This window comes from Peromyscus californicus, unplaced genomic scaffold (genome assembly GCF_007827085.1).
Source record: "Peromyscus californicus insignis strain IS unplaced genomic scaffold, ASM782708v3 Scaffold_6__1_contigs__length_162567912, whole genome shotgun sequence".
NCBI classification, from domain to species: domain Eukaryota; kingdom Metazoa; phylum Chordata; class Mammalia; order Rodentia; family Cricetidae; genus Peromyscus; species Peromyscus californicus.
The window spans coordinates 60288685-60360589 of NW_026294584.1; the positions used below are offsets into that span (position 1 = coordinate 60288685).

A 71905-nucleotide genomic window follows, 5' to 3' on the forward strand; every position below is an offset into this window, starting at 1 on the left:
TTCACTCTCTAAACCTTTCCTTTCACCTGTCTGCATCACCTGAGGGCCTGTTACAGAGCCTGGAAGCTCTGGTTCCCAAGATGCTGCTGGAACAGAAGCTTCAAATTCACAACTGCTGTCCTGGGATGCTGCCCTCATGCAGACTACTGATCCTGGCTCACCATCATATCCAATAGAACAGGTCCTGGGCTAATATTTATAGTTATATAATTACAAGTGGAGAGTTTATTTCTAAGATATCTTAACTTTCTAGGTTTGCTGCTTACATGTGACATCTAGGCTGTGCTATAGAGTGGACAATGGTCTCCAAAGACCCCCATGGTGACTGCTTTATCTTCTGTCTAAGGCTTTAAAGGAGCTGATGGGACCATTAGGAGGTAAAGCCCAGTGAAGGAGTTGTCATTTGTGGTGCATTCCTGCTGAGCTCCTGGCCTGGTTTCAGGGAATAGCACCTAGCCATAATCCTTCCTTTGTTTAACCACACCTTTCCTTTCTCTTACCTTTTGTTTCTCTTATCCCCCTATGTGAATCTTGTCTGAGAGTCAAGGACCCCAGAGTCCCCCAAGGATCAAAGGCCTATGAAAAACTTGGTTCAGGAAACCTGGAAGACCTTGGTACCAGATACATCAAGTAATTTGCACTTGGCATTTGGTCTCTGGGAGCTCTTTTTAGGTTGTATTGAAGGTACAGAAATCAGCTGGCTAAACTATACTAGAGAGTAAATAAACATGCCCTAGGCGAAGGGAAAGTGCTTCAGTCCTTCAAGGCTGGAACCCCCTGCAGCTGCCAAAGGCTGAATACATTCTTAAGGTGCCTCTGAGTCCTATTTTTATGGAGCCGCATGTACCAACACACCCAGGTCATGATTCACAGCAACAGGCATTGGAGACATGTCTTTAAAGCGGCTGTTGGTGCCCTATGCCCTTCCTGTTTCTCCCTTTATTTTCTTGCTTCTACGAGATAAAGAGGTCTTCTTCATCACATGTTTCCACCAAAGTCTATGGTGGTGCAACAGGTCCAAAGTACCTGGGCCAAGCCAACACAGAGTATACCTCAGAGACTTACTCCATTGTGTGTTTATTTTTCTAGTTAGGCTTGGTGGTGCATGCCTGAAATCCCAGCACTTGGGAAGAGATAATAGGGTTGTGAGTTTGAGACCAGCCTAGTTAGTGTTGTGAGTTCCAGACTGAAACAAAACACAATTGATTGTCTTGGGTATTTTCTAAAGCACAAGAAGCTATCGGAAAATTGGAACCAGAAAGTGGGTCATTACTGTGATTATAACTGAGGTGGTGTGAAGCTGGATACTGGTGTGTGGGAGGAATTTGAAAATTTTGGAGAATCTGGTACCTAGAAATTATGGAAGCAGAGATTCATGAATAGTTCTGATGAGAGCTCAGAAACTTAATAGAATATTCCAGAATCTTAATAGAAATATGGACTATGAAGGTTATGTTCATGAGGTTTCAGATGTAAATAAGCTCTCTACTGGGAACTGGACTAGATGATGTCTTTATTATACCTTGGCAAAGAATCTGAATTCATTATGTCCCTGCCTTGAGACTTTGTGGCAGACCACATTTAAAGCTGATTAAAGTTCATCTGCTGGATGACATCTCCCGGTTGCACAGCATCTAGCCAGTGGCATGGACACTGTTGACCACCTTCAACTCAATTTGCTGTGAGAACCAAGAGCAAAGAGAACAGTGGAATTTCTGAAAAGCTGATTAAGCTGGAAAAGAAGCACATTTAAAGAAAGTCCTATCAAGAGGGCACAGGGAAAATTGCTAAAGAGACTACAGCCATGAAAAGAAACCAAGTGCTTCACACCAGGGGAATAGGAAAGGTCTTAGAGACATTTCAGAATGGGAAAGGCTCTGTAAGCTCGAAGTGATACCAGTTTTCCTTGGGGAGCCCATCAGCACTAGCCTTTCCGGGAAGCACCTCAGTATTGTTCCTGTCCTCAGAACCTGGAAGAGCAGAACCAATGACCTGGGACCAGGGGTGCAGCTGTGACCTGATGCCTCCTGCACTTTGTGCTCTTAGGCGAAGTGTTATTAAACCTCGGAGCCTAGCTTGCTGAAGGGAGGATTACAGTAGATGAAGTCAAGTCCCTTCCTCCTCCAACACCTAAAACTCTCAATTTCTAGACACACTCAAGCAAGCAAGACTCTCTCATCCATGACATGGCCCAGCTTGCTGGCCCATCAACACTGACCCAGTCTCCAGAGTACTAGTTGAACATGGTTCAAACTCTACAGTACTGCTTCTCAGGACTAGCAATCCCTCTTAGAGACCAGAGATACTGAGTAGGGAAGGTTCTGTGAGGCTTGGGTAAGGAGTCCTGTCAGAAAGCAGGAGTTTGAAACTTTGGCTGTCAAGGTTCCTCACAGCCTTGTTGCATTGGAGACACTGATGAGTAATTAAAACTGAGGTCAGCCCCCCTTCTTGGCACAAAATATTAAGATCTCAGGGGGCAGGTCCCACTGTGAGGCAAGTGACCATTTCTTCCCCCTGTCCCTCCAAGTCCCTCTCTTGCCTCATCATACACTGTACTATCTCCTTGCACAGCCTCTAGCTTCTACCTGGTCCCCACTATCATGAAGTAAGCCAAGTGTCTAGGGAGGGTGTGAACAGGAAGAAGGCAGAGGAGAATCAGTCATGTTCACCCCATGTCTGCACACGAGGTCAACACAGGACTCTACTTTCAATTCTCTCTGTCTTTTGTAACTTCCTGTCTTTCTTGATACATGTTGGCTCCACTCACAGAACATTGCTCCCACTTCATTATGCAGAATGTTGGTTTGTTCATGTCTCTACATGTCTCTGGGAGTCTGTGACCTCCGTTTCTCAGAAAGGTCTCAAATTATGAAAACAAGATGGTCTGCTGTCATTTTGACTGTGTGTGTAGCAATACCACACATGCTCTCCTCACCTGGGCTATTTCCTGTTTTTCCACCCCCACCTCTCTCAATATCAGCATGGTAACCCCACGGGGCAGAGTTAAGAATGGGGCTGACAGCTCTCCCCTTCTGTGGGATTCCTTAGACAGTCTGCCCATTCAAGCCTTGGGATGAGTCACGAGGGTAGACTGGACAGGTCCCATTGAGGTGTTTTAGTCTCTTTTACAGAGCCTCCTTCAGACACTTCAGGCTCTCCTGAGTACTGGACCAGAGTGACATAAGAGATGTTTCCTGTCAAACCCACAGAGTCTCACTCAGAACAGAGTAACTGGGGCATGTTTTTCCTCCCCAGGAGCCAACAGAACTCTATAGCTGTGGAATGTTCTTTCAGTCTTGCCCTGCAGTTGAGAAACTGGGTAGCATGGTTCTCAAAGTGTAAACCACTACCCCTCTTTTCTAGGTTTAGTGTATATTTTGAAGCCACAAAAACATTGAAAATGATTTTTTAAATTTTAAATGTCCATAACAAGTCATTGTATATACCAGCACACAGAAGCTGCATCAGCCCTGGAAACAGTGAGGAGGTGTGGGATGTGGGGACCAGTCTCTACTTACTGGGACTCAGTTTCACACGAAATGGAAACACAAGCAATTGTTAAAGTTCTAACATTTGGAACTGTGTTGCCTTGACCTGGGTGTTACATTTTATAGCTTTAGAGACACTTTTAATATAAGAGAATGTGGGGCTGGAGAGATGGTTCAGTGGTTCTGAGCACTTGTTGCTCTTCTAGAGGAACAAAGTTATGTTCCCAGCACCCATGTCAGGCAGCCCCACAACTGTCTGGAACTCCAGCTCCAGGGCATGCAAAGCCTCTGGCCTCTCACTCACCTTCACACAGCCACAAGCAGACACACACCTACATACAAACTTTCAAAAATAACAAAAACAAATTGTTAAAGATAAAAGACTCCAATTATTCTAAAATGAAACTTCTGCCTAGTATGGTGATTTATGCCTAAAATCCAAACACTCAGGAGGCTGGGGCAAGAAGGAGGATTACGTCTTTGCAGGCCAGCCTGGACAACTTAGTGAGACCCTGTACCCAAAACAAAACAAAACAAAACAAGAGCTAGGGATGTAGCTCTGTGATTATGCCAATGCCAGTGGTGCTGTAGGCCTAGGGTCCACCCCCACTACCACAATAGTAACCAGATCAATTGATGACAAGTGCCATGTAAGACCTCATTAGCAATGCAAATAAATCAAGTAAAGCATTCTGTAAGATCTATGTGTAATTGTGTGATACAAATGGAGAAGGCTGAAGGAGAGGTTTCTGAGGAAGGAGCATGTTCAGAGGCCTTGAGAAATGGTCAGGACCTCTCTGAGAGGTTCTTCCAGGCAAGCTTCTCTGTGAGCTCCGGTGTCTGGGGAGCCCATCTGTGCGTTTCATTAGGACAGTGGCTGACCCACTGAGAATGAAAAGAAATGGAGTCTATGGGAATTGGTTGGGCTTCCCAGGAGCCACAGGGTTGCTACAAATGTCAACACATGTGGAAAGGGCATGCAAGAGTTTATCCTCAGAACCTTAATTGACTTTACATATATTAGACATATAACATATTTGTGTAATACACACACGTACACACACAGACAGGTAGACAGGCAGACAGAGATTTTATTACCCTACTAAGGTGAAACTCACTCCTCCTAAGAAAATTGCTCATCACAGAGCAATTATTCTGAGAAACAGTGGTCTATTTGCTTAAAGAGTGTATAATTCACATTATTTACTTGATCATTTTTGTTTATAGTAATTTGGGCTCTCCTAACCACATGTTCATGGATAACTTCTGGAATCATGCTATACCTGCCCTGGTGATGGTTTCCCAGGCTCATGGACCATCAGGGAGACTCAGGAATTAGCTAGAAGAAGCCAGAGACCACAAAGACATCAGTCTTAGGGCAACAACTGATCCTTAGTTGGCATTTGGAATATCTTAATCTCATCAAATGTATAAAGAGAGCCAAGTTTAAGAGGAAAGGAAATGGGTGTCAGGTGAAGGGTTCAGAAATATCAAAATAAAAAAATTATAAGTTTAAGAGATGGAAACTGACAGTCATCAGCTCTAAAGGTTAACTGCTAATAGTGGCTCTCTGCTTTACGGGGAGCTCCTCTGTCTACAGCCAGGGGTTAACTTTTAACCCCCTTGCCCTTTATAGCCAACAACTGGCTGGACCAAAGTCAACTTTTTTTTTTTTTTTTTTTTTTTTTTTTGGTTTTTCGAGACAGGGTTTCTCTGTGTAGCTTTGCGCCTTTTCTGGAACTCACTTGGTAGCCCAGGCTGGCCTCAAACTCACAGAGATCCGCCTGGCTCTGCCTCCCGAGTGCTGGGATTAAAGGCGTGCGCCACCACCGCCCGGCCAAAGTCAACTTTTAATAGTTGATTTTATGTGACTCCTAGCATGCATCCCATGCCTGATACTATAAAAGGAGGCCAGTACCCACCTCCATTGCCACAACCTCAGAATTCCAACATTGGCTGTGGTCTCAGCTAGCTGATAAGCTTTTGTGCCCCCACAGTGTTTTATTTTTTATTTTTCTGGAATAAAGTTTGCTTCTGGTTTAATAGACTTTAGTGGTCTGTCCTCCATTATTGCAAGACCCTGGACCCAATATAGGCATGGGCTAGAAGGTCCCTCAGCTGGGTTGCAGGTATTCACAGCTGCATCATCCATCAGGTAGAGTTTGGGAGGAATTTGCTAGTCAGATTCTGAGCCACTCCTGCTGGCTGGGTGTTTGGGAGATGATTGTTTCTTTGGAAGGTGTGATTCTATTCTTTTTTCTGATCACCAGTTAAACATTACTGTAATTTGAGTTTTCCTGCCTGGCACACAGTCAGAACAAATCTCTCTCACCTGCCAGTCCCACAGCCACTCAGACCCAACCAAGTAAACACAGAGACTTATATTGTTTACAAACTGTATGGCCGTGGCAGGCTTCTTGCTAACTGTTCTTACAGCTTAAATTAATCCATTTCCATTAATCTATATTTTGCCACATGGCTCGTGACTTACCGGCATCTTCACATGCTGTTTCTCATCATGGCGACTGGCAGTGTCTCTCTCTTTCAAGCCTATGTATCTTTTACACACATTGTAAACTATTACATCTGAATCTGTCTTATTGTGAATCTATTTCTTTAAGCTGCAGCAGCTGTGGCTGCTGGCTCCGCCCACCTCAGCTTCCCAACATGGTGGTGGTTTACTGCCAGCTCTGGGAGCTATCGTGGGTCTATGCTTTTATCCAAGCAGCGTGTAGCCCAGAAACCTCTTTTTTTTGCTTTGTACTAGAAAAGGCTAAATCCACCATGCAGCTTAATGTGCCACTTGCAGAGGCCTCATTCCTGCCATTCTGCAGGTCGAGCGCACACGCTAGGAACCCACCAGTAGCTCCAACCGGCAGCTGCCGCTCATTTGAGAGAGACAATTAGGAAGCTGTTTTTAGCTCCGTTTTAGAATCTTTTCTCTCAGTTTTTAGGTGGAAACTCTTGCCACCACGTTGGACGCCATTTGTAACTAGAGTTTATATGTAATTATATGTAATTTTATGTAATTACATGTAATTATATGTAAATTTTACTTTGTTAAGGTTAAAACTTTCCTTTTTGAAAAAAAAAGAGGGAAGTGCTGTGGGATGTTCTGTATGGCAAATGTGTTGCTAATTAGTCAATAAATAAAACACTGATTGGCCATTGGCTAGGCAGGAAGTGTAGGCGGGACAAGGAGGAGAATAAAGCTGGGAAGTGGAAGGCTGAGTCAGAGAGACACTGCCAGCCACCACGATGACAAACAGCATGTGAAGATGCCGGTAAGCCACGAGCCACGTGGCAAGGTATAGATTTATAGAAATGGATTAATTTAAGCTGTAAGAACAGTCAGCAAGAAGCCTGCCACGGCTGTACAGTTTGTAAGCAATATAAGTCTCTGTGTTTACTTGGTTGGGTCTGAGTGGCTGTGGGACTGGTAGGTGAGAGAGATTTGTTCTGACTGTGGGCCAGGCAGGAAAACTCTAGCTACACATTACTGATGGCCATGTTTTCATATCCTAATCTGTCTTCACAAAGCACACAGAAACTGGGCAAATACTGAAAGAAAATTCAGGACAAAACTGAGCCACCCCATCTGGGAGACCAAAAACCTGAATTCACAACTGAGGACACCTAATGCATTATAGTCAAGTGGGATACGGTATTCATTCGAGCATCGACCCTCAGGCATGAGCTCTTGGGCAGGTCCTCACAGCAAGTGTGAGGAGATGCTTTCTCCTCTCTCCTTAGCCTTGTGTCCCAGCCCAAAGCTGTGCTCTGTGTGTCAATCACTTCCTGTGGGTGACAGAGGCTCTGTAGAGTTAGGATTAACCAACCCTGCGTGGGTGATTCCGAAGAGCTACAAAAGGAAGCATGGAGAGGATTCCTAGAGGAGACATTGGTGTGTGATGGTACTACTAGTTAAGAATGTGACTCTGAAATTCAGAAAAGAGGCTTCTGTAATGTTCTAACACTAAGATGATTGCTTGGTCAATAAAATCAGAATTACAAACTGATAAAGGGCTATATTTTGCGTTTCCTTCTAGTGTGACAAGCATCTCACAGAAGCAACTTAAGCGAGCAATGTTTATTTTGGCTCCTGGTTACAGAGACATTTCAGTCCATCAGAGTGGGCAAGGCAGGCAGGCTAGCAGAGGGAGCCGAGTGTGGAGTGTGCAACACTGAGTCTTGACGCTGAGTCAGCGAATTCCTGGTTCTGCTGTCTCTTAAGTTTGTTGGTGGCAGTAGGAAAGGGCCAGCAGGGAGAATGGTAGGGGATGAGATGGAGAGAGAAATGCTCAGAGTGAATGAAAAAAATATATAGACTACTTAAAAACCTGCCATATTTTCAAGAGAACTTTCTTAACTCCTTCAACAGTCTGGCTGAGTATGTTATTCTCTGCCTCATGTCTTATCTTCTTGTCATATTTTCCCTAATTATTTGTGTTATTTCCTCTTTTTTCTGAGCAGTATATTTCCCGAGAGAATACTCTTCCTCTACTATTCTAATTTCATTCTCTTTTTGAACAGTGTAAAGTTTCCTCAAGATCTCCACTTCTCTCTTCAGCCTTTGCTCTGCGTCCTTGTAGATGGCTTCTGAGAAGTAGACTCCGCCATTGCTCTGCACCATGGCCTCCACCAGCTGCACCAGCTCCTGCACCTGAGCTTCCCTCTCAGCCTCTTCTGCTTTGTTGTTGATGGCCAGGCAGCGGCCCTCACACTCCCTGATGATGCTTTTTAGGTTTGCATCTGAGTCTGCTATGAAGTCATTTAGGAGCTGGTCCTCCAGCTCATCTTTGCGGGTGAACAAGACAATCATGTACTTCATGGCTGCCTCCCCAAAATAGCCTTGATACTAATAATAGTTTCTTGCTCTTCCTCTGTGTGGCGGCCCAGCCGCAGTACCAGGATGATGGCGTGAGGCCCGGGGCAGGAGTACAGGACACAGCGGCTGATTTCAGTGCAGGTGGTTTCCAGTTTTACCTTGGTGTCAAAGAGCCCTGGGGTGTCAACAACCAGGAGGTCTCTCTCCTTCCACTTGGGGGATTCTTTCTGACAGGTCTCAGTGACAGCATGGGGTGCAATTCTAGAAGCAAATAGCTTTTGCCCCAGGATTGTGTTTGCTGTGGCACTTTTTCCACTTCCTGTTTTTCCTACCAGAACAATCCTCAGAGGGTTGTCCCTGGGCTCAGCCATGATCTCTTCAGGGAGCTCCGGACTCCAGGTGCCTTGAGTACAACGGGAAGAGAGCGGGTTAGATAAACTGGAAAGCACACTGGCCCTTCCAGTCTTTCTAGCTTTCCATTCTGCAAAGGTTCTCATACTCGGGGCAAGAGCAGACGCACTGCGGGGTCTAGCAACACAACGTGCTTGGAAGGCGACTGGCACAGAACTGTGGGTGATCATCCCCCTCCAAAGAGAAAACAGGAAAGCTAATGTCTGGATTTTAAATCACAAATGTAACTCCATAAATACCCCTTTTCAGTTTTGAACCAAGTGGATACAGGCAGTGAGACAGTCCAGGGAACCATGAGAGACACCACAAACTACTTCTTCAGTTCCTTATCAAAATGCACAGCTCCTCATAGCTTCTCGGAACAACTTTATTCCATTAAACCCTGGGTGACTGGAGAACTCCAGTGCTAGTCTACTCCCCAAACCCAGGGAAGGGAAGAGAGCTTTCATGTGCTTTCTGGAGGCAAATGAAATTCACAGGCCAAAGTTGACAATGATTGAAGAAATGCAAGTAAATCTCACATACAATTATCAATGCCAAATCCTAACAGAATATTAGCAAGATAGACTCCAGTGGAATTCATAAACATGGTACATTATGACAAAGTGGAGTTTCTGAAAAGTACCAGGGCTCAAGAAGAGAAAGTTATTATGGTAACCCACCAGTCAGGGTTCACATAAGAACTCTGCAGAACATGTGGACTGATGCAGGCTTCCCATATGCTTATCCTTCTGTCTTTGTCTCCCTCTTATTCTTTGAGGCCCCAAGCTAGCAAGTTATTAGTGGGGAAAATCTTTTCTACTAAAACCCAGAAGTTCCCACCTCACTTTCCCTAGGGACTTGAAGAATTAGCCAACTCAAATAGAGGGAACAAGAAATACAGAGACATTTTCACTATCTGTAGGAAAACTGCAGATAAAACATTCTATCCAGCAATCTGTTACTTGCAGGTATATGGATAAGCATATGAATAGTAGCACAGAATAAATGCCTAAATAATTTGCAAATATAATGACATCATAAAGAAAGTGCAAAGGTTTAGAGTCAATCCTGAGCACTGGAAATTATATAAACACAGTACTCAAATATGAAATTCTCAAAAATGGAACACACATACACATGCAAGAGTGTAGAGAGGTAAAGTGAGAGGGTGGTGAGATACCTAGGTATCTCTCCTGACTCTGCCTGCTAAGTGAGAGAAGTAAAAACAGGTTCATCAGGGGCTCTGATCTCGGCGCCTAAGTCCTACCACTCAGTGAAAGATCCCTTACAAGTGGTAAGTCCTGGATATTCTTATCCATATATTCATTTAGCAGAAGTCTGAACGTGTAGCAGCACATTCCATTAACACAGATGTGGGGAAAGCAGAAACTCCCAGACAGCAGATGGGAAAACTGAGCCACGCAGGTCTGTGAAAGGTCATCACTGCAGTATTTACCCTGGAAACCACAATATCGAATGTGAGCATGTACCCAAGGACACACTGAGAACAACATAAAGAGAAGTGTGCAGACCCTCACTCGTGTGAGTAATAGTTATAAAAGGCAAAGCAAAGGATGATCCTATTTGCCATGATTAGGAGACTAGTGGAGTAACTCATATGTACAGAGAGGATGTGCTGTATCTCATGGGATGTCACAGGAAGAATTTTCTCAGGACCAGGAGGTGGGGAAATGACCACCTCACCTCCTCTGTAAATGTGTAGTATTTTCTCTAGTAAAGAGTTAAGGTTTTTATATGCATTTTCTAAGTACAACTCTCTCTGGAGTGCTTCCACACATGCGCACATTTCATGGGAGTATTTTGTCCTCATAAAGGCTCAAGGATAGAGGATCAATTCCCTTCCTAATTTTATAGGTAAGGAAACTGTAGATCCAGCATAGCCAACACCTGCCCCAAGTCCCTATACTCACACTATCCAGTGCAGGGACTGAAGGCCAAGACCCTCTGACTCCACCAAACCCCCTCATAACCAGGCCCTGAGCAATCTCTTCCTGGCTCATCCTCAGGCCATGATTCTAAAGGCCAGTGGAGATCACATCAACGTGCCACCAGGAACAGGAAGGGAGAGAACAGTCCTCCCTCTAGGAAGTGGAGCTCTAGACAAGACTACCCTAGGGATGCCAGATGAGGACCACCCATCTCTTGGTGGTTTTGTTTTTTCTGTTTTTCATACTGACAAGCTAAGGTTGGGAGACAGAAACACTCATCTCAAAACTGTCTAAAGTGGTTCTAGGAAGACCCAGATAACCTGCAGCTAAGAAGTGAACAGAGAAAGTGTTTCAGAAAATTGCAGAGATAGGTCAGGACTAGTCCACTCTTGAGAATTCCTGAAGCCCCGTGAGATGCAGTTCCCTACACTGGGAAAAGGGACAATGCAACCAACCCATCAGGATGGTTCTGGGACCTCCCAGGGGCAAGTTCTGTAAAGGTCGCTTACAGTGCTGAGTGTGACCCTCACTCAAGACTAAGGCATTTGTAGTGCAAGGCCATTCGTACAAAGAAAATTGAGAAAGGGCAGAAGCCATTGCTCAGTAGCCCAGCATTGGCCCAGCGTGTGCATGGCCCTTTGTTAGACTTGCTAGCACCATGAAAGAAGACCCAGCCTGCAGACACAGCAGCTCACAGGCTCAGCCAGAATCACAGATACACTGGGCCTTCAGCACAGTGTGCCCTCTTCCTAGAGCTCACACCCTCCACTCCAGCCCCCACTCTTTTAGGGTCATGACCTCTTTCCTGAGAAGCACAAGGTGGGCCTCGACTTGGAGTCAGAAACAGGAGTCACTCTTGCCCACCTTGATGTCCCTCTGACAGTCATTGGTGCACTGAGACTTGACATGGGGAGTTGAAGGGAGTTAGGGCAAGTTTACAGCTGGTGACCTACCTCCTAGTTCTAAGATCTGCCTCAGGGACAGCAGTGACATTTTGTGGAAAAGCAGTGGGTTTCAGCACCTAATGCCACCCATCAAGCAAGTCTTTCTTGTTAGTCATGAGATGATGGACCTGATACTAAGCAATCTCAGTATCTTTTCAGGACCTCTCAACTTCATGCACTGAATACCTGGGGTGCACCATGTCCATCACCCCCAGCCCCAATCCCACATGCTCTGTGTCCTCCATCCCACCCAGCTCACCTTCTCCTGCAGGACCGAGGAGTCCTCACCTTGTCCTCAAGGAAGCTGGCTGCACCACCGCTCCTGCTGCAGCTCTGCAAACCCTGAGCAGAGAAACTAGAGGGGTGGAGTCAGCGCAAAGTTTTCAGTCTGAAGAGCATGGGAAACAGTCCCGCGTTGTGGCTTAGCCCTAGATGAATCTCTTCCTCTTGGGCCTCCTGTGATGTCGAGTCACAGGCAGTGCTTGTGTTCGATGGCGATGACTCTGAAGACCCCGTTCAGTGCTCCACATGCAGCGTAGGACACTCCATCATTGGCTGCAGGATTGCACGTTGCTCCTCTTTGCAGGAGTGTGGTCCTAATCTCCAAAATGAGAGGACTGCTAACAACTAACAGGACTCAGATGAGTGTGCACTAGCCTCAGCCACCCTGGAGGATCACCCTTAGCTGAACAGTAGCCTCCTGAAAGGTCATCCTCCATGTCCAGGCAGCTCCTAATCAATGACTGGTCGGCATGGAGACAAAAAGGCACACCCTTTAGCGCCAATTTGGGATATGGCCAGAGTTCCACCCAAGCTCCCATGATCCAACTGAACTGACTCTCTGGGTCTTCTTGGCACTCACCACAGTCCTGTGTCTTCTGTTTACTTGAGTGTCCTAGAAGCGTTGTGCCTAGAAGCCATCCTAAGTACATTTGCACCTACATATCTCAATGTAATGATCTGTTACCTGTGCACCCTCCTAGGAGCTCCTGAAAGTTCTACCTAACTATCTCATCTGTGTTGGTGGAAAGCTGAGGGCTCCATTTGGGGGAGGATCCAGCTTCGCTTTACTCAGTTTGTGGTACCTGAGGCAGCCTAGGGTGGCCCTAGTGACTATACCATGCAGTGTAATTATTTTAGTCTTTTGAAAAGCTGGTTCTATTTGTGGGTGATCTAAATTTCTACAAAACAGCTAACTTGTTGTCCTTGTTTATTTATGGTGGGTGTGTACCCAGTTGCAAGGCAGCCAGTAGACTATGTGCATAAGAGGATACTGTGTGTGACTGTTCCTGGAAAGATAGGAACAAAAGGTTTATTCATTCCAGAAAGAACACCAGTGAAAGGCCACAGAAAGAATCCCAACTCATTTAGCTCTTAGTGAACCAGTGAGTTTATTAGGGTCCCTTACAGGAGGATGGGCAACGAATTACGTACAGGAGTATGAATGACTCAAAGGCACTGAAAAGTCCATCCCAGCATGGAGTGGCTTTCATGATTCATGAAAGCTGCATTCTTGAGGCTCTCTGAAAAATCTGCCATCAACCCCACAGAAAAGTTTGCTCTCTCCAATGAGTACTGTGGCAAGCAGAACCTTGAATAGGACCTCTAGAAGTCTTTTAAGTTTCAGGATCTTCCTGTGCCTTGTAAGGTTTTTTGTTTGTTTGTTTTGTTTTTCACTTCCTAGGTCTTACGAGCTTCCCTCCTCCCTACCTATGGAATATTTCAATTCAGAGAAAATTGTTAGACCACAGAGGTAAAAACCTTTAAAGCAAGACCAGAAGCCAGGCTAAGGGAAAAGGAGAACTCACTGTGGTGCAGCAGCTCACGGTTGGAAGAACATTCTCAGGTTCCAGAACTACCTTAATACCTTCTGGGGACACACTCCCAATGACTTTAAATCTATGAGGGTCTACCTCCCCCACTTTTATTATCAGTTTGCATACACACACACACACACACACACACACACACACACACACACACACACCTTAATTGTTCTTACCCCTCCGTTACCCTCCCATCCTGCTCCCTCTCTCAATGAAACCCTTCTACTTCTCTCTTAGTCCCCTCCAGTTTCACATCTTCTGTTGTGTGTGATACAGAGTTTGATTAGAGTTGCTTACGTGAGTATGGCTTATTTCCTGGAGCTTTGGCAACTTAGCAGTGGTTATACCACTGAAGAAAATGGCACCTTCTTTTCTAGCAACCACTTACTGCCATTAGTTCTTCAGAGAGAGCTGGGGATCAAATGTTGGTGAGCCCAGCCTTGTTCAGGTTTTGTGCAGGAATACATAGATGCAGTGAATTCATGAGTTCAAAGGCCATATCATGCCCAAAAGACCTCTTTTTTTTTTTTTTTTTACCATCCTCTGGCTCTTATATTCTTTCTGCCTCATTCCATGAGCCTTGGAAGAGGTGATGTAGCTCTCCCATTTAAGGCCACGAATTCCATTGTTACTCATTAAGGAATCAATGAGTGGACTGTTGCCACTGACAATACAGACTTCTCTGACTGAGGCTGGGATAAACACTGATCTGTGGATATAAACATGAGTATTTAGAAGACAACTTGGCAACATGACCATTTAGGAAAACAATAGTAGAAAGCTCCCCTCTAAGGCCCATGGCCTTGTCTGCCACAGTTCTTGACCAGGTAAACAGTACCTGGCATGAGTCCCCAGGAGTGGGTCTCCAATCCAAGGAGAAAGTGTTTGGTTACCCTGACAACAGTTGTACCACTTCTGCATCAGAAGGCACACTTTGCCTGTCATGTCATTATTGAAGATTGCAGGATCCATCGTTATCTTTATCTCTTAAATGTACCACTCTCTATTAGCATCATCACACCAAGGACCAAACTTCCAACGAATAAACCTTTGGGAGACATTTAAACCATATCCAAGCCATAGAAGCATCTAAATAGGAGCTCAAATTGTATTTCTTTTTGGCTGAATAACCATCATGAAGTTTATTTGTAGATGTCCTAACATTTAACTACCTTAGCATTCTTGCCTAGCAATGAAAGGTTATTCAGTTAAAGAATTGTGCTGATATTGAGTTATCATCTGTGTGTGTTTGTGTGTGTGTTTGTTTGTGTGTGTGTGTGTGTGTGTGTGTGTGTGTGTCCATGAGTGAGCTTGCCATTGCTGACTCAGAGCACCTGGTGTATTTATTTCATTGTTTTAGTTTCTGCTGGCCTGCATAATGGGATCACAGCTTAATAGAAAATGATTATCAAGATCTTTTTATGAATAGATACTTTTCTTGATAAGTAATTTGATAGCAGTTTTTCCCATGGTTAGTGAAGAGAAGTCATGAAATGCTTAAGAAACTGAAATATCTCCAACAAGGACAAAAAACCAACATAGAGATCTCAGCCAGTCTTCTGTGTCGTAACAGCGAACATATAAGAAAGACGTTTGTTGTCGACAGTCCCATCTGCTTTGGCCAGAAAAACAAACAAACAAACAAACAAACAACTGGGATAACACAACCAAGTTAAACTGGATCCTTGATCAGAGAGGGTGATCTCTGGGTTCAAGGCCAAACTGGTCTACAGAGTGAATTCCAGGACAGCCAGTGCAACACAGAGAATCCCTGTCTTGAAAAACCAACCAACAACGAATTCTAATGGCATTTTTCACAGAACTAGAGAAAAAGGAAAAAAATCATATGGGAGCAGAAAAGATGAAGAAGCCTGAAGATCAAAGCTGGAGACACCACAATCCCTGACTTCAAACCACACTACAGAGCCATAGTAGTGAAAGCAGCACTGTGCCGTCCCCAAAGCAGACGCGTAGACTGACGAGTTCCAGTAGACGACCTAGAAATCAACCCCACGGCTATGGACACCTGCTATTCTGAAAAAGGTGTTGGAACATAATTAGCAGAAAACCACCTCAGCAAACAGTGATGGCAAGCTGCGTATCCACACACGCAGGAAGCCTTAACTCTCACCCCGTAAAAAATTACAGAACAGATCAAAGACAGTGAGAGAGCTGAGGCTTTGAAACTATAGAGAAAAGTTCAGGGGAAATGCTTCAAGATGCTGATAGGCAAGAGCGTTGTGAAAAGGACAAGACATAACCCCAGCGATTGACCAGTGGGGTTACACAAAATGTAGAGTCTCTGTAAGTGTGAGAAAAAACTGAAAGAGTTAAGAGGCGGCGAGCAGAATGGGAAATAAGGTTGAGCTACACATCAGATGGGGGTTAATATCTAGACTATATAGAGAACTGGGAAATCTGATTATCTTCTGATGCTGGGAGCGTTTGGCCAAGTCCACATGCTTGTGTAAAAACCACTGAAAATGGATTGATGGTGTTTGTTACTGTTTGCCACATAATAAAATGATTGCAAACTGTGGGGCTCAATCCTGAGTTTATTACACTGGTGTGTGGTTCTGTTGTGTTTTAGCAGAGAAATCTGGGCCCAGCTTGGCAGAACTAGGCTTCTGTAGTTCTGTGGAGTATAATAAGAAGTATCTTCATAATCTATATAATCAGTAGTATCTTATACCTGTATCTATAACTCTACATTCTGACTCTATGTTTTCTATGGATCTAGATCTATATCTGATCTGGACTGAATGTCCAGTGTGCCCATGGCTTCTGCATCTGTGGATTCAGTCAAATGCAGATAAAATGTGGTCAGGCCTACAAGGCTTGATCTGTACTGAGCATGTATGTATGGTCCCTGTTTCTTGTGGTTATTCTCTGGCCTGCACAGTGTGGCAACTATTTACATAGTCATTGTACTGCGTTACTACTGTGAGTGTTCTAGAGATGATCTGAAGTATAGGGAGGCTGTTTGCAGGTTATATGCAGATTCAGGGCCAGTTTGTGTAATGGACTTGAATATCCCCAGAAATCCCCCACAGGGACCAAAGGGCAACTGTATCTCTAGTTTATCTTTATCTGTATTGAGAGAGAGAAGGGGCTAGATAGATAGGTAGATAGATAGATAGATAGATAGATAGATAGATAGGTAGATGAAAGAGAGATATATAGATAGATAGATAGACAGACAGATAGATAATAGATGGATAGATAAATGACAGATGGATAGATAGATAGAGAGATAATAGATGATGATAGATATAGGTAGGTAGATAGATAGATATATGATAGATGGATAGATAGATAGATAGAGAAATAGATAGATGATAGTTGATGATGATATAGATAGAGAGATAGAGACAAAGATGATAGATGATGATGATAGATATAGATAGATAGATGATAGATATAGTTGGATAGATAGATAGATAGATAGATAGATAGATAGATAGACAGTTAGATAGATAGATGATTGATGGATAGATAAATGACAGATAGATGGATGATAGACAGAGAGACAGAAAGACAGACAGATAGATAGATAGATGTTTTAAGGAGCCATTTCACACAACTGTAAGAACTCAAAAGGCCAAAATGCAGAGGAAAGGCCAGCAGCCAGGGAGGGAAGGGTATTTCTGTCCATAGTCCAAAATCCACTGTCCAAGCCAGGCAGACTGGAAACAGAGGGGGTGTATTCTGTTTCCTCTTTCTCTTTGATAATTAATATTTTTAGTCAATGTACAGACAAATGGGTTTCATTATGACATTTTTGTGTCTATATTTGTACTTTTCTCATCTCATGCAGGTTTTCTGTATTAATCTTGAGGCCAGACTTCTTTTGGGGGAAATTTTGCTCTGCTCCATTAAGGCCTTCAACTGATTGGACAAGACCCACTCACGCCGTAGAGGGTATCTGACTTGTGTGAAATCTACTGACTTAAAATGTCAGTCAAACAGTTGGCAGCTTCTAGGGGAGGGACAGTCAATTTTCATGACCCCTGACAAGTCAACAATTCAGTAGAAGGCACACATTCAGGAATATGTGGGCAGCATAAATTGGATGTGATGAGTTTTGTTTTTTTGAAAAATAGGGTAAGACCTGAAATTGGGAAGGGGTAGAGGTTAGATCTGGGAGGAGTGGGGATAAGTATAATCAAAACACATTGTGTGCATGTATGAAATTCTCAAAAAAATAAAAATAATATGTTTTATTTTCTTTGAAAAAGAAAAACAACATCAGCCACAGCTAACTAACAAACTCCCGGCAATGCCAGTCCATTATTTGGATGAACACCTGCATTCTGTCACCTAGGCCCGGTGACATTTTTGTTAGCCTCTACATAACAGGTGGATTGGCAGGGCCAGCTCTGCTCCAGGTCAACTGTCCTCCATCTGAGACTTGCAGACTAGTCAGGACACATTTCCACATGAGTTATGAGTTTGTGAAAAGGAGATGGTCAACTTTCTGCGAAAAATGCTGACCCATGGGGCAGACAAGGCTTGAGGGGCAGGATCTTTATGGCAGCTCAAGAACAAAATGGTGTCTGTTTTGTTCTCCTGTTGGGTACAGAGAGCACATGGAGACATGTGGGCTCTCCATTAGCAGCATAAATGCTCTGGCCATGGGGATAAAATTGCTGGAAGGAGAATCTTTCTGGTTTTCCAGTCTACTTGGATCACATGGTACTTCAAGAGTGATCTCATGAAATTATATTTGATGCTTAATAATATGGATGCTAGGCATAAGGACTACACATTCAAGGCTAACCCAAGAATCTTAACGAAAGGCTATCTCAAAAAAGGGGTAGTGGGATAGGGGACATAAGTCAGTGATAGAGCACCCCAGTAGTATATGTGAAACCCTGTTTGGATTCAAGTATTGAAAAACTAATCATAAAATAAAAAGCATGGGTTCAGGAGATGGATTGACCATCCAAATCCCAGGGTGACCACACCATGATCTGTGCCTTAGCAAAAATACTTGTGATGAATCATCGGTTTGACTAAATTTAGAATCACATAAGCAATAAATAGGAAGGGATATTTCCAGGTGTATCAGTGGGAATGTTTCCAGGGAAGATAATCAACCCTGAATAAGAGTGGGCATCATTCCATGGTCTTGGAGGCCAGACACAAAATGGATTGCTTTTTTGCTGTGATGGACTGGACCTGTGGTAAGGGCTCTCTAGAGAAAAGAAAAGAAAGAAGGCAACATGCTTTAGTTAGCACTGTGCTTCATCTCATCTCTGCAGCCTGGGTGCTACAGTCTCACAGCAATGCCATGGCACCCATGCAGCCTTAGAGTCACAGACTTCCAACCATAAATGCCAATGAGAATGCATAGTCTATACAAGGGAACAGTGGGTTAAAATGTACACAAGGCAAAGCCTTGCACTCAGGGCTCAGCCTCCGGCCATGAATCTGATGGGCATGTGCCAGCCCAAATAAAATACCAGCAGAAAAGCCTCCCTTTCCTGTGTCACTGTCTGAGAATCCCATTCCAAGCCCTCTGAAGCCATGAGACAAACTTAAAAGGTCTTGGTTTCAGGTCCATTACGGATGGGGAGGTAGGTTGTTGGGTGCTAAAGAGTTTATTAGAAGAGTTGTTAACACACGGACACATAGACAGAGAGACAGCAGCATGGTTGCAGGGACTCTGAGGAGGAATCAGGGCCCTGAGGCAGAAGTGGGACTCTCTCACAGCTCTCTGAGTGAGGGGTAGTTTAACAGCAGAACCCTGTGGTCTGACTCTGATTCCCAACCAGGGAAGGGGGTGCTGGGCAGAAAGTGTGAGCATCAAAAGTCCCTTTGAGGTAAACTCACCTCCCTGGGTAAGAAATCTGAACAGTTGGAAGTCTGGTAACTGGGGGCTCCTGGACAACACCTCAGTGGTAAGCCAGGCTGCATCTGTGAGAGGGGGGCCTGCTGTGGTTACCTGCAGAACGGCAGTCTTGCCTGCATTCTAGCATTTCGTTCTGACAGAAATAACTAGTTCCTCCTTTAAGTTATTTTTGTCGGGAACCTAGTCATAGCAAGCCCGAGGTAGTTAATAGAAAGCTCAGCCTATGGTGCCTGTTTCTTCAGCTCCTAGACTGAGAACAGAACTTTCTTCTTCAACAGAGGACCAAGGGTGAAGTGAGTTAACCCAAATATAGTCCTTAAATACAGCAAATGCTACTTAAATGTTAGTGGTTGCATTTATGATCACCATTCTCCCAATAAACCACACACACTTTCTTAAGAGCCATTTATTTGTAACTGTGATTTTTTTTTCTCCAAAAACCCCAGAGTTATATGGAATTTCCAATACCATCACTGTTCACCGACAACTGTATACTTCTTTTGTCTTCTAGTTGTTAGTTAGGAAACAGGCATCTAGGCTCTAGAGCAGAGATGTGGTTCATAGACAAGACAATGAGAAAGACTGTGAGCCACCTTCTATGCAGACATCTAAGAGACTTGAACAAAGAAGTACTCGGTTTTCAGGAAGTGGAGGCTAACACACAGTAGTTAAACACACACAGAAAGACAAACAAATCCTGGGAATAGTGGTGCATATCTGCAGTCCCAGCACCCAAGAGGCGTTAGGGCAGGAAGACAGCAAGTTCAAGGCCAGCTTGAGCCATATGAAGAAACCCTGGCTCAGGAGAGAGGAGGGGAGGGAGAGAGAGAGTGAGAACAGAGGAGGGGGAGAGGGAGGGAGGGAGAGAGAGAGAGAATGACCTTAAGTTGAGATGGGAACTGTGAGCTAGTGAGCTTTACACTCAAAGGGGAAGGTTGATTTCCTGGGTGATGACTGAAGGTGTCAGCTGAACTCCCTGGGCCTACATCTTCACTTTGTTGTGAATGAGTCCAGAGCGTTAATAAGGAGACTAAAGTATTCCCTATTCAGTAGTACTAGTTCCTCGGTTCCTGGTAAAACACAAACTTTGGAATAAAAGCACCTGACTTCAGTCCCTGGAGTCTCCAAATGTCCATTCAAAACCCAAACCCAGGGAACTCTCTCCAGAAAAAATGAAACCATCAAAAGTGAGAGACTGGGGAGTGAAAGTTGGAAAGAGCTCAATATCAGAATATCACATTTATATCCTGCATCTGTCAGGTTGTGTCCAACTATGCTACAGAAACAAATACTGTGATATTCTAGCTAAATATCATACTGATCTCTGACCTGATCTGCCACAGATCTGAGCGACTCAAAGCAGTGTTGTGGAAAACAGTGACTATCAGAATTGAAAATAGTTGCCTTTCTTTAATTATGGGAAGAACAGCGATGTTTACATGATGAAGGAACCATAAAGAGCACCGTGTGAGTCCTAAGAACCGACCATGTTGAAGCACTTGCTGAATAAGTGAAACTACCATACTGGGATACCGACATAGGGGTATCTACCACATAGCCCGCAAGAGCTATAAATGTGGTCCAAGACAAAACTGGGAACTTACTTAAAGCATGAGCTTTAGTTACTTATTTATTGTGGATGAGTGTTTTCCTGCATGTGTGTATGTGTCCCACGTGCATGCCTGGTGCCTGCTGAGGTCAGAAGGGTGAGCAGATCCCTTGGAACTGGAGCTACAGATGGTTGGGAGCTGCCATGTGGGTGCTGGGAACTGAACCCAGGTCCTCCACAAGAGTAGCCAGTGATCTTACCCGATGATCATGACATCACCAAAGCATGACACTTGTGTGTGGAGGGGATTTTTTTGGTAAAGCCATAATGTGGTTTTGAAACATGAACTTTGTAGAGGACAACATTGTTTCACAGTGTCACCCAAAATAAATGCATCCATGCCCTCACCATCTACATGCATGTATGGCTTCGGATAAATGGTGTGCAATTTCCTAGCACAGAGGGTCAAATTGGCACCACCAGACATTACTTGTGCTCACGGGGACTTGACTCATGAGACATAGCAGTTAGCTATACTGTTGTGACCTTCCACTGCCAAGGACAGCTTTTGATGTCATGTGAAAGGTGGGCAAGTGTTCTTATTTCATATTTAAGGGTGCCTCCATACCTTGGCCATGCCTCTCTCACTACCCACAACACTTAACTATTGATTGTCCACTAAAGCATTAAGCTGAGATGTGCAAGGATCTAAATCTTGCTTTGTATTTTCCTGTCGATTCATTTTTATAGTAAAAGTATATAGTCTCTTCATTTATTACTTTTACATCTCAGCATGCCTTGATTCTTGACTTAAACATTCTTTTGTATGTACTTATTTATCTCATGTCTGAGGCAGAGAAAATGCATGCTTATGACACAGCACACATGTGGCAGTCAGGGATAATCTTTACGGAGTTAATTCTCTCCTTCCACCTTTATATGCAGCCCAAGGACGGAACTCGGGTCACGAGGACCCCGCAAGCGCCCTTTGAACCTTCTCATGCAGTTAAATGCTTTTGTGTTCTTTTCCTTTTTTCATGTTTATTTTTCCCTGTGTGTATGTATGTGGGTGTTCACATGTCATGGTGCCTGTGGAGATCTCAGAAGAAAACAAAGCCTCCCCCAGCCCCCCACATTTACAGATGAAGGAAGCTTGTCCAACGACAGATGAGCTGACAACTGGGTCTTTTGTAGAGGGCTATGGTAAGGCGGCCTGCTTATTTTGCAGGGGCTTTGCATGACTTGTTTGAAAAGGCATCCTATGCAGCACTGGGAATTGTGCTGGAACTATAAAATGGCGAAACTGAAAAGCAAATGCATTGTCTCCACCAGAAGGGTCTTAAAAGTCACAACTCAGAACCCACTGTAAAGCTCATTACGGGATGGCATCTTTAGTAGAAAATCAAAACTACTTATGATGAGTTTACTAAGCAATGCATGGAGACTGTGAAAGATACAGTGTGCCCTGAAAAGGCATTATTCTATATTATTTCTAAAATTAGTTAGTCTTATAGCCTAGCTGAGGAAACTGGAACATCTATGGGAAGGGTTGGAAGAGTGGAGGCACCAATGTTACATTTTATATTGTTTTTGCTGGATGACAGTGCTGATGCTAAAGGTACAGCGGAACATGCCGTTTTTATCAGTGGTGTTGATAGCAAGGATAACGTCCCTGAAGAAATGGCTTCTTCTTCTTCTTCTTCTTCTTCTTCTTCTTTTTTTTTTTTTTTTTGGTTTTTCAGGACAGGGTTTCTCTGTGTAGTTTTGGAGCCTGTCCTGGATCTCACTCTATAGACCAGGCTGGCCTCAAACTCACAGAGATCTGTAGATGTAACCAACCATCTTATTAAATAAGAAACACAGAACCAATGCAAAGAAGAAAGCAAGAGGTCAGAGCTAAGAGCTAAAACCTTACCCTTCCTCCTGCGGTGGTCCTACCTCTCCGAAAAAGAGCTACTTCCTGTGTTAAAGTCTTTATAAAGACTTTTGGTTCTGCCTTCTCATTGGTTGTTAACCCAACCACATGACCGCCTCATTACTGCCTGTCTGTACAGACCTCCAGGTCTTCTATGGTTGGTATTGAGATTAAAGGCGTGTGTCTCCAATGCTGGCTGTATCCCTGAACACACAGAGATCTACCTAGCTCTGCCTACCAAGTGCTGGGATTAAAGGCATGCGCCACCACCGCCCAGCTTTCCTATGGCTTGCTAAAAGCTCTGACCCCCGGGCAACTTTATTTATTAACATACAAATAACATTTTAGTACAAAATAAAATATCACCATAGATATGGCCTGCCTTTGCCTCCCGAGTGCTGGGATTAAAGGTGTGGGCCGCCATCGCCTGGCATGAAATGGCTTCTTTAGTGCCCTTAAAACACACAACTGGGGGCCAGCGAGGTGGCTCAGCAGGTGAAGGCTCTTGCTGCCAAGGCTGACATCGTGAGTTTGATCCCCAAATCCACATGGTAGAAGCAGAGAACCACTCTCTTTAGTTACCTTCTCACCCCGCACCTGTGCCAAGGCTTATGTCCACAGGAAAATAGACAAATTCAAAAGACAAAATACGTAACTGTATCCTCTGAGATGGCTCAGCAAGTAAAGGAGTTTACCACCAAGCCTGGAACCTCAGTTCTGTTCCCAAGTTGCAAAAAAAAAAAAAAAAAAAACCGTTCAACTGATTTTCTTTGTCCATTATTAATCTATCTCATACTACCCTAGTGATGATGAGTCATAGAGACTTATCAGATTCATAGAAGATGCATTTGCCACCAACCAAAAACTCATGTTTATAAAGTATCATTGCACAGCACATAAAAAAAAAACACTTTGTGCCTAAAAGCATTAAAATGGCTAACACCATTAGCTCAGGCTGAGGGAAAGGTCTTATGCACTGACACACTGACTGATAACAGATTTGGGGGAAATACCTTGGTCTATTTGCACCTCCATTTTCAGTTGATATAAATACGTCATCTGTCAGTTTTCAAATGGAATGCCAAGAGTTGCAATCTGAAACCAGCTAAAAGAAAGACCAACCTTGCCTTTCCTGGGCTTCCTCTTTCACCATCATGCCTTACTCATGCCATCCCTTTCCGGGCAGCACCTACGTTCGTGAGGACTGTCTTCAAGAAAGAAGTCTGTAGGAGTAAGATTAGGACCAGAACACCGACAAGCCCCAGAAAGCCCCCGAGGACTGCAGCTACTTGAGCTGAACCAGGTATTGATGCCTCAGTTCTCAAATACAAGGTCAAATGCCCACTGGTTTTATGTTGTTCTCTTTTCTTTTACTTTTATAATAAAAAGTATCCCCCCAAACTCAGTAAGGACTAGAGAGATTCAGCAGTTAAGAGTGTATACTGAGTTGGGCAGTGGTGGCACATGCCTTTTAATCTCGGAACTCGGGAGGCAGAGGTAGGTGGGTCTCTGAGTTTGTGGCCATCCTGGTCTACAGAGTGAGTTCCAGGAGGGCCAGGGCTGCACAGAGAAATCAAATCTCAAAAACAAAAACAAAATAAAACAAAAAGTGTATACTGCTTCAGAGGACAAAATTCAGTTACTAGCAACCAAATCTTACAGCTCACAACAGTTTGTAACTCGAGTTCCAGGAGATCCAACACCTCTAGCCTCCACAGGCACCTGTAGGCACGCGCAGACGCTCTCTCTCTCTCTCTCTCTCTCTCTCTCTCTCTCTCTCTCTCTCTCTCTCACACACACACACACACACACACACACACACATAACTGAAAAATAAAAACAAGCTTTTTTCTCTTAAATCTGTGAATTCTAGCACTTGGGAGACAGAGGCAGGCAGTTCTCCTTGAATTCTAGGCTACCTTGCTTCACATAGTGAGACCCTGACTCAACAAACAAACTAGTAAAAGTTGAATTAATTAATTATGTTCATTTTCTTTATTGGTGATCAAAAACTTGGGACCTGCCTGATAATTTTAAAAGATTCTTCAAACATGGAGAGTCTTAGAAAGAATTTTTAGAGTTTGTTGATGAATTTAAAAAAAGAAATAAAAAGGAAAGAAAGGACATGACTGCTCCTAGGTATGGTGGAGGAGAAAGTTTATTATAGATACGTGGGACAGCATAGTCAGAGGCAGGGATATCTGGAAGAGCCCAGAGTGGACAGGACCAGACTGAGCTGGTCCATGTGAAGAGTGGGGGTGGGGGAGCGGACAGATGCAGCAGCCCAGAGGCCAGAGGTACAAAAGGAGCAGGTAACCAAGATGTCTGGATTACATAGGAAAGATCCTCTGGGGCAAGGGCAGCCCAGTCCCTGGGCCTGAGAATTTAGGGTACAGGTGGGGTTTGCCAGCCTTACACTGTAACAGGGAGGGACTGAGGGAAGCTGGAAGAACCTGGAGGCCAGATCTGCTTTGATATGTTAAATAGGCTCCTCAGCCATTCCAGGCTTGAAACTTAACAGTTCCAAGAAAAGATATTTAAAAGATGGATCGAGGGAGAGAAGGGATGGTGGATGCTTGTCCAGTCCTAAACCTCTGGATCACTCTGGGACGTGAGCTCAGCTCCAAAAGATGGGATTGGGGTTCCTGTCCCTGAGACAAGCTTTCTGGAGATCTGCAGCTTCCTAATTCTCTAAGCCTTGTTTAAATAGTAAACATAACCACCACGCTGTATTCTTTTAAAGTTTTTTTCTAGGCTGTAAGCGGAAGTGTCTGGCGTGTTTCTGCTTACTTCCTGTTTCTCTTTTCACAGTGAGCGGCTCTTTGAAGAGTCATGTTTGAGCTCAGAACATATTGTGCTGATAAAACATGGGTTGGAATATGGATCGGCTGTACAGGCAGGCAGAGTCTGTTGGCTCATATACTATGGAAACTGTTTCCTGGTTTTTCTACTCCATCTATGAAAGATACGGCATCTTGGCCCCGCCAGGAAAGCCAGAAACTTCATGGAAGTGCAGTGTCACAGGGGACAGGAAAGGAAGCCACTCTTGCCTGTCAGCCAGCCCCATGGTAAGTCCCACTGTGTGTGTGTGTGTTTACATGTATGCGTGTGTGGTGTACGTCTTGTATGGATTTGTATATGTTTTACATGTGTGTATATGCTGTTTGTGTATATGTATGTTTCATATATGTGTGCGTTTATTTGTTTAAGGATATGTACTGTTTACGAACACTTGCATTTGTGTATATATGTGTTTACATGCCTGTGTGGTGCGTGTATACTGCTATAGTGTTTGTATTATAGATGTGCATGCAGCTGTGTATCTGTACATGTTGTATGTATATTTGTGTACTCACAGGCATGTATGAGTGACTATGTATGTACATTTCTGTTCATCTGTATACGTGTTTACATGTATGTGTATGAATGGGGTACACTGCATTTTTATGTATTATATGTGTCATGTATGTGTTTACATGTGTGTATGTTTGTGTATATGTATGAGTTGTTTATGTGTATAAATGGCATGTGTGCCATATGTATACATTTATGTTTGTGTGTGTTTACATGTATGCATGGTGAGTGATTGGTGGGTATTATGTTTATATTTTTATTTAAAGTTTTTTCATAGAATATATTTGATTATGTTTTCCCCTTTTTCCTACCTCCTTACCAGTCAAACTTCATGCTCTCTCTCTCTCTCTTAAAAAAATAAAATACAATTTTAAAAGCCTGAAAATCAAAAAACCAATAAGACGAAAAGAAAAAGTCAAAACAAAATGAAACAAATCATAAAGCCCAGAAGACTAACTTTTCACCTGTTAGCCCATGACCAGCAATAGATGATAGGAACCCAGAATGAGCTGTGAGCCCATGGCCGGCAATAGATGATAGGAACCCAGAATGAGCTGTGAGCCCATGGCCGGCAATAGATGATAGGAACCCAGAGTGAACTGTGAGCCCATGGCCGGCAATAGATGATAGGAACCCAGAATGAGCTGTGAGCCCATGGCCGGCAATAGATGATAGGAACCCAGAGTGACCTGTGAGCCCATGGCCGGCAATAGATTATAGGAACCCAGAGTGAACTGTGAGCCCATGGCCGGCAATAGATGATAGGAACCCAGAGTGAACTGTGAGCCCATGGCCGGCAATAGAGAGGAACCCAGAGTGAACTGTGAGCCCATGGCCGGCAATAGAGAGGAACCCAGAGTGAACTGTGAGCCCATGGCCGGCAATAGAGAGGAACCCAGAATGAACTGTGAGCCCATGGCCGGCAATAGAGAGGAACCCAGAGTGAACTGTGAGCCCATGGCCGGCAATAGAGAGGAACCCAGAGTGAACTGTGAGCCCATGGCCGGCAATAGAGAGGAACCCAGAATGAACTGTGAGCCCATGGCCGGCAATAGAGAGGAACCCAGAATGAACTGTGAGCCCATGGCCGGCAATAGAGAGGAACCCAGAATGAACTGGGTGATGTCCTTGGTTGGAGGTTCTTCGTCTCATGTTTGTAAGAGCGTGTATGGCTTCCGGTTTTGAGTTTCTGTGGGATTCCTGTGTGTGCGGACATGTGTGTCTCGACGTCTACGTGTGTTTCTCATGTTTTCTTTAGCTCTTTTTCATCTGTTTGTTTGTTTGCTGGCTTTGCCCCGTTCTCGTTTGTTTTTGTTTTCTCTCTTTTATTTTATTATTATTCTTTACATGTCTGCTTGCTTTCTAAGGAGAGACAGAAAGTGTGTGGAATTTGATGGGAGGAGAGGCAGGGAGGACCTTGGGGAGTTGGGGGAGGGGAACCATAATCAGAATATTTTGGATGAAAAAAATCTATTTTCAATAAAAGAAAAATAAGTGGGGGGGAAGCCCACAGAAAACCCTGGAGTTCGTTTTGTATTATGCATGTATTTCTATGTATGTTGAATGTGGTGTAAACATGTTTGTGTGTTTGTAAACCCGTGTGTGTGGCTGTGTATCCACATTCATATAAATACAAGTGGTGTGACAGAAAGAGCTGTAGCACAGAGCCAGGAGAACTTTGTGTTCTGTGATGACTTTTATGCTTAATGCTTGTTGTTTTCTCAGTGATGGGGACCTGCAGCCAGAGTCTGGCACACTCCCCACAAGCATTCTACCTCTGAGCCATGTCCACCACCCCCAACTGGCCAACGTTCCCCAGGGCACTTTTTTAAATGTCACATTCTTTCTGAGCAATGTAACCAGGGTGATAATGTCTCTCTCAACTGGACTGGAGATAAAAATTCGAAGTGTCCCGTGTGTGTGTGTGTGTGTGTGTGTGTGTGTGTGTGTGTGACTGTCTGAGGCGGGCCAGCAACGCTCAGAGGATGCTGCCTCCTTCCTCTGACAGTGCTGTGGGCATGGTGCTGGGTACCTAACTATTGCCTGGGTGATGCCTGGACTCTGCACGCTCCAGCTTCATCTGCTGGGAACGGTTTCTGTCAATCCACCTGTTCTCCAAAGAAGGAGCGAAGTCAGGGAAGACGCCCCAGAGACTGAGGGGTCTGGAGGCCTCCAGCTCACCAAGGCAATGGCAGCGCTGCTCAAGCCAGGATACCTGACCAGCTCTGAACTCGGCTATCGGCCTGGCCTGCTTCCCCACTCTTCTCGGGAACCACCAGACTTTCTTCAGCTCCATGCATCCACATGTTAGCCCATTAAGCCAGACACTGGCTGAACGTCATAACAGCACATCACAAAGCCATGTCTCCCGTGTTCCCACTGGCTTCTCCCTGGGATTCAGAGAAGATAAGGCAGTCTGCTGGCCGGGTAGCATAGAACATCTAACAGCGCTGTGACAAGTCCAGACTGCACTTGGGGGCCCCACCTCAGAGTCTTCGTCCGGATGTTTAGTCTGGCTGTGAGGGTCCTGAGAAAGTCACAGATCATCCAGTTTTCTTCCCAACCCTGCAGGGAACCTCACTCTAAGAGCAGCACTGCAGGCTCTGGAAGCAGAGGATGGTATTAGCCCAGGAAGCAGGCAGGCATCACTCATCAGAGCAGTCTTTGGGAATTCCTGGCTGGGATGCTGTGGCTCCACTTTGCAAAGAGAACTAGAAGTGGGCCTGTAGCTGTGGACATGCTGTGACATTGGAGGAGCAGGTCTTTTCAGATTTAGACCTCAAACTCCCCCTGAAATGACACTCAGGCCCGGGCAGTGTGAGCATCCTAGGCAGTAACTATGTCTCCATCGCACACCGAGGTGCCCAGTTCTCAGCAGGGTTCTGCCTTGCACTATGAAGATCATCATCCCCATGGCTGTCACCTTCCTTGCACCTGCTGAACACAGCCACTAGCTTTCAGTCATGCCAATTCTCGGTGCTAAAACCGTGATGGTTCTTTCTGAAGCCAAGACTGAAAGCTACACCCTCTGCATAACTTCCTGCCCTGCCTATATAGATCTCATATGGTCTGAGACACCAAATCAAGACCATGCTGTCGCGCTCTCTTCTTCTTGTTCGTCACCCCTCTCCTTCTCCTGACCCCATTCCCCGCCCCAGGCCCTCAACGCACAGCTCTGGACACGGTCTACCCAAACAAATTCAGTGGCTCCTTTCTTATGACAATCTCTTCAACTCATGGTGGAGAACCCAGTGCCTGGGGGTAGGGTTCCTGAAACCTCCAGAGAATGTCTCATACCCTTCTTCCCCACTCCTCATCAAGCACACACACACACACACACACACACACACACACACACACACACACACACACACACACGCGCGGAGTAACTTTCCCTGACAAGAAAGACAAGGCCCCTTAAAACGCAATCAGTACACATGTACAGGCCACAGAGACGGCTCAATGGATAAACGTGCTTGCTGTGAGAACCTAACCCCTGAGTTTGGTTCCCGGGACCCGCAGGGAAGGAGAGAACAGACTCTTGAAAGTTGTCGTCTGACCTCTCCATGTGTACCATGGCATAGACCCACCTGTGCATGCTCATGTTCCCAAGCTTGCTCACACACACACATAACAAAATGAAGTTACTTGCATGTATTTAAATGTATTATTGTTTTCTGCAGGTGGAAGAAGAATGTGGACACAGTCCCCAGAAGAATCCCACAAGGCAGTTGCCCCTGGACTGCGTACAAGGGCCGACAGAAGGTACACAGCTTTCCTAGAGAGATGAATCAGAGAGGTGTAGATGGGACCACTGGTGTGCAAATGACATGAGACCACACTCTGAGTGCTGGGAGGGGCAGGCAAAGGCCCTCATTACATAGATTTACCCACTGTAGCCAAAACAAAGCAATATGGCTCTTCTTTACACCAGGAAAAACTAAGGAAAGGGACCCCTGGCAGGTGGATGGCCATAGGAGGTGAGAAATGCCAGTTCCAAGGAAAAGAGTCTTCGCATTCAAGCTCCTCCCTGAGAAGGACAGGCTGGTCATGTGGACATGATACAAAGACTAGCGTTTTCTCACAGCTCTGAAGCCAGTAGTCCTTGTGAGGGTGATTAGCTGCATATGACGTGTCACATTGATTGACACTACCATGCAAGCAAGCCGAATGTCTCCAGTGGCCATTGGCAGGGACTGGGTTCAGTCTTCTTGGAGATTCGCCTTTGCCACCTAACCAAGGGAGATAAAATTTGGGGATGCTAGAAACCTACCCACCTTTTCTTTCTAGAAGAAATGATTTGTGACTCATTGTATTTTAACACAAATGACTTTTTTCTTTATGAATTTGAAAGGCCTGGACCATCAGAAGAAAGCCCACTTATTTTACCACGTGGGAAATTCACCAACACAGGCTAAGCCTTCTTCACTTCTTACGGGAAGCAAAGTTAGTCATTATTTGAAAAGTCCCCTCTCTGCATCTCATGATGCATTTGGCTTTTAAGTTTGAGCTCTGGCTGCTCAGAAATAGTTATTCTTTAGCCTTAACTGTGCCTTAACTAGGCAGGCAGGAATGGACATCCAACTATCCATGCCTAATTGAAACTTGCGTGAACCCACTCAAATTCTTTCCTATCCCCTTTGGAAAAGCTCAAGAGAGCCGAGATGATTGCAGGTCAGGCTAGGGTACAGGCGTGAGGACGCAAACCAGTGGGTGTTGAGAAGGTTTGAAGGCCGAGCCTAGCTGCCTTTGGCAGGATTCGTGCTCTGTGATCAGAGACCCAACAGTGTCTTCCACGGGGATCACACTTGAAAACTGTCATTTGGCGTTTCATGTGGTTTAGGTCTTAGCACCTGCAGGGCTGGCAGAAGGGCATTTCGTTCCAGTCCCCAGCCCCAGGCATATTTAAAAATCTTGGCATTGGAGTATCCAGTGTTTAGTTGACATGTGGGTCTCCCTTCTCAGCTGGTGGCTCTGATGTCCCTCTTCGTAGAAATGTTCACCTCTGCCTTCCAGGACACAGGCTGAGAATGTAAGCCCAGGGCAGACCTCAGGGACAGATGCTGGCTTTTGTCTCTGCCATCTCCTCATCCTGGGACTGTTTCTCAGATGCGCAGGGCCACGGCCTCTGATAAACAGGGAGGATAGACTCGCGTCCCATTTCCCTCAGATGTTCTGTTTTGTAAAATTCTTCTAGGTCTGAAGGAGAAAGAGCTCACCACGAAGAGATTGCAGCTCCTTCTGGTGGGGAAAACAGGAAGCGGGAAAAGTGCAACCGGAAATAGCATCCTTGGCAGGCAAGTATTTGAGTCCAAAATCAGCGCTACACCAGTAACCAGGATCTTCCAGAAAGGGAGCAGAGACTGGAATGGAAAGGTGTTTGAGGTGATCGACACCCCAGACATTTTGTCACATCAGCACCTGCCTGAGGTAGCAGCTGAGAAGATCTGTGGAGTCTTGGACTCTCCAGGGCCCCATGCAGTGCTCCTGGTGATACAGGTGGGCCAGTACACAGCAAAGGACCAGGAAGCTGCCAGGCGCCTCCAGGAGATCTTTGGAGAAGGGATCCTGGCTTACACCGTCCTGGTGTTCACTCGGGAGGAGGACCTAGACGGGGGATCCTTGGAAGAATATATCCAAAACAACAACAACAAGAGCCTGGATGATCTGGATGTCGCATGTGAGAGGCGACATTGCGGCTTCAACAATAGGGCCCAAGGGACTAAGCAGAAGGCCCAGCTGCAGGACCTCATGGAGAAAATCGAATTGATCCTGTGGGAGAACGAGGGCCGCTGTTACACCACAGAACTTCCAAATGTTCCCAGCAAAACAGTTTAGCTGCAGAGCAGGCTTCTGAGGAGGATCCCTCGAGGAGTCCTGGCTGGAAAGGCTGTCGCAGATCCAGATGGCCTCCGAGAAGACCTGTAGGTATCTGATAGGGAGGGCATCCATGTGGGCCGACCATAAGCAGGGGTATCTTAGTTAGTGTTCTATTGCTGTAAAGAGACACCATGACCATGGCAACTCCTATAAAAGGAAGCATTTAATTAGGACTTGCTTACAGTTTCAGAGGTTTAGTCCATTTTCATCATGGCAGGAAGCGTGGTATGCAGGCAGACATGGTGCTGGAGAATTAGCTGAGAGCTCTACATCCAGATCCTTAGGCAGCAGGAAGAGGGAGACTCTCTCCCATGCTCACTCCTTCGGGGCTGACTCACCCACACCTCAGCCAACAGGGTTGTCTCTATTGTGTTGCTCTGGCGAGATGCAGGGCCTGCCCTCCTGAGTATTATAGCTGGAGGGGCACAGAGGCAGCTCTCTCACTCTTGTTACCTCAGGGACAGCTCTCCCACCTGCCTTAGGTGCTGATGGGTGGAGGGGGGGAAGGGCATCTCTCCCCAGCCCATGCCACCATATGGCAGATGAAGGGTGGGGCCAGGTCTCTCACAGGTTCTCAGGGTTGGCTCATCTGTGCCCTTGTAACAGGATCAGCTCTGCTGTGCTGTCCAGATGACGTGCAGGGCTGGTAAGGGGGTCAGCTCCCTCACCAGCTGGAGGTAGGAGGGGGTAGGTGGAGGACGTCTTTCCCTCATCCCCACCACCTCACCACAGATGAAGGAGGCAGTACCAGCTATGTCCCTCTCACGCTCTCAGGGCTGCTGTTCCGTGCCGTCTACAGGGTCAGCTCTACTGTGCTGCCCAGGTGAGGTGCATGGCCTGTTCTCTTGAGTGCCAACTGGTGAGGAGTCCAGTCAGGTCCCTCACCTGCTGCAGGTGGTGAGGGGTGAAGGGAGGAGGGCATCTTTTCCTCACCCATACCACCACATGGGATGTGAGAAGGGCGTGACCTGCCCTCCCATTACCATGCCCTCAGGGCCATCTCACCCATGGCCCTGCACATGGGGTCAGCTTTATTGTGCTGACCAGGTGAGGTGTAGGACCCTCTCTCCTGAGTGCTTGAGCCGGAGAGTGGAAGGACCAGTTCTCCCTAGAGTTGTGCCCGTGGGGTCAGGGCCAACTCTGTACAGCCCTGTCCTCTCAGCTTTTGGTGGTATAAGGGGCCAGGGACATCAACAGAGACCACCGCTGTGTCAAGCCAGGAACCCAGATGTGGGTCTCAGCAGCAGCCCAGGCCCAGACATCACCTTGGCCATCAAGCCCCTCACCTCAGCCCACTCGCTTCCTCTCTCACCTCTTCAGACATGCCTCTGTCCACAGGACATGAACCATTCTCTCTCTCTCTCTCTCTCTCTCTCTCTCTCTCTCTCTCTCTCTCTCTCTCTCACCACACCATATCTCTGCTCACTCTAATAGTGCCCCTCTGGCTAGTGCTGCAAAGTGCTAGGTGTGCCTGTGTTTTCTCCTTGGAGACTGGGGTGGAGAGCACCAAGCCTGTACATGGGTCTCCTTTTCCTGCTCACTTAGCCATGATGCTGGGCTGGGCCATGCTTCCTCATCACAAAGAGATCCTAACATGCCCAGCCGCCCTGTGGGTGCAGAGGCTCTACTGAAGTCCTATGGCAGGTTGGGTCTAGAAGGTGCTTGGCTGAGTTCCACCTGCCCCGGCCACATACCGAGGGGTCGGAGGCATTGGGGGAGTCCCTCGGTGGGCCCTAAAATGAATATTTTTTAAAAAAGAAGATAAGGGCATTGTTTACTTTGTTGCTCTAATAAAATACAATGAGCAAAAGCTACTTGTGGAAGAGTTTATTTTGGTTTATGGTTCTAGATGGAATGTCCAAAATGGCAAGGGAAGCGTGGTAGGAGCTGACCAGAACAGGAGGCTGATGGATCAATCAAGTAAATGGTGGGTAAGGCTATAAACTCTCAAATGTAGTCAGATTTTTCCTGGGCCACCAGCTCACAAAAAGTGACACTGAAACTTACTATTAATTATGAAGGCTCAGCCTATACCTTAGGCTTGTTCTACTAGCTCTTATCATTTAAATTAACACATTTATATTAGTCTACTTTTTGCCTCATGGCTTTTTATCTCTCTTCCACCTTGCACCTCCTGTTTCCTCTCTGTGTCCTCTGGCATCTCTGCTGTGCCTAGATTCATCTCCCCTTCTTTTCTCTCTCCCGGAAGTCCCGCCTAGCCTCTTCCTGTCTAGCTATTGACCATTTAGCTCTCTATTAAACCAATCAGAAGACACCTTGACAAAGGCACATCTTCACAGTGTACAAAAAGATTACTCCACAACACTCCAATCCTGTCCCCAGTGAGGTCCATCTTTCAGTAAGGCTGCACCTCCCACAATCTCTCCAAACAGCGCCACCAACTGGGAGCCAAGTGCTCAAATACCTGAGCCTATGGGGGACACTTCTCACTCAAACCTCCACAGTATGCAGCAAACTAGACTTAACTGACTTATATAAAGGAAGAAGGAAATTGTGTCACTTGCAGAACCATGGATGGAATTGTAGGTCATCACATTAAGGGAAATAGAGCAGATTCAGAAAAGCAAATATTGCAAGTTTTCTCTCATATATTGAAGCTAAAATGTTTTAAGAGAAATGAAGCAGAAAGGGGTGTATTTGGGAAAAGGAAGGGGAGCAAAAGGTGGGCAAAGAAAAGAGAAGATAGTGTGGGGGTGTGAATATGATCAAAGTGTGTGTGTGTGTGTGTGTGTGTGTGTGTGTGTGTGTGTGTGTGTGTATGAAGATGTCATAAGAAAACTCAACAACCAATATATGGAAAAATAAATGTGTAGAGACAAATTCTGTAGCTTTGTACTATTTAGGTTAAAAGAAAATGAGCATTCTAAAGCTGAAGGTCTGCTCTGTGTTAATAGTGTAAATATCAGACTAGTTTGTATTACTACAGTCCAGACTCTTACTTACCTGGGAGCTCTGGAGGCATCCCCAAAGGAAGGAGATATGCCTTACATCACCACTAATATTCACCATCCAAGATGGTGCTAATGTTAACCAATGCATTCAGGCATGGTAAATAAATTAGGGAGTGTGCTGCTTCATTTTTTGCCAATTTAACACAGGCTGGAGTCATTTGGGAAGAGGGAACCTCAATTGGAGAAAAATTTCTCCATTAGACTGGCCTGTAGCTCAGTCTATAGGATATTTTCTTGATTAATGATGGATATAGGAGGGTCCAGCCCACTCACTGTGGGAGTTACCTCTGTTGTAGAATATTACTTTAACTATGTAAAGGTGTGTTACATTTGTTTATGATGTGGAATATTACTTTAACTAGACAAAAATGTGTTACATTTCTATGCTGCAGTTGTTTAACTATGTAAAGATGGATTGCTAGGCAGGCATTTGATTGGTCTAATAAAAAACTGAATAGCCAATAGCTAGGAAGTAGAGGGATAGGCGGGGCTGGTAGGCAGAGAGAATAAATAGGAGGAAGAATCTAGATTCGAGAAAGAAGAGAAGGAGAGAATGAGGGAGAAAGAGAGGGAGATGTCCAGGGCCAAGCAGCCAGGCAGCCACCAGCCATCCAGACACAGAGTAGGACATACAAAATAAAAGAAAGGTAGAAATTCCAGAGACAAAATGTAGATGAAGAGAAACAGGTTAGATTAAGTTATAAGAGTTAGTGGGACAAGCATAAGGTAAGACCGAGCATTCATAACTATTAATAAGTCTCCATGTCATGATTTGGGAGCTGGTTGGTGGCCCAAAAGAAAGACTGCTACAATCATTCTTAGTTAAGTGGTCCTGGGCTATATTTAAAAAGTTAAGCTAAGCAAGCCATGGACAGCGAGAAAGTAAGCAGCAATCCTCCATGGCCTCTGCATCAGTTCCTTTCTCCAGTTTTCAGGCCTGAGTTCCTGTCCTGGTCTCCCTTCGTGATGGATTGTAACTTTTGAGAGGAAATAAACCCTTTCCTCCTCAAGCAGCTTTCAGCTGTGGTGTTTATCACAGCAAACTGCCTCGGCCCCTACACCCTTTCCACCCCATCACATGAAGTCCCCTGAACCGAGGATGCAGGAGTTGTGTTGTGGGTGTATCAGGTAGGGCTGGGCACATCACGGTGAGTTGTTCTCTGCATCTTGACTAGTAACTCTCTGTAATGGTCACCTGCTGCTGGAAGAAGCTTAGAGAAGCCAATTTCAAGGTAGGAAAGAACCAATTGAGCTGTCACAGGTGACCACCGGGAAATATTGGGACGAAGCACTGGGGATTCCTAGACACTAATAAGTGAGGATAACTCTGAAGAAATGTAGAAAAATAAATAAGGAAATAATTCGTGATACCTCTATATTGAAGGAAACTTATGTACCAGGAAAAGCTCACAAGTCTCAAAAACTTAGGACACAATTTCTACAATAACATAATAAGGATCCAAATGGATTGTGGTGTTTGAACAGTGAAGAATTGAGAATGTGGCCTAAAGATTTCAGAGGAAAGAAGAGGATGAGCCTAGGGGAGTGACTCAGTCAGGACAGTACTTGTCTTGCAAGCTTGAGAACCCAAGTTTGACTCCCAGAATGTGTGTGAAAAGCTGCATGTGGTGTTATGCACTGGTACTCTTGGGGCTAGGGAAGTGGAGGTAACAGCATCCTCAGAGGGCATGGGCCAGTCAGTCCGGCCTAACTGGTCAGCTCCAGGCCAATGAGAAGCACTGTCTAGGGAAGGTGGATGGCAACCCTGAGGATGAGACCCGAGATCATCCTCTACCCCCCACATATGCACATGTACCTGCACACACACACACACACACACACACACACACACACACACACACACACACACACATATATGCACATGCACCCACATGCATAAGAAAACAAAACAGAAGATGAGGAGATACCCTGGCAATAAAGTAAATCTGGCTGAAAAAACACCTTAAACTTTTACCAATAAAACAAAATTCATCTCTGTGCTATAACAGCAGCGCCATCCTCCAAGACAAAACAGATTCCACTTCTGAACAAGTATGAAGCAGCTGAAAAGTTTATTGTCACAATAATAAGCAAATTAGCTGGGTGGGGCAGAAGAGGCACAAGCTAGATGTATTGGGGTACGGGGTGGGGTTGGAGCAGTCAGGTCATTTCCCAAGGAGAGAGCTGACTTCATCAAACTGGTCATAAGGTTGATGAGAGTTTCTAGAGGTACACTCGAACACAGCAAACACTGTAAATTGTCTGTGAAATTGCTAATTTGTGCTCATCCTGGACTACTTGAATTAGGAGATTTGCCTTGTCTTCAAAGGGCAGACAGGGAACAATTTGAGGCTCTTTACGAACATGTAATAAAACAAACTGACATTCACTGAGAACTATACAGCCATCTATTTCTGTCTGAAGATTACCTCATGCAAAGCACTGAACTTCCTAATAAAACATAGAAGACTCTTGTCCAGAAAGTGGGCAGCAACGTATAGAAGCTGCAGGTGAAGACTATTGTCAAGAATCCGGAGAAGGAAGAGTGGGTGCATCTCATAGTCATCTTCTAGGGACTCCTGGGTGGCTTTCTCTGAGGAAGAACACAGGGGTGGCAAGCATTCATACATTCTGCTTTGGAGTTTCACAGATTGAGGATTGGTCAGTTTTTGAATAAGTCAATTGAACATCTACCAACTGTCAAAGGCGACCTATAGTTCATTCCTTAGTCCTGGAAGATGGAAACCAAAGCATTTGGACATTGAGGAGTGAGTCTTGCAGGGCAGAGTTTTGGGGGCAGGGATGCAGAAAATAGGGATAAGGTATAGTCTTGTAGACTAGGTCTAGTCGTCTTGCATAAAATGATTGTAGACAAATTGAGCAATCTCCCATGCTTTCATGATTAATTCAAGTATCTTATTTTGGTGCTCAACTTCCTGCCTAGCATTTTGCTGCCTCTCTGCATAGTGGGCCTCTGCTCTGGCGAATTCCCTCTCCATTTGAGCCTTTCTCCTTTCCCTCTCCAGCTGATCTCTCAGATCTCTAATCTGTTCTTCATACTCATGTATTATCCTTTCTCGCTCTCTCTCGAACTCCTCTCTGTAACGTTCTTGCCTCTCCCGGGTTTGTTTCTGAATCTCTTCCTCAGCGCTTTTGTACATCTTGTTGGTAAAGCATCTTCCATCATTTTCCATCACCATGCGCTGGACCAAGGTCAACAGCTGTGTCCTCTGGTCCTTCTGTTCAGCTCCTGATGCTTTGTTGTTGAACAAACAGTAGCGATCCTCGAACTTATGGATCAGCTCTTTAACGAATTCAGGAGCCGTCTCTAAGTACTCCTGGATATCAGTGTCTTCCAAGTCATCCTTCCTGGTGAGCAAGAGAATCATGAATCTTCTAGCCTTCTTTCCAAACATGTTCAGAATCTTCTGTGTAGCCTTATGGTCTTCCACAGTGTAACGCCCCAATGGGACCACCAGGAGCAGAGCATGAGGCCCTGGGGAGGTCAGGGCAACACACCGAACTATCTCTTTTCTTGTGTCAACATCTGGTACCTCAGTGTCAAAAACACCAGGCGTATCCACGACAACGACCTCTCTCCCATCCCACGTGCTCACCCTTTTCTCACAGACCTTGGTAATGGATTTTGGACAAATGCCAGAATGAAACGCTTTCTCTCCGAGGATGCTATTCCCTGTTGCACTCTTTCCTGCTCCGGTTTTTCCCAGTAAGACAATTCTCAGTTGGGAATTTTCCTGGTCTTGGTTTGCAAACCCTAGAACATGAAAAAAACAAAATTAAGTGCAGACTCGGCCCCCAACAGTTAAGCACATAGAGTCCCACCTTCCAGTGCCTGCTCTCCTGCTGCTCCACTCACAGGGGCTCCCCCTTGCTGTCACCTCTGCCCCCCAGGGTCTGCAAACAGCCTCTGGGTCTAATGACCATCTGGAAGGACTGGACAACAAGGAGCTCCAGCAAGTGCCTCCCTTGGTCTCTCTTCTTCACTGCCTCTGGACAACATTCTTTTGAACTCCTCATTCTGACCCTTTGTGACTCCCAAGCCCCCAGAGGAAAAATAAGAGTTTCAGAAAAGAACTGTGAGCTGCTTCCAACAGCCGCCCCACTAATGGAATCCAGGGCGGCACACAAAGTATGGGTTTGGGCCATCTACAGGGCAGGATGTATTTTTTCTGATTTGTATTTAAAAATGACTTTTTTTTCTTCCAACTGAGAGCCAAGTAGGGGTGACATACAAGCTTTATGATAGTTCCCCATGCTGACCTAGGCCATCTGCATATATGTTACAGTTGTGTAGCTTGGTCTCTTCCCGGACTTCTTTAACAGTGGGAAGAAGGGCTGTCTCCAAATCTTTTACTGGCTTTTGGGACCCTCCTCCTCATACTGGGTCACCTTGCTCAGCCTGAGGAGCTGCTTAGTATTCCTGCTACTTGATATGCCATGTTTTGTTGATATTCAAGGGAGACCTGCCCTTTCTGGATGGAGATGGAAGAGGAGGAGATTTGGGGGTGGGAGCAGCATGGTGGAGAGGGGTTGACTGGGAGGGAGGATGGGGGAAGGCTGTGGTTGAGATGTAAAACAAATAGATGAATAAAAATAAAGACTCAGGAGAAAAAAAAGGACAGTTCCCCATGTTTGGAAACCAGAATCTCAGGATGAAAGAAAGAATATTACTAGAACACTGTCTGAGATGATCTAAGAAAAGATGTGAGGGTCATTCCCATCAGCATTTACTGAGTTGCACAATGTAGTACCACATCTGAAGGGTTCTTGTGAGCATTGATTTCTTGGCCATAGGAAGGAAGAATGGAAAAAGCACCAATCATAGCTCCTGTGCCACAATTAGCCAGTGTTGATACCATGTGATGATGATCCCTGGCTAGATTGCAACACATACCCCAATCCTTCCCATCCCTGAATCCCCTCCTCTTTGGGATGGAGATTTTCAGCTTTTCCCAGTAAAATGTAGCCGGTGGGTCTGGATCTGAGGACACTATGTCACTAGTGACACTATGACACACATAGTGGAGGACACTCTGCTCCCGAGGACCAGGAAGCAAAACTTCCAAGAGCCCTTAAGCAATGTGGCCTGTCTGCTCCTTTGGCTCCACTGTGGCTGCCAGGTGAAGACACCTGGACTAGCTTGTTGGACAGCAGCAGCCATGCGGTGACACATTGTGGACCCTAATAAAAGTGGCCTGAAGATCAGAGGACAGAACAAGCCATGGATTAAACATAGAAGCCAGGCAGTGGTGGCACACACCTTGAATCCTCAGGAGGCAGAGATCCATCTGGATCTCTGTGAGTTCAAAGCCACCCTGGATTGCATGAGATTGATTCAGTCTAGGAAGGAAACAGAGCCAGGCAGTGGTGGCACACACCTTTAATTCCAGCACTTGGGAATCACATGCCTTTAACCCCAGTACTAAGAGTAAACTAATATGGCTGGGCAGAGATATGTATATAAGGTGTGAAGGAACTCGAGCCTTTTGGCTTGGCCTTTCATGACAGAGCTTTTTGGCTTGGTTTTTCATGAGAGTCTTTGAGCTGGGGACCCAGAAGCAAACAGTCAGGCTCCCTTTTGGCTGGAGCTTTTTGGCTTAGGCTTTTGACTAAGTTCTTTCAGCTGAGGCTTTTGCTGCTGAAGACTCAGAAGCAAACAGTCAGAGGATTCGTGGAGTTGGTGAGGTAAGACATGGCTGTGCCTTGTTCCTTTGTCTCTCTGATGTTTCAACATTTACCCTAATATCTGGCTCAAAAGTTTTTTTTATTAATAAGACCTTTTAAAAATAGAGCAACACAGCCAGGCAAGATCCCCACCACCCTGGCCTGCCTAAGAGGTAGATGACTACACCCAAGCTTCTTAGACTGCAGGCTGTGACCCCCATGTGGGGCCACAAAGCTGGACATGTGGAGGAGGAGAAACAGTTAGCAACAGTGAGGGATTCTGAACCCACAACGACTAAAACTGATTTTGAAATCAAAGGTGTAATGAATCTGTAATGTCTCTGACAGCACTTCCCTGTGTTCTATGATGAAACAGCAACCTTGGTTTTGACCAAAACCCACCAATCCTTTGCCTTGCTCATATCATGCAACACCAATGAACACTGCCCAAACATGATGACTCAGATTGAGACTATTGCCACTTTCTAGTATGGACTTAGTGAATGCAGTTCTTACAATTGATTATTGTAAAATTAAAATATCAATTGACCCTGAAAAATGTCTGAGATGTTCTATCCTGCAGTATCAAATATTCAATCAAGACTTATGTATGCAAAACATAACCCAAGCATATCCACCTCACTAGTGTGCAAATATGCTTTTTTTGAAGTTGAAGAAAAACAATACATTCATTAACTTTAATTTTCTTATTTACTTTCTTTGTACATGCCATACACTTCTTCAGTGTTGTCAAGGACTAGTTGTTCAACACAACTTGTACATAGGAATAGTGTGCAATGCAGGTACTCACAACAGTTAACATCTCTATTGCTCACATAACTACGTTTTATGGTGAAAACACTTAAAATCTATGTTCTTATCAACTGTAAAATACAGTATTAAGTATGTTCACTATGTTATGTAACAGGGCTCCAGAATGTGTTCATCCTAGCTAAGTAAAACTCCTCACAATATGAACAGGGCAAATACACTTTAATCTTTCAGAAACGGTAAATTATATGTGTGTGTGTGTGTGTGTGTGTGTGTGTGTGTGTGTGTGTGTGTGTGTATACCAAAAATTTATTTCAAATTTCTTATGTTTGACTTGTAACCTGTTTTATATGCCTATGTACCTAAGGTCACATAAACATTTCTTGAGGAAAAAGCAGCAATGCGGAGAGGGGTGGAGTTTAATAAGCCCTGAAGTACACACATCTGCAAATCTATCAAGACCCTGTCAGGGAACCACTAGTTTGTCAGAGGTGCATGAGTGACATATCTGTGAGCCTATCAGGACTCTGACAGGGAACCAGTAGCTTGTCAGAGGTACATGAGTGACACATCTGTGAGCCTATTGGGATTCTGACAGGGAACCAGTAGCTTGCCACAAGCACATGAGTGAGTACCCAACTTATCAGATGTGGTTCAGACCCCAGGAATACATGATGGACTCACAGCATCTGGAGCCAAAGAAATGGGTGATATTTTATGCTACTGCATTGTAAGGTAGTTTGATAAACCAGCAGAATCTCAACTGGCATAGTGAACATGGTGGACAGAGGAACTGGAGTGCTCAGTGACACACTGATTCATTTGTTGGGGAGATGAGGACCCTGGGAGAAGGGACCCAGATGGGGGATCAATAACCCCACATTGTTCTCTCCTCCTTTAGCACAGGGAGACTTTCTGCTATGTTCACACTGTAGGAAGAAGGAAGTGAGACACTGTGCTTAAGTCAGGCATGGTGGTTCACTCATACCTGGCAGTGGGACTGGTGAGACAAGAGCAGGATGGCTGTCACAAACTGTTGTAGAACATTATTTTAACATATGTTACATTTGTTTATGCTATGGAACATTTGTTTAATGATGCAAAGATGTGTTGCATTCTTTTATGTTGTATTTGTTTAACTCTGTGAAGCTGTGTTACTTTGCCTGTCTAAAACACCTGATGGTCTAATAAAGTGCTGAACAGCCAATAGCAAGGCAGGAAAAAGGACAGGCAGGGCTGGGAGGCAGTGCGAATAAATACAAGGAGAAATCTGGAGGAAAAAAAAGGAAAAAGAACAAGAGAACAATGAGAGGGGGATGCTAGGGCCAGCCACCCAGCCACCCAGCCACCCAGGCAGCCATGGAGTAAAAGTGAAATTAAGATACACAGAAGGAAGAAAAGGAAAAAGCCCAGGGGCAAAATGGAGATGGGATAATTTAAAGTTAAGAAAAGCTAAGCTAAGCTAAGACCAGGCATGTATAAGCCAGAATAAGCCTCTGTGTGTGATTTATTTGGAAGCTGAGTAGCGGCCCCCAAAGAGTAAAGAACAAAAACAGCAGCAGGAGGCTGCAAGCTGGCCTAGGCCACAGTGTGAAAGCCTGTGTCAAAACAAACAAGGGGGGATAGAAAGAGGAAGGGAGGGAGGGCCCTGGTCTGGACCAGTGAGAGGCCATTAGGTTTCTCCTGCTTAGCCTGATGGACATGTCCTACGAAGAGAGCAGGAAGAATCAAGAGACCCCGCAGAGCCAAGAAATATGAGGACAGCAGCCGGAAATACTTTGCTCCTGCTATGTGGGGACTGATGGTCAAGACAGGAGGGATTCCACCCTCCCTGCGGCCTTCTCAGTTCTCCTGCAGCTCAGCCACCCACGCCTCCCCACACCCACACCTATCCCAGCCCTATCCCACCCTCCCAACCCCCGCACCCCAGCTCCTCTCACCATAGCTGGTCCTTGGCTTTCCTGGGACAGACCCCACACCATGGTACCGGGCTGTCATTGACTCCCTGCAGATAAAGAAACAGCATAGCATTTTAGAATCCTGCCTCCTGTAGCCAACACTAAAGTTTTGGTCATAAACTCCAGACTTTCATGTCTCCTGACATCACAAATCATGTCTTAAGTTCCTCATCAAAATGCACAGCTCCTCACAGCTTCTCAGAACAATTTTATTCCATTAAACCCTGGGCGACTGGAGAACTCCAGTGCTAGTCTATTCCCCAGAACCCAGCGAAGGAAAGAGGGCTTTCATGTGCTTTCTAGGAGGAAAATGAAATTCACAGGCCAAAGTTGACAGTGATTGAAGAAATGCAAGTAAATCTCACATACAACTATCAATGCCAAATCCTAACAAAATATTAGCAAGATAGACTCCAGTGGAATTCATAAACATGGTACATTATGACAAAGTGGAGTTTCTGAAAAGTGCCAGGGCTCAAGAAGAGAAAGTTATTATGGTAACACACCAGTCAGGGTTCACATAAGAACTCTGCAGAACATGTGGACTGATGCAAGCTTCCCATATGCTTATCCTTCTGTCTTTGTCTCCCTCTTATTCTTTGAGGCCCCAAGCTAGCAAGTTATTAGTGGGGAAAATCTTTTCTACTAAAACCCAGAAGTTCCCACCTCACTTTCCCTAGGGACTTGAAGAATTAGCCAACTCAAATAGAGGGAACAAGAAATACAGAGACATTTTCACTATCTGTAGGAAAACTGCAGATAAAACATTCTATCCAGCAATCTGTTACTTGTAGGTATATGGATCAGCATATGAAAAGTAGCGCTGAAAAAATGCCTAAATGATTTGCAAATATATTGACATCCTAAAGAAGGTGCAAAGGTTTAGAGTCAATCCTGAGCACAGTAAATTATACAAATACAGTACTCAAATATGAAATTCTCAAAAATGGAACACACATACACATGCAAGAGTGTAGAGAGGTAAAGTGAGAGGATGGTGAGATACCTAGGTATCTCTCCTGACTCTGCCTGCTAAGTGAGAGAAGTAAAAACAGGTTCATCAGGGGCTCTGATCTTGGTGCCTAAGTCCTACCACTCAGTGAAAGATCCCTTACAAGTGGTAAGTCCTGGATATTCTTATCCATATATTCATTTAGCAGAAGTCTGAACGTGTAGCAGCACATTCCATTAACACAGATGTGGGGAAAGCAGAAACTCTCAGACAGCAGATGGGAAAACTGAGCCACGCAGGTCTGTGAAAGGTCATCTCTGCAGTATTTACCCTGGAAACCACAGTATCGAATCTGAGCATGTACCCAAGGACACATTGAGAACAATATAAAGAGAAGTGTGCACACCCTCACTCGTGGGAGTAATAGTTATAAAAGGCAAAGCAAAGATGATCCCATTTGCCATGATTAGGAGACTAGTGGAGTAACTCATATGTTCACTGAGGATGTGCTGTATCCCATGGGATGTCACAGGAAGAATTTGTTCAGGACCAGGAGGTGGGGAAATGACCACCTCACCTCCTCTGTAACTGTGCAGTATTTTCTCTAGTAAAGAGTTATGGTTTGTATATGCATTTTCTAAGTACAACTCTCTGGAGTGCTTCCACACATGTGCACATTTCATGGGAGTATTTTGTCCTCATAAAGGCTCAAGGATAGAGGATCAATTCCCTTCCTAATTTTATAGATAAGGAAACTGTAGATCCAGCATAAACAAACATCTGCCCCAGGTCCCTATACTCACACTATCCAGTGCAGGGACTGAAGGCCAAGACCCTCTGACTCCACCAAACCCCCTCATAACCAGGCCCTGAGCAATCTCTTCCTGGCTCATCCTCAGGCCATAATTCTAAAGGCCAGTGGAGATCACATCAACGTGCCACCAGGAACAGGAAGGGAGAGAACAGCCCTCCCTCTAGGAAGTGGAGCTCTAGACAAGACAACCCTAGGGATGCCAGATGAGGACCACCCATCTCTCAGTGGTTTTGTTTTTTCTGTTTTTCATACTGACAAGCTAAGGTTGGGAGACAGAAACACTCATCTCAAAACTGTCTAAAGTGGTTCTAGGAAGACCCAGAGAACCTGCAGCTAAGAAGTGAACAGAGAAAGTGTTTCAGAAAATTGCAGAGATAGGTCAGGACTAGTCCACTTTTGGGAATTCCTGAAGCCCCGTGAGATGCAGTTCCCTCCACTGGGAAAAGGGACAATGCAACCAACCCATCAGGATGGTTCTGGGACCTCCCAGGGGCAAGTTCTGTAAAGGTCGCTTACAGTGCTGAGTGTGACCCTCACTCAAGACTAAGGCATTTGTTGTGCAATGCCATTCGTACGAAGAAAATTGAGAAAGGGCAGCAGCCCTTGCTCAGTGGCCCAACATTGGCCAGCGTGTGCATGACCCTTTGTTAGACTTGCTAGCACCATGAAAGAAGACCCAGACTGCAGACACAGCAGCTCACAGGCTCAGTCATAATCACAGATACCCTGGGCCTTCAAAATAGCGTGCCCTCTTCCTAGAGCTCACACCCTCCACTCCAGCCCCCACACTTTTATGGTCATGACCTCTTTCCTGAGAAGCACAAGGTGGGCCTCGACTTGGAGTCAGAAACAGGAGTCACTCTTGCCCACCTTGATGTCCCTCTGATAGTCATTGGTGCACTGAGATTTGATATGGGGAGTTGAAGGGAGTTAGGGCACGTTTACAACTGGTGACCTGCCTCCTAGTTCTAAGATCTGCCTCAGGGACAGCAGTGACATTTTAAGGAAAAGTAGTGGGTTTTCAGGCATCAGCATCTAATGCCACCCATCAAGCAAGTCTTTCTTGTTAGTCATGAGATGATGGACCTGATACTAAGCAATCTCAGTATCTTTTCAGGACCTCTCGACTTCATGCACTGAATACCTGGGGTGCACCATGTCCATTACCCCCAGCCCCAATCCCACATGCTCTGTGTCCTCCATCCCACCCAGCTCACCTTCTCCTGCAGGACCGAGGAATCCTCACCCTGTCCTCAAGGAAGCTGACTGCACCACTGCTCCTGCTGCAGCTCTGCAAACCCTGAGTGGAGAAACTAGAGGGGTGGAGCCAGTGCAAAGGTTTCAGTCTGAAGAGCACGGGAAACAGTCCCGCGTTGTGGCTGAAGCTTCACCTTAGCCCTAGATAAATCTCTTCCTCTTGGGCCTGCTGTGATGTAGAGTCACAGGCAGTGCTTGTGTTCAATGGCGATGGCTCTGAAGACCCCAATCAGTGCTCCACATGCAGCGTAGGATACAAAAGGGATAGTACAGATAATGATAAAATAAAAAGATAAATTATTAAATCTGTTTTTAAAAAACAACTTGTTTAAAATGTTTTACATTACTATAAATTTTAGTTTATTGATACAACTTTAAACTTAATTTTGTTACACTATATATATATATTTTTATACTCTGAGGTATTATGTTTATGTAACTTATTTAGATTATAATAGATAATTAAAAATACAGATTAATTAGTCTTCTATGATAGTCAAACCTGTAACATGTTAGTTAAGTTTTCTAGGTATACATAAATATGTTTCAGATAGATAGGTGATCTTCAAACACTTCAAAGCCCTACAAAATATGACATTTAAAATGTTTTAAAAATTTAAACTTTCTAGACAACGAGACATGTCTGCTCCTGACAACACTGATTTACTTCAAAAAAGAAGATGGACATCAAAGACACTTGGTATAGAGTTTATCTTCTTCTTGACAAAAATAGCCATTTGGGCAAGAAACTGTTCTTGCCTAGACTGCTTTAAATATATATAAACTAGATATACAAGATCCAAAGAAAGGTGACCACTAAACTTTACTGGACATAATGGTCCTTCAGGTTCCTACTTTACAAAAAACAAAAAACAAAAAACAAAAAAAACCCAAACTACCAAACATTCTACAAAACACAGAGAAAAGTAACTAAAATACTCTAGGCCTGTGGGCTAAAGATAGATGCCCCAACATTACAAAAAAATATTAGGTGACTGTCCAGGCTGCCAGCTGTCTCTGTCTACTCTCACAAGACTCCCAAAAATTACTTACATCCTTCTGCCATTTCTCAGGTAATATTTTATCCTCTGGGGCCTTTGATGTAATTAAAAACTAAATAGTTATAATTTCCTTAGTTATGATAAGAGATAAGTTAGATATAAAACATTAGACTCAGAAATATAGGAGAGATAGGATATCTTCTTCAATTTTGCCAAATACACACAAACTAAACATTACAAATAAACTAAATGTTGTAACTGTAATTCTTACTTGATAATTGTTTTGTTATCTGTAATTTTACTATGTAAAAGTTAAAACCTTCCTTTTTTAAAAAAAAAGGAAAAATGCTGTGGGATGTTCCGTAAGTTAAATGTGTTCCTCTGGTTGGTTAATAAATAAAACACTGATTGGCAAATAGACAGAAAGTATAGACAGGACAAGGAGAGAAGAGAATTCTGGAAAGTAAAAGACTGAGACAGAGAGACGCTGCCTGCCACCATCCTGACAAGTGAGATAAAAGGTACCAGTAAGCCACCGGCCATGTTTCCACTTATAGACTGATAAAAATGGGTTAATTTAAGATATAAAAACAGCTAACAAAAAGCCTGAGCCATTAGGCCAAACAGTGTAAATAATATAAATGTCTGTGTGTTTATTTTATAAGTAGGCTGTTGGACTGCCAGGGCTTGGTGGGACCTGGAGAGAAAACTCCAGCTACAGGACATTCCATCATCAGCTGCAGGATTGCACGTTACTCCTCTTTGCAGGAGTGTGGTCCTAATCTCCAAACTGAGAGGACGGCTAACAACTGACAGGACTCGGATGAGTGTGCACCAGCCCCAGCCACCCTGGGGGATCACCATTAGCTGAACAGTAGCCTCCTGAAAGGTCATCCTCCATGCACAGGCAGCTCCTCATCCATGACTGGTCGGCATGGAGACATAAAGGCACACCCTTCAGCGCCAATTTGGAATATGGCCAGAGTTCCACCCAAGCTCCCATACTCCAACCTAACTGACCCTCTGGGTCTTCTTGGCACTCACCACAGTCCTGTGTCTTCTGTTTACTTGAGTGTCTTAGAAGCATTGTGCCTAGAAGCCATCCTAAGTACATTTGCACCTACATATCTCAATGTAACGATCTGTGACCTGTGCACTCCTCCTAGGAGCTCCAGAAATTTCTACCTTACCATCTGAGGGCTTCATTTGGGGGAGGGTCCAGTTAGCTTTACTCAGTTTGTGGTACCTGAGGCAGCCTAGGGTGGCCCTAGTGACTATACCGTGCAGTGTAATTATTTTAGTCTTTTGAAAAGCTGGTTCTATTTGTGGGTGATCTAAATTTCTACAAAACAGCTAACTTGTTGTCCTTGTTTATTTATGGTGAGTGTATACCCAGAAGGAGAGCAGCCAGTAGGTTATGTGAATAAGAGGGTACTGTGTGTGACTGTTCCTGGAAAGATAGGAACAAAAGGTTTATTCATTCCAGAAAGAACACCAATGAAAAGCCACAGAAAGAATTCCAACTTATTTAGCTCTTAGTGAACCAGTGAGTTGATTAGGGTCCCTTATAGGAGGACGGGCAAGGGATTACTTACAGGAGTATGAATGACTCAAAGGCACTGAAAAGTCCATCCCAGCATGGAGTGGCTTTCATGATTCATGAAAGCTGCATTCTTGAGGCTCTCTGAAAAGTCTGCCATCAACCCCACAGAAAAGTTTGATCTCTCCAGTGAGTACTGTGGCAAGCAGAACCTTGAGTAGGACCTCTGGAAGTCTTTTAAGTTTCAGAACCTTCCTGTGTCTTGTAATTTTTTTTTTTGTTTGTTTTGTTTTTCACTTCCTAGGTCTTACGAGCTTCCCTCCTCCCTACCTATGGAATATTTCAATTCAGAGAAAATTGTTAGACCACAGAGGTAAAAACCTCTGAAGCAAGACCAGAAGCCAGGCTAAGGGAAAAGGAGAACTCACTGTGGTGCAGCAACTCACTGTTGGGAGAACATTCTCAGGTACCAGAACTACATTAATACCTTCTTGGGACACACTCCCAATGACTTTAAAACCATGAGGGTCTACCTCCCCCACTTTTATTATTAGTTTGCATACACACACACACACACACACACACACACACACACACACACAAACCCCTTAGTTGTTCTTACCCCTCCATTACCCTCCCATCGTGCTCTGTCTCTCAACGAAACCCTTCTACTTCTCTCTTAGTCCCCTCTAGTTTCACATCTTCTGTTATGTGTGATACAGAGTTTGAGTAGAGTTGCTTATGTGAGTATGGCTTATTTCCTGGAGCTTTGGCAACTTAACAGTGGTTATACCACTGAAGAAAATGACACCCTCTTCTCCAGCAACCACTGACTGCCATTAGTTCTTCAGAGAGAGCTGTGGATCAAATGTTGGTGAGCCCAGCCTTGTCAGGTTTTGTGCAGGAATACATAGACACAGTGAATTCATGAGTTCAAAGGCCATATCATGCCCCAAAGACTTTTTTTTTAACCATCCTCTGGCTTTTCTATTCTTTCTGCCTCATTCCATTAGCCTTGGAAGAGGTGATGTAGCTCTCCCATTTAAGGACATTAATTCCATTATTACTCATTAAGGAATCAATGAGTGGACTGTTGCCACTGACAATACAGACTTCTCTGATTGAGGCTGGGATAAACACTGATCTGTGGATATAAACATGAGTATTTAGAAGACAACTTGTCAGCATGATCATTTAGGAAAACAATAGTAGAAAGCTCCCCTCTAAGGCCCATGGCCTTGTCTGCCACAGTTCTTGACCAGGTAAACAGTACCTGGCATGAGTCCCCAGGAGTGGGTCTCCACTCCAAGGAGAAAGTGTTTGGTTACCCTGACAACAGTTGTACCACTTCTGCATCAGAAGGCACACTTGGCCTGCCAGGTCATTATTGAAGATTGCAGGATCCATATTTATCTTTATCTCTTAAATGTACCACTCTGTATTAGCATCATCACACCAAGGACCAAACTTTCAACGAATAAACCTTTGGGAGACATTTAAACCATATCCAAACCACAGAAGCATCTAAATAGGTGCCCAAATTGTATTTCTTTTTGGCTGAATAACCATCATGAACTTTATTTGTAGATGTCCTAACATTTAACTACCTTAGCATTCTTACCTAGCAATGAAAGGTTATTCAGTTAAAGAGTTGGACTGATATTGAGTTATCATCTGTGTGTGTTTGTGTGTGTGTGTGTGTGTGTGTGTGTGTGTGTGTGTGTTTGTGTCTGTCCATGAGTGAGCTTGCCATTGCTGACTCAGAGCACCTGGTGTATTTATTTCATTGTTTTAGTTTCTGCTGGCCTGCATAATGGGATCTCAGCTCAATAGAAAATGATTATCAAGATCTTTTTATGAATAGATACTTTTCTTGATAAGTAATTTGACAGCAGTTTTTCCCATGGTTTGTGAAGAGAAGTCATGAAATGCTTAAGAAACTGAAATAACTCCAACAAAGACACGAAACCAACATAGAGATCTCAGTCAGTATTCTGTGTCGTAACAGCAAACATATAGGAAAGACATTTGTCGACAGTCCATTCTGCTTCAGCCAGAAAAACAAACAAACAAACAACTGGAATAAACACAACCAAGTTCAACTTAATCCTTGAAGAGAGGTGAAAGACCTTGCCAAAATACCCTTTAAGGCAGTGAAGATATTGAAGGAGATCCCCCCCACGCCCGTCACTGCCCATGAGCACACACAGAGGGGGTTTCTTCTTGGACCCCGGATGAGGCACAAACCACAACCAAACACCTATTTAAACAGAGAGATCCTTTACTAAACAGAAAGAAAAGTTAAAGTGGCTGCTTTTCGACTCAGGCAGAAAAACATCAACAAATGACTGTGCAGGTATGGTTTTAAGAGGAAGAAGTGGGGAGGTCTGTGTTAGAATGAGCTAGGACCTGGTGATCAAGGAGATGGAGGACAAGGGAGAGGGGACAGGGATATTTGCTCTGGAGGGGCAAAGGACTGCCTCTGCAGAGAGGGGAGACTGATGAGGCACATAGGAAAGTGGGGGTTTATAAAGGTAAAGGTGTTTAATTTTAATTGGGCATGTTAATTGGGTGAGCCAAAAGGGGCTTTTAATGGATGGACTTTAATACTCTGATAGCTGGACCTTGGTCGTCAGGCTCAGGGGAAGGAAGTGGCCAAATAAGGGAGTAGACCTTGGTGGCTCGCTTTAGGAACGTGATCTAACAGTTTTTAGCAAGGCAGAGGGAATGAAGGAGGAGGGCAAGGCCTGCCAGAGCCACATGCTCGAGTGGGCCGGTGTCCCTTCAGATATTAAAGAAATTACTAAAGATGGAAAGTACCATGCTCATAGGTTGGCAAAATTAATACTGTAAAAACTGCAACATTATTGAAAGGAATCTACAAAAACACAATCCCCATGAAAATTCTAATGACGCCAGGTGGAGGTGACCCACGCCTTTAATCTTTAATCTTGGGAGGCAGAGGCAGGTAGATCTCTGGGTTCAAGGCCAGACTGGTCTACAGAGTGAATTCCAGGACAGCCAGGGCTACACAGAGAAACCCTGTCTTGAAAAACCAACCAACAAAAAATTCTAATGGCATTCTTCACAGAACTAGAGAAAAAGGGAAAAAATCATATGGGAGCAGAAAAGATGATGAAGCCCGAAGATCAAAGCTGGAGACACCACAATCCCTGACTTCAAACCACACTACAGAGCCATAGTAGTGAAAGCAGCACTGTGCCGTCCCCAAAGCAGACGCGTAGACTGACGAGTTCTAGTAGACAACCTAGAAATCAACCCCACGGCTATGGACACCTGCTATTCTGAAAAAGGTGTTGGAACATAATTAGCAGAAAACCACCTCAGCAAACAGTGATGACAAACTGCGTATCCACACACGCAGGGAGCCTTAACTCTCATCCCGTAAAAAATTACAGAACAGATCAAAGACAGTGAGAGAGCTGAGGCTTTGAAACTATAGAGAAAAGTTCAGGGGAAATGCTTCAAGATGCTGATAGGCAAGAGCGTTGTGAAAAGGACAAGACATAACCCCAGGGATTGACCAGTGGGGTTACACAAAATGTAGAGTCTCTGTAAGTGTGAGAAAAAACTGAAAGAGTTAAGAGGCGGCGAGCAGAATGGGAAATAAGGTTGAGCTACACATCAGATGGGGTTAATATCTAGACTATATAGAGAACTGGAAAATTTGATTATCTTCTAATGCTGAGAGCATTTGGCCAAGTCCACACACTTGTGTAAAAAACATTGAAAATGGATTGATGGTGTTTGCTATTGTTTGCCACATAATAAAATGCTTCAGAACTGTGGGGCTCAATCCTGAGTTTATTACACTGGTGTGTGGTTCTCTTGGGTTTTAGCAGAGAAATCTGGGCCCAGCTTGGCAGAACTAGGTTTCTGTAGTTCTGTGGAGTATAATAAGAAGTATCTTTATAATCGATATAATCAGTAGTGTCTTATGCCTGTATCTATAACTCTACATTCTGACTCTATGTTTTCTATGGATCTAGATCTGTATCTGATCTGGATTGAATGTCCAGTGTGCCCATGGCTTCTGCATCCGTGGATTCAGTCAAATGCAGATAAAATGTGGTCAGGCCTACAAGGCTTGATCTGTACTGAGCATGTATGTATGTTCCCTGTCTCTTGTGGTTATTCTCTGGCCTGCACAGTGTGGCAACTATTTACATAGTCATTGCACTGCGTTACTACTGTGAGTGTTCTAGAGATGATCTGAAGTATAGGGAGGCTGTTTGCAGGTTATATGCAGATTCAGGGCCAGTTTGTGTAATGGACTTGAATATCCCCAGAAATCCCCCACAGGGACCAAAGGGCAACTGTATCTGTAGTTTATCTTTATCTTTATTGAGAGAGAGAAGGGGATATATAGATAGATAGAGAGGTTTTAGGTAGATAGTTAGATAGATGATAGATGGATAGATAAATGACAGATAGATGGATAGATAGATAGATAGAGAGATGATAGATGATGTTAGATATAGATAGGTAGATAGATGGATAGATGATAGAGAGATAGAGAAATAGAGAGATGATAGATGATGATAGATATTGATAGATGATAGAGCGATAGAGAGATAGATGATAGATGATGATGATGATAGATATAGATAGATAGATAGATAGATAGATAGATAGATAGATGATAGAAAGATAGAGAGATAGATGATAGATGATGAGATAGATAGATAGATAGATAGATAGATAGATAGATAGATAGAAAGATAGGGAGATAGATAGGGAGATAGATGGATAGGTGTTATATAGACAGATAGGTGAAAGATGGATAGATAAATGACAGATAGATGGATAGATAGACAGACAGACAGACAGACAGATAGATAAATAGATATTTTAAGGAGCCATTTCACACAACTGTAAGAACTCAAAAGGCCAAAATGCAGAGGACAGGCCAGCAGCCAGGGAAGGAAGTGTATTTCTGTCCATAGTCCAAAATCCACTGTCCAAGCCAGGCAGACTGGAATCAGAGGGGGTGTATTCTGTTTCCTCTTTCTCTTTGTTAATTAATATTTTTAGTCAGTGTACAGACAAATGGGTTTCATTATGACATTTTCGTGTCTATCATTGTAATTTTCTCATCTCACGCAGCTTTGCTGTTTTAATCTTGAGGCCAAACTTCTCTTGGGGGAAATTTTGCTCTGCTCCATTAAGGCCTTCAACTGATTGGACAAGACCCACTCACCCCGTAGAGGGTATCTGACTTGTGTGAAATCTACTGACTTAAAATATCAGTCACACAGTTGGCAGCTTCTAGGGGAGGGACAGTCAATTTTCGTGGCCCCTGATAAGTCAACCATTCAGTAGAAGGCCACACATTCAGGAATATGTGGACAGCATAAATTGGATGTGATAAGTTTTGTTTTTTAAAAAATAGGGTAAGACCTGAAATTGGGACGGGGTAGAGGTTTGATCTGGGAGGAGTGGGGGATAAGTATAATCAAAACACATTGTGTGCATGTATGAAATTCTCAAAAAAATAAAAATACTATATTTTATTTTCTTTGAAAAAGAAAAACAACATCAGCCACAGCTAACTAACATACTCCCGGCAATGCCAGTCCATTATTTGGATGAACACCTGCATTCTGTCACCTAGGCCAGGTGACATTTTTGTTAGCCTCTACATAACAGGTGGATTGGCAGGGCCAGCTCTGCTCCAGGTCAACTGTCATCCATCTGAGACTTGCAGACTAGTCAGGACACATTTGCACGTAAGTTGTGAGTTTGTGAAAAGGAGATGGTCAACTTTCTACGAAAAATGCTGACCAATGGGGCAGACAAGGCTTGAAGGGCAGGATCTTTATGGCAGCTCAAGAACAAAATGGTGTCTGTTTTGTTCTCCTGTTGGGTACAGAGAGCACATGGAGACACATGGGCTCTCTGTTAGCAGCACAAATGCTCTGGCCATGGGGATAAAATTGCTGGAAGGAGAATCTTTCTGGTTTTCCAGTCTACTTGGATCACATGGTACTTCAAGAGTGATCTCATGAAATTATATTTGATGCTTAATAATATGGGATGCTAGGCATAAGGACTACAAATTCAAGTCTAACCCAAGAATCTTAATGAAAGGCTGTCTCAAAAAAAGGGGTAATGGGATAGGGGACATAAGTCAGGGATAGAGCACCCCAGTAGTATATGTGAAACCCTGTTTGGATTCAAGTATTTAAAAACTAATCATAAAATAAAAAGCATGGGTTCAGGAGATGGATTGACCATCCAAATCCCAGGGTGACCACTCCATGATCTGTGCCTTAGCAAAAATACTTGTGATGAATCATCAGTTTGACTAAATTTAGAATCACGTAAGCAATAAATAGGAAGGGATACTTCCAGGTGTATCTGTGGGGATGTTTCCAGGGAAGATAATCAACCCTGAATAAGAGTGGCATCATCCCATGGTCTGGGAGGCCAGACACAAAATGGATTGCTTTTTTGCTGTGATGGACTGGACCTGTGGTAAGGGCTCTCTAGAGAAAAGAAAAGAAAGATGGCAACAAGCTTTATTCAGCACTGTGCTTCATCTCATCTCTGCAGCCTGGGTGCTACAGTCTCACAGCAATGCCAAGGCACCCATGCAGCCTTAGAGTCACAGACTTCCCACCGTAAGTGCCAGTGAGAATGCATATTCTATACAAGGGGCAGAGAAAGGAGATGCAGAAGACATTTAGCCTCCTCTCTTCCGAAGTCCCGTGGGCAGTGTTGGGGAGGACCTGTAGCAGAGCCACGGAGGAAAAGGAGAACTTGGCAGGCATTGCCCCCTCTGACTTCAGATGGGAGGATCGCCAGCCCCCTGCAAGCCACCCCGTACAGGGCCCGCTTCTCTCACCCCAGAGTTGCCTGCAGTGGCCTTCTGCAGCCCATTCTGGGCTCTTGAACTTTCTGGATCTCGTCCCATGTGTCTTCCTGTCCCCTGTCTCTCACACTGCACCTTGTCACCTTGCTTGTGCCCCTTTCCTGCCGACCTCTTTGATGTCCCATTGGAACCCACCTGTATGCTCAGCTCCATTGCTCCCCAGCTCCCAGACTTTATTCCTGGCCCCTGACCCCAGAAGCCTTCCTGAAGCTATTGGACCCCGCCCCACAGGGAGGGACGGGGTGAGGTATAGGTCAACCTAGCTGGGGACCTGTAGCCCATGGGATTTCTTCCTGGAAGGGTGCTGGAGTGATGCTGGCTGCAGCACCAGTGTCCTTGGGCTGGCCTGGTGATTTCCTCTTTCACAGTACCACCTTTGGCAAGAATCGTCCTTAGCTTTCCCTGTTACAAGCTGTCTTAATTTGTTAACACAGTGTCATGTTATTAGAGTAAAAGCTACAGGGAAATTTGCTAGCCAGTTCTTTCTTTCAGCTTCGTTATTTCTTTATTTATGGAGATATATATATATATATATATATATATATATATATAATATTTAATGTCTATCCAAAAATTTTGAATACTTTTTAAATTAAAATAGTTACATCACTTTGACCCTTCTCTTTTCTCCTTCCAAGTACCTTCCAGGTATCCTCCCTCCACCCCCTCTCATTCCCCTCAACTCTCAAATTCATAGTCTCTTCTTCTTTGATTATTATTGTTGCGTACATGCATATATGTGCATATTTATGTATGGTGTTTATGCACAAATAAATAATCACAACCTGCTGAGTCCACCTTCATTGTTTATGTGTGTATGGTTTCAGGGCTGACCATTTTTTTACTGTACCAATACTGGGGGGCTCACCCCTGGGAGAGGCTAGTTTTCCCTCTCCAAGCAATTATTAGTTAATATAGTTCTTTGTCTGGGAGAGAAGCTTCTAAGCAGCTCTTAGCAGGAAGCAGTCCCTGACAAAGCAGGGCTGAGGAAGACAGTTGACTATAGCACAAAACAAAACACAAGACCAAAAGGAGCAGTGGATGCAGATGTAGAACGTGGAATCAGAGAGGAAGCCATCTGAAAGAGAGAGGAGCTGCCTAGCTGAGGCCACAGAGGGATATTTTCAGCACACTGGGATCCTGGCAGTACTCAGAAAGGACAGAGGGTGTGGCTCTGGGGCGGCTGTGTTTGGGTAGGTGATGTGGGCCTTGTCGCTCTCCATCTCCTGCTTGCCTTGCAAGTCATTCCAGGATCTATTGGCAGCTAGATAAAGAAAGGAGAAAACACACAGCTCAATATTCTGGGACTTTGAGGGGGAATAGCTTTAGCTATCACAGTGATGATGGACAGTGAAATGAAAGTTTCTGTCTTTAGAGTTGGGAATTCTCCTTTGTGGGCTCAACAATTCCAAAGAGAGTTAAGGGGGTTGGACCAGAAGACAGTCCCAGGAACAACCTGACAGTGGAAAGCCTAACCCGTTTACTTCTACAGAGGAAAGCAATTAGTAGCACGAGAAGATCCTTGCTCAGGTTAAAAGTGAAGGGAGGAGTCACATACAGAAGGGCGGGGTTGGACCCCTACGTCACACGTCACACCTCACACCTATGTGAACTTGAAATGGGTCAAAACCCTACATAGAAAGTTAGAAGCATAGAGCTCTTAGAGGAAAATAGAGAGTAAATCTTCTACCTTTTGGTTTGATATGGGAGTCTTAGCAATGACTCCCAAAAGCACACACACAAAAAAGCCTAACAAAATACAACAGATGAGTAGGGCAGTAGCAACATTTACACTTAGGCTCTTCAAAGGTCCCAAGGGAGTGATGGAGAAAATGTTCATCAATCCTAAGAGGATGCTATCTGCAGAGGACTTGGGCTCAATAAAAGAAGGACAAACAATTCAATTTGAAATTGGCAAATGGGGCTGGAGAGATGGCTTGGTGGTTAAGAGCGAGTGCTGCTTTGCAGAGGGCCTGAGTTTGACTCCCAGCTTCTATGTTCCTGTAATTCCAGCTCCAAGTGTCAGAAGCCTCTGGCTTCCTCAGGCATCTGGACTCATGAGCATTGACCCTCCAAAACACACACACACACACACACACACACACACACACACACACACACACATCCCACACACAATTAAAAACAAAAGTGAATTACTATTTAAATAGGGACAAGTATTTGAGCAGACTGATCTGAAGAAAATTCCTTATCAAATTCAGTCACCAGAGATGCACACATCAATGTCAGGACAATTTCAAACCCCTCTTTGCTGCTTGGAAATAGTTCATTGCTGTCAACTACTACTGTCTTCTCACTGTGCTATAGAACATTGAAGGCTATTCCATTTATCCAACTGCAACTTTAAACTGGTCCTTCCCTCTTTACATCCCACCTCTTTCTAGGCTCTATTGACCATTATTCTATTCTCTAATGTTGTAAAGACAGGATCTCTCTCACTATGTAGTCCTGGCTGGCCTGAAGCTTGCTATATAGACCAGGCTGGCCTCAGACTCACAGAAATCTGCCTACTTCTGTCTCCTAAGGGCTGGGATTAAAGGCATGTGCCACCACACCCTGCTTTATTCTCTACTTTAATGAGATCAAGGATCAACTTGTGGACTTCCACATATAAGTGCGAACACAAAGAATTTGTATTTCTGTGCCTGGCTTATTTCAGTTAGTGCAATGTCTTTCAGTTCCAGTGATGAATTTTTTCAACACATGTGACAAATATCTGAGATGGCAGACACACCAAGGTTCCTGATCATTACATACTGCATCTATGTTATTTAAATGTCACCGTTTATTTCATAATATTTACAATTACTATGTGCCAAATCAGATAAAAATATCATCAACAGTAATGAAATATGTAGAACAGAAAAACGTGATACATTAACAAGTGTTGGCAGGACAGGGTGAAATCTGAACCCTTATGCATAATTGGTGCTAGTGTAAAATGAGGCAGTATTTAGAAAATATGAATAACATGAACTTTCCATATGACATAGAAATCCACTGCTAGATAAGTACTCAAGACAAAAACATATGTTCACGCAGATGTGTGCGCAAAAATGTTTACAACAGCATTAGTCACGATTGCTAAAAGGCAGAAGAAACTCAGAAGCTTATCAACTGGTAGACAGTTGTTCATCCACAGAGAGGAAAAGATACTGATATGTGCTACAGTATTGCCAGACATTAAAACCACTGCATTAAATGAAAGAAGCCGTTTACAAAAGGCCATCGATTAGATTTTTCTGTTTGTTGGAAGTGTACAGAGAAGCCATCATCTCCGGAAGGGATGTGATCTGTGGAGTAGATTAGAAGCACACTGGTTCCTGAGGACTGGAGATGGAATAGGAAGATGGGGTGAGATATATAATTGTGACTTATTCTCTTTGAGATGAAAGCAATGTTCTAAAATACTGATAGCTGCAAGTATCTGGCCTACATCATAATCCACTGGTGTATACTCTTTAAAAGAGTGAGTTGTGTATATGATTTCCCCAATAGAGTGGGTTTTTAAAAACATGAGTGGACTGATATCTAGAATACACAAGGGATGCTTGCAAATCAGTCAGAGACTGCAATCTCAATGGAATCCTGGGCAAAGAATCTCAAAGGTAACTTAAAAGAGAGGAAACCAAAGGGATTCAAGAGTGAATGTAGTAGCCACTTGGAAAAATCCAAAGTTAACACACAGTAATGACAGAAATTGGGCGGCTGGAGGATGCCAAGTGTTGCCATAGACGTGTAGGAAAGAGGAGCCTCTGGTGCAGCTTGTGGCAGAGGGGCAGAGTTGGTACATCTGTTCTGGAGTGCAGTTAGCAGGGAGTGGACAGGGAGGTTGCTGCATGCATTCCCTGCAGATCAGCAATTCTGCTTCTCAATGTGTATGGCAGAGGTTCTGACAGGCCCAGAAGTGGAGCATGGACTCAGCTGTTGTAGAGATGGGAGCTGGAAGGTGTTGGGGCTCATCACGAGGACAATAGTTACCATGCATTGTGGACACAAAGTGTGAAGGATCTAGCAGGTCCAGGTTTGGCAAACGTGATGCTGGCAGGCCTTGCTCTTCCCCTTCTCCTGTCCCCTGTAAAGCACAGATTACATCCCTAAAGCTAGCCATCGAGGTCTATTTCCTTATTTGGATGCTTTCTTATGCCAGACTCATTCCTGAGGCTAACCACCAATGTCCAGCAGTCAAAAGCCCCCTTTGGCTTACCTAATTAGCATGCTCAATCAAAACACACCACCGCATCCTAGCTCACTCTAACACAGACCCCCCTTTTTCTTCCTCTTAAAATTGACACCCGCCAGGTCATTTGCTGCTGTTTTTCTTCTGAGTCAGGAAGCAGACACTTTAACTTTTCTTCCCGCTCAATAAAGGATCTCTCTGTGAAAACAGGTGTTTGGGTACAGTTTGTGCCTAATCCAGGGTCGAGGAGGGAGTTCCCCACTGTACGGGGTCCCCTTCAAAGTGTTCACACAGAAACCCACAGAACAGGAGCTTAAGATCATGGGAAGAAGCAGGCTGAATGGTGGAGCACGATGCTGCCACATTAAAATGAAAAGGAATGCACACAAAGTCACTGGACGTACTTTAAAGAACCAATACACACAATGAACAAGGTTCAACCCACTAGAGTGGTTCCCTGAATGCTGCGTGATTTTTCTTGAGGAGATGAGAACAAACATCTGTTCATCCCCAGATAGGACACCAAAGGCAGACCAAAGACACGACCCACCTAAGTCTTGACTGGTGAGCCAATGAGGTTATGGGTTTACTTAAAAAAACAGGAATGACTGGAAGGCACCTCACAAAAGCTGCATCCCTGGTCTCCTGGCTGACGGATCAGAAGCTCCACTAGAGAGGTGCTCTTTCTCCCTAGCAGTTGCTTCCTGTTTATTAACCCTAGGGAAAGGCGGTGTAAGTTTCTGAACTTCCTGAGCCTTGCATGTTTTACTAGCTTCCCAGGTCTTAGGAGCCTCCCTCCTCCTCCAGTAGGGAATGCTTCAATTAGGAGGAAATAACAATATCACTCCCAGCCTCTTCCTCTGACTCCTACATTCTTTCTACTCCTTCTTCTCACATGTTACCTGAGTCTTGGGGGTGGGGTGTAATATAAAGGTCTAATTACTTTCTTCCACTTATGGTTGAGCATAAGACCTTATACCACACGGAGAGTCATTTATTCTCAGCAGCTTGACCAGTTATTAATATCTGCAGTAACCGCCATCCACTGCAAAAAAAAAAAAACTTTCTCTCAATGGCCAAGGCTGAGAGAACTGTGGGCATAAACACAAGCCTTTAGAAAACAATTTACTGGGCATATCACATCTGTTTAATAAAGCTACAGCAGAGGCCTCCCCACTGGGGGCTTTGACGTTCCTAATTACAGATCTTTGTTCTGGATTATAGTTCCCAATGTGGTTACTTCCTGCATAGGGGACCTTAAAGCTAGCAGGAAATGGATGGATGGTACCCACGGTAGCCGTGCCACTACAGCACCAGCAGGCATACATTGCTTGGCATGTTGGTGTTAGAGCATGCAGGGTCCAGAGCTGAGCAGAACTGCTGGCAATCATTCTCTTCCCAGTAACTTGCACAGTGCCTTCTGGGACTATAGAAGCCAGCCATGGAGGAAAGAGCATCCAGCTCAGGCCCAGATTGGTTCCCTATGCCCTGCAGCAAAAGCATGTGGTGTCTTCAGTAATGGGACTTATCTAGGTATGGAGTGTAATCAGTAGTAGTGGCAACAACCTGTATGTTTTGGGGGCCTCAGAATTTTCCATGGCCTTGATTCTTAGGGAGTTAGACTACCCTGGGCACTGGTGTCCTCACTAAACCACTTCAAGAGGTTCTGGGAGTGCCCCTTCCCATACATGCTTTTGTTCAAACTCCTTAACTGATGTTTTTACTGTCTTTCCAGATGCTTTTACAACTCTGTATGGCACTCAAGGTTTAGCATTATGTAATGAAATTTCACAGAGCATGGGAAGGATCTCTGAATGTCTGTTGCTATCCATTCCATAAAAGAAATGCCGCTTGTTCTTGTTGGTTAAGAAGGTACTAAAAAAGAAAAAGAAAAAAATGTTAGCAAGGTCCACCACAGCACAAAACGATCCCATCACCTCTACCCGTCATTTTAGTCAAAAGAGCAATGACAGCATAGATGGAAGACACCACCTCATCCGGCCCGCCATCACCTACAGTCATTTTCCATGAGCCATTTGGCCTCCTCTTCTGGGGAGGATGAGGATGCTGCTGCTTCCATGGCTGCTGCTGTCACTGACTCTCTGAAGCTGACCTCCTTTGCACCAGGGCTGTGGACATCACCTTCTATTGACTACACCTGACTGCCCTAGGTGCCCTGGGGTGGGGGAACAATTTCCACCTTGAGAACACTCTCTGAAGAGGGGAAACACACACAGCATCTGTGGGGTCGGGGGTCACTGTGGACCCCTAGGATAAGTTTGGTCTTTTCCACCTGTGCTACTGGGTCGTTCGCTCCCTCCACCCGAACCGTCGTGCAGGCTTCAAAGCTTCCCGGGGCTCACAACACCGGATTTGGCTTCTTGGTAATATTTTCCTTGGGAACTCTGGTTCCATAAAAATGCTGCTGCAATTGCTTGGGAGTGAGCCACACAGACCTCTTTGCCGGCTTGTTCTTCTCTTACACCCTTTGATTGATCTAGCCTTTTATGAACCTGGTTTATATGTTGGTTTACATCGTCCAGACCTGCCAGAGCCTCTCCCACCTCATAAAGATCATGACCCACCCTGGGGCTCAGCCATGCCTCTAAAACTCTAACAGTCCCTGCTCAACCAACTCCACTTCTGTGGACATGTCCCTACCCAAGGTCATCACATACTATGTCTTACATGCCACTTCCCTCAGTGATGATTTTCCTTTCTTTCTTGCCTTCTAGTCCCCAGTTTTTACAAGGACCTCATCCAGTCATAACAAGTGTCCCTGCTCTCTCAGGGGAGCCAGTCCATCAGGGACTGATATCCCTTGTATTGAGTCTGGCGATACAGCCTCTGTCTCAAGGAGGATGGTTAACTATATTACTGTCTCTCTGCTTCCACAGCACTCAGACAAATCCCATCTGCCCACGTGTCCCAAAGCTTCATAAGCCAAAGAAGGCTCTTTAATTCCCCATTTAAAAATTTCCCCCAATTTCAGCAGTTGAGATGCAGTGTTACCTGGTAACCATAGTTACCATACTGGACCATTATTTATATCTCTGTCTGATTGCTGGATTATGGATTTTGAAACCCTTGTGTATTAACGGTTGGATCAGAAGGGCATCTTTTATCACTTTTAACCCTCTCTTACTTCCTCCTCATTGTCTGATTATTTCTAGAAATTCCAATGCTTGGAGTTCTAGGAATGGATCTGTGGCATGGATCTAATTTGTACTTTCTTTCCCTTGAACCCTTCTAGCTGTAAGAAGTGGCAATCCCACACCTCCATCTCATCTCCCCCCTTCCCACTTTTCCTGACAAACCCGAGGCCGATGTGGAGGAGAGTCCCCACACGGCTCTTTCTTGCTGTAATTCCTCCCGTACACGAGCAAGCCTTTTCTGGGAAGACAGCCAAGCCTCAGTTGCACGTCTTATTCCCCACATCAAAGACCCTGCAACAACTGTCACAGCCTGATTATGGTCCTGTTCCAAATGTGCCACTCTCAGGAATGATAAAATGTTTTCTAGCTTACCAGCTGATTTAAGGATGTCCCCTACTTGCATATCAAACCCCACTCATCAAGAAGACATGTCGTTTCACTCAATGTAGAGGCCTCCCTGGGATCTCCCCGTAAGGATGTTCCTCTCTCGGACAGCTTAATCTTGCTGCATGTCCTGTCACTCATCACCAGGAGCATGCCAGTGCTGTTACAGCAAGGAGACACACCATCCCATTACCACAGGACAAAGGCAGCCATGCTGAGATTGTCCCTACAGACACCCACTCTCAAATCTGTTAACTTTCATCACATGCTCACCATCCACAGCAGGGGCCATGCGACAGCTCTTCCTAGACTCGTTTCTGGTTCTGTCAGTGTCAGATGAGTCAGCAACTGAGTGATGTGACTTTTCCTGCAGAGACACAAACAAATACAGTACCAGTGACAGACCAAAGGAACAGTTCCACCCTACTCTACCTTGGGGAATCAATGGTGTTATTGAAGTTCCATATGGGGACACAGGTGAGAGGTCACGTACAGGAGCATGGGCAACTCAAAGACGGCTACATCACTGTAAGACCTCTCCAAGCATGGATGATGACTCACAAGAGCTGCATCCCTTCAAGCTCCCTGCCTGATGTGTTTGGCTCCACTGGAGAGAATGTCCTCGGGAAATCACTCACTGTTCACAGAAGCTGGGGAGGGGCCTTGTGAGTACTGTAACTTTATGAGCTTCCTGGGCCTTGTAAGTTTCCTCAGCTTTTTAAGACCTCCTCCAGGATAGATTGTTAAATTCTGAGAAAAGAGCTGTGCTGTGGATGGTCTTTCTGTATGCTGTGAATGTGTGTTGCTACCATTGGTTAATAACAAAGCTGCCTTGGCCTATGGCAAGACAGGTTATAGCCAGGCTGGAAATCCAAGCAAAGAGACAGGGAGAAAAAAAGGCAGAGTCAGAAGAGACACTGAGAGCTGCCAGGGGAACAAGATGTAATGGAATACAGGTAAAGCCATGAGACACATGGCGATACATAGATTAATAGAAATGGGTTAATTTAAGATGTAATAGCTAGCTAGCAATAAGCCTGAGCCATAGACCAAGCAGTTTGTAATTAATATTAAGCCTCTGTCTGGCTAATTGGGTAGCGGTGGGCAGGAAAGATTTATCCAGCTACAGAGCTACACAACATTGCCAGACACGAGAGTGCCTATTACAAGGTAGCATATACCCCCACAACAGACTGCTGGCAATGGTCGAGATACAGCCCGAAATGACCTACTCTGGTGATGGGATGGCCAAACACCCTAATTGTCGTGCTAGAAACCCCATCCAACTACTGAGGGATCTGGATGCAGAGATCCATGGCTAGGCCCCAGGTGGATCTCTGGGAGTCCAATTAGCGAGAATGAGGAGGGTTTATATGAGTGAGAATTGTTGAGACCAAGGTTGGATAATGCACAGGGACAAATAGCCAAACGAATGAAAACACATGAACTATGAACCAATGGCTGAGGGGTCACCAACTGGATCAGGCCCTCTGAATGGGTGAGACAGTTGATTGACTTGATCTGTTTGGGAGGCATCCAGGCAGTGGGACTGGGTCCTGTGCTCATTGCATGAGTTGGCTGTTTGAAACCTGGGGCCTATGCAGGGTCGCTTGGCTCGGCCTGGGAGGAGGGGACTGGACCTACCTGGTGTGAGTCTACCAGGTTGATCTCAGTCCGCGGGGGAGGCTTTGCCCTGGAGGAGGTGGGAATGGGGGGGTGGGCTGGGGGAAAGTGAGGGGGGCAGGAGGGGGGAGAACAAGGGAATCCGTGGCTGATATGTAGAACTGAATTGTATTGCAAAATAAAAATAAAAAAAAATGCAACAGGAGTGATGTTTCAGAGCTGCTCTGTAAGACTTGGAAGGAGATTTCCTTTGCAAACTTGTCTTATATACATTGAATCACATGAACGATCTTTTGTGACTAGCTGTTTTCATTTTAATAGTGGTTTTAAATTTAATCCACATAAATTCACATGTATATGCCGGTACATATGTAAGAAAGACAAGATCTGGGAAGATGTCTCAGCCAGTAAGACACTTGTATGACAAGATCTGAGTCTAGATCTCCAAAATCCACATGAAAAGCCAGGTCTGGTGGTGCACACTTACAATCCCAGTGATGGCAAGATGGGAGAGAGAGAGACAGGCAGCTCCCTGCGGCTCACTGGCTAGCGAGTTCAGTCCACTTGGAGAAATTCCAGACCAATGAGAGACTCTGCCTTAAACAAAAGGAGGAGAGTGCTGGGGAATGACATCTAAGATCATTGTCTGACCTCCACACACACGGGCATAAACATGTGCATACACATACCCACACATGGGCATCCCTATACACACACACACGCACATACATGCATACACATACATACACAAAGTACTTTCATGCATACACACTGGTATCTCCATGTATTCACACATACACATAGACACACAAAGGTAAGATGGGGCTTTGTGGGGACCTCTGAGGTCATTGTTCGGGTCAGTTCTGCAGCAGATGTGCACGATTAACTAATAGATGCCAGGGAAGAAAGGTGAGTGACTGTGTCCCCACACGGAAGTCCAGATGGCAGTGAGCGCTGGAGCTCTGCCAGTCTCACCCCTGCAGGGTTGAGGAAAGGAGAGGGAGGACAATGAGTGGTTCTGCGTGCACACAGCAATCGGAGACGTGCGAGGAGGTCTGTGTCTTCACTAGAAGGAATACATAGAGCAATGCTACGAGAAGGCTGTAGCTACCAGCGTCCAGCTACACGCAGCTGGAGCTACTTGCGGCCAGATCACCAACTCACGTGGCCGGAACTTAAAGGAGTCGGAGCTACAAGCGGCTCATGCCTGAAACGGCTCACAGCTACAGTTGAGTGCAGCCGGACCGCTTGTAGCTCCGGCCGGGCCTGGGGCCTGTAACCCCCGGCCTGTAAGGCCACCAACGGTTTTTTAATGAATTCTTGCCATGTGGGCACCAAATGTAGATGAATTTCTAAACAGTCTTATTAAATAAGAAACACAGAGCCAAATACAGGGATAATGGCTGAAGAGATCAGAGAAATGGCGAAGAGCCATGACTAGCCTCAGCTTACCACCACGCAACACCTTGCCCAGAGAGAGCTTCTTCCTGTCTAACCTATGTTTTTATTGCCTTTCTGTTCTGCCTTCTCATTGGCTCTAAGTCCAGCCACAGGACTTCCTCAACACTGCCTGTCTATACAGACCTCCAGGTCTCTATGGTTGGTACTAGAATTAAAGGCTTGTGTCACCACACTTGGCTGTATCCTTGACCACACAGAGACTCTGCCTGACAGGTAATCGGATTAAGGGCGTGGGCTACCACCACCTGACTTCTGTTTATGGTTCGCTGTGTGACCTTGCTATATGCCCTCTGATCTCCAGGCAAACTTTATTTATTAACATACAAATAAAATATCCCATTTCAGCACAAATAAAATATCACCACAGAAGGCACAGAACAAACGCAACAGGAGCGATGCTGGTGAGCCAGCTGTAGGGTTGACATTTCTCTCCAGTCTACAAACCCTTGAGCCTCAGGACTCTGTCATGTTAGTCTTCTTGGGATGTTGCTACAAAGTGCCAAAAACAAACGGATTCTCTGACAGCTCTGGAGGCCAGAAGCCTGAAATCAGAGTATTGGCAGGACCACATTCGTTCTCCAAGGGCCAGATCCTTCCCACATCTTCCAGCTTTTGGAGTTGGCAGTATCCTGATGCCATCTTCTATTCCTTGATTTATAGATTCACTATCCCAGCCTCTGACCCTGTCCTTACTGGTGTCCTGCCCTGCATCCCTGTTTTTTCTAGTGGTCTAGGGACATCTGTTATTCACCGCCCGACCTACTCCATCTTAAACAATCCATCTGTAATGATCCTATTTCCAAGCAGACTCATATTCTGAAGCACAGGAATTACATACATTGGAGATGAACTCCGTGCAACCACACACACCCTTCCCTCTCACCTCACTGGACGGAGCCTGGAGCAGGATGGGTGAGTGACTTCCTAGGCCTGAGCTTTGGCGTGGGTTGCTAAAGCTCTGAGGAGCCACAGAGAGGATACCGTGTGGGCATGACAGAACTGAGGATTAGGACAAGGGCTTTCCTGACATGGAGAGGGTGGCAGTAGTCACATAATTGACGTGAGTGCTGTGTCCTTAGGACATGATGTGAGGTGATTCGTGAGCTTGTGTGGCTGTGCTGGGGAGATGGGGATGAGGTGGGACTAAAGTCAGGAACTCCTGGAGTGTGGAGTAACAGGGACTTAAGGAAGCCAATGGAGACTTAGAGGAGAAGCTGTTGGGGCAGTGTCCAAGGGACAGAGGCAAGCAGTCAGAAAACCTAAGGAAATACTGTCCTTTAGACTGCGTGTGTGGCCCACGGGGGCCTTGAGTTTATGGCGATTCTCTTGCCTTAGATTCCAGTGTTGGCTTACACCATCCCAGCTGAGCCCACTGGCCTTGACGTGAGCCTAGTGAATATGGTGGTTGGGGGAAATGAGGTGTGACATCTGAGGATTCGGGCTCTGTGGCTGTGCCCTTCCTTCTGGGCTCACCATGTCACATGATCAGCTAGCAGGCCTTTCATATTGTTGTTGATGACCTTAGCTTCAGAGGCCCAGTCCTTCCCTCCTGCAGTTAATGATTGGTGACAATTACAGATAACATTTGGCAAAGATTGCAAGCCCTTGCTCTCCATCTCCTCAACTGCCTGTCTTTCTTAAAGGGACAGAACCAAAGGACTGAGGGGAAGACTGATGGCATCTGGGAGTTCAGGGAGGTGACACCGTGTGTGAGTTGGAATCAGAGTTCTGGGGTCAGTGGGCTGATGTAAAGATTGGCTTCACACATAAATGCTTCAGGAGAGACTTGAAGGCCAGGCTCACAGGGGACAAGGATCTGCCTCTTGCTCTGCTCTGTGTGAGGACAGCCCCCAAATGAGACTTCTTTAAAATTTTGTCTGAAAGTACAGAATTTATTCTCAAGATTACCATGATTCCCAAAGAGAGAGGGATATGACACAGAGCTAAGTATATAAATAAGTTGTGAAAAATGTGATCCAGGGGCTGGAGAGATGGTTCAGTGGTTAAAAACACTGAGTGCTCTTTCAGAGGACCTGGGTTCAATTCCCAACACCCACATAGTGATTAACAAACATCTGTAACTCCAGTTCCAGAGCATCCAACATCCTCATCTGGCTTCTGTAGGCTCTGCACACACAGTACATAGACACATGTATAGGCAAAAGACCCCCACACATACAATCTTAATTTTAATTGTTTTAAAAGTAGACTCTATAAAGGGGGCTAATGTCTTCTGCTCTCTCCTTATATTTCAAACTGTCCCCAATATCCAAAAATTACAAAAGCTAAAACTAAAACATATCACTCTCACTTCAAGCTTTGTGGAACTGGCCTTGCTTCTAGTCAGCACCTGCAAGGCCAGAGCCAAGGGAGAGAAAAGGCTTTTACCATGCACAGTCAGCCAGAACCCCAAAGGGTTTAAAGAACCCTTCATAAAGGACCCTCTCATTCACATTGAGTCACCCAGCTTCAGACTGGGGGATCATGAGAAGTCCAGGGGTTGGAATCTTACCAATGAGTACTCTGCAGAGGAGAGGGGATTGTCCTCCACACATCCAGCAGAAGTCACATGCTCGGTGAGACCCTGATCCCTTCTAAAAACCAACACAACTGGTAGAACGCAAAAACTAAAGATGCAAATGGGCTCCTTGTGGGCACTAAGAAGCCTAGGTGGACGTGACTTGTAGGAAAGGAGCTGGTCAGACCCCGGTGACCTCCTAGACACCTCTTCAACACCCAGAGGGAAGGCACAGCTGAAGAGTGGCCACCGGATAACAAAACAAAGCAGAAGGACATAAACTAAACCTAAGAGGGGCTCTGAACAGAGCTGTTATCTGAGAAAGACACCAGTGGGTGTGTGTTCAGTAAGAATCCTCCTCCCCCCCACCCCCACCCCCGCTAAAGCTCCAGTCATATCTGTGGCATTGTATGCTGCAGCCATAACAGGCCCCAGTTCCCACTCCCACAGCTTTACTGAGCATGAGTCCTCCAACCCTTCTTAGCTTAGTGCCATTGTGTTAATGCGCACTCAGTTGTCCCCCTGGTTCAGATCTAGCCTCTTGAGTAGGTCTGTCTACAAGGGAAAACAGCAATGTAAATATTCCGAACACCAAATGTTGTTTCACCACAAACTGACATTCTGTTACCTACAGGAGCCTTTCTAATTGGTTGTCTGAAAGCAGTCACTGCAAGGACTTTGTCTTTAAAGAGAAGATTAGATCCTGGGTCCTGGGCCCTGAATAAAAACTCTGATAGTTTCAAGTCAAGTTGATGGTCACAAATGGTTTCCAACCAATCTCAGTCTGTCTTGCCATATCAGGCAGAAAAGGATTTCTACTTCCAAGGACAGGTTACGACCAGTGTCGCATGTCAACTGGTAGTAGCCAAAGGAGATCAGAGAATTAATTGGCTCTTTCTTCTCTTTAGGATTACTGAAAAATGGGGCTGAAGAGAGAGCTTAGTGGTTAAAAGCACTTGCTGTTCTTCCAGAAGACCTAGATTCAGTTCTTATACTCACTTGGTTCACAACCACTACCTATCGCTCTAGTCCCAGGGGACCTGACACCCTTTCCTGACCTTTTTACGCACCAGGCACATACATGGTGCACAGACATACATGCAGATAAAACACCCTCACATGTAAAGTAAATCAATTTAGAATGATTAAAGAGGAAGAAATCTCTGATGGAGGAATGAGGTAGACAGGGGAATGAGGGAGACAGGGGAATGAGGGAGACGGGGGAATGAGGTAGATGGGGGAATGAGGGAGATGAGGGAATGAGGGAGATGAGGGAATGAGGGAGATGAGGGAATGAGGGAGACGAGGGAATGAGGTAGACAGGGGAATGAGGTAGATGAGGGAATGAGGTAGATAAGGGAGCTACTATGGCAGGTTCCTGGCATGTGCGCTTGACCTGCAGTTTGGCGGGAATGAGGCCTCTGCAAGTAGCACATTAAGCTGCATCGTGGATTTAGCCTTTGCTAGTACAAAACAAAAAAAGAGGTTTCTGAGCTACACGCTGCTTTGATAGAAGCATAGACCCACTGTTTCTGAGAGTTGATGGCTCCCAGAGCTGGTGGAAAAACATACCACCGCCATGTTGGGAAGCTGAAGTGGGCGGAGCCAGCAGTCACAGCTCTGTTTTAGTCTTAGAATGCTTCAGTTTAAAGCAATAGGCTCAAGGTAATATAAAAAATAAGCCACCTAAAGATGGCTACCACACAGAGAATCTGGATTATGTTCTCTTTGATATTCGTAAATGAAGAAAAACATTTGATTGCAAAAGCTGTTGAGTTATGCCAAAATGTATATTTTAAAGGTAACTAGACTTCAAAATTTGGATGTAAGGATATGTTGCTTTGGAAAGGAGGCTCTGCTTTTGTTTCCACAGAAAGCCAGAGGCTATGGATTTGTTCCAGATTAAGATACATCAGGTTTGACCAGCCAAGACCCCCTGAAAGGTCTCCGATGACATCAAGGTCCATATGATCCAACATCCAGAACTGATTCAAGGCACTGGCTCAGACGATACACCCTCACGGACTACTCCATAATCCTCAAATTTTCTTTGTGTCCCAGTAAGATACAGCGCCCCCCTCCAGCAGGAAGTAGTAAGAGAAGCTACGCCCAAATTTCCAAATATACCAAGTGGCTTTGGAGATGTATAAAAATTAAAACCTTCCTCTTAAAAAAAAAAAAGAAAAAGAAAAGGGGAAGTGCTGTGGGATGATCTATATGTCAAATTACTCTGATTGGTCAATAAATAAAATACTGATTGGCCAGTGGCTAGGCAGGAAGTATAGGCGGGACTAACAGAGAGGAGAAAAGAAAGAACAGGAAGGTGGAAGGAGTCACTGCCAGCTGCCACCATGACAGCAACATGTGAAGATGCTGGTAAGCCACGAGCCACGTGGTAACGTACAGATTTATGGAAATGGATTAATTTAAGCTATAAGAACAGTTAGCAAGAAGCCTGCCACAGTCATACAATTTGTATGCAATACAAGTCTCTGTGTTTACTTGTTTGTGTCTGAGCAGCTGTAGGACTGGTGGGTGACAAAGATTTGTCCTGACTGTAGGCAAGACAGGGAAACTCTAGCTACAACCTCTGCTCCAGCTTTCTGGGTGGACAACAGAGATTGCATTTCTTCTCTTGAAGTAACAACCCTTGAATGTGCTTAACATTTCAGATTCCCCTAGTGCTTCTCTGTGAACACAAAGACCTCCATGCCTCCTACAGACCAGGAAGCCAGGGCAGT

General features: G+C 44.9%; 3 protein-coding genes across 3 annotated transcripts; 1 reads left to right on the forward strand and 2 right to left on the reverse strand.

Moving 5' to 3' along the window:
- Nucleotides 1-7681: 7681 nt before the first annotated feature.
- On the reverse strand, nucleotides 7682-8687 carry LOC128100068 (GTPase IMAP family member 7-like). The gene is given in 3 exon segments (XM_052722122.1): nucleotides 7682-7923; nucleotides 7926-8336; nucleotides 8339-8687. Coding segments are annotated over 3 exon segments (867 nt in total). The 3' UTR covers nucleotides 7682-7816.
- A 16879-nt stretch (nucleotides 8688-25566) lies between these two features.
- On the forward strand, nucleotides 25567-33794 carry LOC128099344 (GTPase IMAP family member 6-like). Its single transcript, XM_052721223.1, has 3 exons — nucleotides 25567-25814; nucleotides 29784-29865; nucleotides 31298-33794. Exons 1-3 carry the CDS (start codon nucleotides 25614-25616, stop codon nucleotides 31936-31938), a joined length of 924 nt encoding a protein of 307 aa, XP_052577183.1. The 5' UTR covers nucleotides 25567-25613; the 3' UTR covers nucleotides 31939-33794.
- A 124-nt stretch (nucleotides 33795-33918) lies between these two features.
- Nucleotides 33919-43406, reverse strand: LOC128099342 (GTPase IMAP family member 4-like). The gene is made up of 2 exons (XM_052721222.1): nucleotides 43349-43406; nucleotides 33919-38727 (listed from the first exon to the last, which is right to left on the reverse strand). The coding sequence occupies exons 1-2, from the start codon at nucleotides 43404-43406 to the stop codon at nucleotides 37796-37798; spliced, it is 990 nt and encodes a 329-aa protein (XP_052577182.1). The 3' UTR covers nucleotides 33919-37795.
- Nucleotides 43407-71905: the final 28499 nt, after the last annotated feature.

Bases quoted from the DNA above. Each gene is read 5' to 3' on its own strand.
- LOC128099342 (XM_052721222.1), bottom strand. From the start codon at position 43,406: ATGACAGCCCGGTACCATGGTGTGGGGTCTGTCCCAGGAAAGCCAAGG. The intron at 38,728-43,348 runs GTGAGAGGAGCT...TTCATGTTCTAG, and splicing joins AAAGCCAAGGACCAGCTATG to GGTTTGCAAACCAAGACCAG.
- LOC128099344 (XM_052721223.1), top strand. From the start codon at position 25,614: ATGGGTTGGAATATGGATCGGCTGTACAGGCAGGCAGAGTCTGTTGGC. The intron at 25,815-29,783 runs GTAAGTCCCACT...TGTTTTCTGCAG, and splicing joins GCCTGTCAGCCAGCCCCATG to GTGGAAGAAGAATGTGGACA. The intron at 29,866-31,297 runs GTACACAGCTTT...AAATTCTTCTAG, and splicing joins CGTACAAGGGCCGACAGAAG to GTCTGAAGGAGAAAGAGCTC.